This window comes from Chelonoidis abingdonii, chromosome 2, assembly GCF_003597395.2.
Source record: "Chelonoidis abingdonii isolate Lonesome George chromosome 2, CheloAbing_2.0, whole genome shotgun sequence".
Lineage (NCBI taxonomy): Eukaryota > Metazoa > Chordata > Testudines > Testudinidae > Chelonoidis > Chelonoidis abingdonii.
Genome location: NC_133770.1, coordinates 258,980,448 through 259,052,536, shown reverse-complemented (window position 1 = coordinate 259,052,536; position 72,089 = coordinate 258,980,448). Strand labels below are relative to the sequence as shown.

The following is a 72,089-nucleotide window of genomic DNA, read 5'->3' as shown; positions in this document are numbered from 1 at the left end:
CTGTCTTGCATCTTGTGTAGTCATTCACACCTATACAAAGTGGTTATAAAATTGATGTGTATTAGTCAAGTGGAAGAGTTGTAACTGGCTACCCAAAGTGCAAGGCAGAGGAGGACACTACAGGATCCTCTCTCTATTGGCATGTCTTGCACTTTGCTATAAAGCCACATTGCTCCATCACTACCCAAAAATAAATGCTTAATACATAGCTGAATATCACAAGCTTTTAGGTCTTCAAGCCAAATCCTGCTGGCCTTACTCAAGGCCTTTTTATCTTCTTGGTTTATACACAGTTTTATAACTATTTTGGGATGTGATTTCTTTTACCAACATAGTTATACCACTACAACCCCTACTGTGGGTGCAGTTAGATTAATATTAAAGTGTTTATACGAGTGTAACTTATTCCCCTTCCTGTACTGTTAATAGCTATACATTAGTATATATAACTGTATGCACACTAGAGGAGTTGTATCACCTTAACTATACTGGTATAATTAAAGCTGCACTGCTTTTGTGTGTAGAAAGGCCCTTGAACTGTACTAAATCTGTTTGACCTTTTCATCATGAAAAGGCATGCAAAAGCTGTGGATACCATCAATAACCATGACTTCTCACTTTTAGATGAAGTCTCTCTAATGCTTTCTGCATGCCTACTCAATCAGAAGTGTAAGGCTTCTTTCTGATTTCCTTACTCAATAAGACAACTTTTAAAAACTCAACAATGCGTTCAGTAAAATAAATATTAAACCATCAGTGAAAACTAGACTGGAGGAAAAAATAAGTGCTGTATCTTCCCATCTTAAAAATACATAGAGCCTGAAGGGGAAATGATTGCTCACTTAGCACTTCCCACATATCAGAAAAATAATCTACCACAGGTTTTTATGTGAAAAACAGTCAGCTGTTTCCCAGCATACCATAGTAATTTTAGGATTGAAGAGATTAATGCATTTGGAGGCCTGGTTTCTATCATAAGAAGAGCCTTACTGGATCAGACCAATGGTCCATCTAGCCCAGTATCCTATCTTCTGAGAGTGGATAGTGCCAGATGCTTCAGAGGGAATGAACAGAACCGAGCAATTATCGAGTGATCCATCCCATCATCCTGTCCCACCTGCTGGCAGACAGAGGTTTAGAGACATCCAGAGGATGGGGTTGCCTCCCTGACCATCTTGGCTAATAGCTATTCATGGATCTATTATCCATGAATTTATCTAGTTATGTTTTTGAACCCAGGGCCCTCATAACATCCCCTGAAAATGAGTTCCACAGGTTGACTGTGCATTGTGTGAAGAAGTACTTCCTTACATTTGTTTTAAACCTGCTGCCTATTAATTTCACTGGGTGACCCCTGGTTCTTGTGTTATATGAAGGGGTAAATAACACTTCCTTATTCACTTTCTCCACACTATTGATGAGTTTATAGATCTCTATCATATCCCCTTTAATCATCTCTTTTCCAAGCTGAACAGTCCCAGTCTTTTTAACCTCTCCTCATATGGAAGCTGTTCCCTACCCTTAATCTTTTTTGTTGCCCTCTCTGTACATTTTCCATTTTTAATGTATCTGTTTTGAGATAGGGTGACCAGACTGCATGCAGTATTCAAGGTGTGGGTGTACCATGGATTGATAGAGTAGCTGTATGCTATTTACTGCCTTATTTTCTATTCCTTTCCTAATGGATCCTAACATTCTGTTCACTTTTTTGACCATTGCTGCACATTAAGCGGATGTTTTCAGAGAACTATCCACGATGACTCCAAGATCTCTTTCCTGAATAGTAACAGCTAATTTAGACCCCATCGTTTTTTATATATAGTTGGGATTTTGTTTTCCAGTATGCATTACTTTGCATTTATCAACACTGAATTTCATCTGCCATTTTGTTGCCCAGTTACCCAGTTTTGTGAGATCTCTATTTAAGTCTTTGAGGTCAGCTTTGGACTTCACTAGCTTGAGTAATTTTTCATCATCTGCAGATTTTGCCAATTCACTGGTTACCCCTTTTTCTAGATCATTTATCCTATTATTACTGTTTAGATCTGCCCTCTGTTGCTCCATTAATCAATCAGTTTTTAGGATATCAGCTGTGATAAGCATCTCTCAGGATACACAGCAGTTGTATAAGTTCACCTCTGTCCTTTTAATGAAGAAATACTGAATTAGAGGGCAGGCCAATTAAGCACCCATATCCTGGCTACCTAGTGCAAGTCCCAAATAAAGGGAAGGGAAGGAGCGAGAATTTGGGGTGGAAATTTTCTGCCCAGACTCCAGATCCACCAAAACACAGACAGCAGCTTCTTCACAGGTTTTTCTTAACGTGAGCTTCTGATAAGAGCATTCTGAGGCTTGAGCAGGGATGTAGTCCACATATCTGTGCACCTACATCTCCTGATCCGGTAATAGTAAGTACACATGCAAGCAGACTATTCAGACTTCATTCAGGAATACTCTGTGTGAGGGACTCATGCCCCTTGGGCCTTGAGCAAGTCACTTTTCTCTGAGCCACTGTTTCACCATCTGTCAAAATCTATAACTATGGTCACTTTGCCTTATAAAGTGCTTTGAGAACTACAAGCAGAAACCTCTCTACAAGAGTTAAGTTATTATGCTTATGCAGCCTTTTCTCTAGATCCGAGCTCTGTATAGACATTAATGAATTAGGCCTTTGAAGTAGGTGATATTTATTTTGTAGGTGGGGAAACTGAGCACAGAAATCATGTAACTTGAAAGCAGGCACATGAGGAGTTAGTGGCAGTCAGAACAGAACGAATGGGGAGGAATTGAACCAATAGAAAGGAGCAGGAAGTGGGTTTCTGCACTGAGGGTGGCAGAGAAAGCTAAGACAGTACAAGATAATAGGATAGCACCCATGGGATGTCAAGAAGGAGCAATAAAGGGATTTCTTGTAGCAAGAAGGGGAGGCAGCATCTTATAGGAGTGAGAAGACAGAAAGAATGAGCAGGAGGAGGTGAAGGGAAGATGGGAGAGCCACTTTCAAGATTAGCAGACATGATGAGTTTAAGATGAAAGAAGAGCCACACATAAATATCACATTTACCCTTGAAAGAAACACAGTAAAGAACAAGAATGCATTGCGGACTCCTTCCTTCTGGCTTGGGGTCTGCACTATTTAAAGAAGAAAACTGCTGCAACAAAAAACATGGACCTTGAGGATAATCCCCATCTTTGTGGGGGTGACTGCAATTCTGACTAGGCAAAATGCTCATTGCCTATAACGAACTTTGCCTGAGGCAGGTTTGGTTCTTCCACAGAGTTGAGATTGCTGAACTGATCAAAGCACTTAAATGTCATCAATTTGCACCCTGTTCTCTTTCAGGTATTTCACATAAAATTCTATATCATTCCAATTTGGTGTCACTCAGGGCAATTCACATGGAACAAGAAAAGTCTTCCAGGGGTGCCTTCCACATCTCCAAATATTCCAAGCGTGTGCTGTACAGACATTCTATTTTAGCACAGAACATGTTATACTCTTCATCAAGTCCCTCCTTGCATTTTTGTGTCAGTAGTCCCTTAACTTTCAGCGACACAAAGTTCTGGGTCTTGCATTCAAGAAAGACAGTGTGCACTGAGTTCAAGCTTTTCACCACTTCTACAACGGTGTTGTTCCATTTCTATTTCTTGAATGTGTGACTGGAAAGCACAGAATTTCTAGACCATATACACCCTTTAAATAAACAAAAGCCTTAATTTGGAGTTGTGGGTAGTTGCCAAAGAAGCAAATGGCTAAGCATTTAATGGCTGAATCAAGCTCTTACAGAAAGCTTTAAAGCATCTTTGTCTGTGAAGACAGGAACCGTGAAAGAAAAAAAACTTAAATTAACACTTTTTAAGACCTGCTTTGGCTGGCCACCCAATTTTAAATATTGCTTGAATGGTTCCTTCTAGTCTGATCGTTCCAGTCTCAATTTTTCTAGTCAGTAATACAGCAAGGCCCAATGGACGAATGTCAATATTTCTCCTACATTTCAGAACCCAATGACATAATTTTCCTGAGGGAGGGATAACGAATGGTCATTTAACTTACTGTTTAGGTGATTCAATAAGGGGACTAGTAGTGTTCAGTTTACATATTTGTCATTCCATGGAGGAGTGAGGCAGGTGTCGTCTTCCCCTCTCCCTGACCCCAAATGTTAGTTTTACAGCTACATTTGCGGTTGGGCATGGGGGACAGGGATCCCCTTAAAATGTTTTGAATGTTATTTCTGTTGAAAACTAACAGCAGCTAATAACAGTAGGTTTTATTTCTCATCCTCGATAGCTAAGAAATCCAGAAGGACTTTCAATGCATTGAACAATGTTAGATCTGGAAGATAACCCTTCCTGCCCCTATTCCACCATTTTCCCCGTCTCCCCTTTTCACCTATAAAATGGTGCAATTGGTTTCAAAGCTTCATTTGTTCTCACAATAGCTTTAAAACACAGCTTGCAAATCAGTTTGGGCTCAGAGACATTCAGTTGTCCAGTTGTCTGAAGCTTTAAAAAGGATCCAGCAGAAACTGAGGACTTTTACTGTGCTTCTGGGGAGTTCAGGAATCTAACTGTGGCATGCATTCAAATATGCTTCACCGCCACCACGAACCAAAAACAACTCTGTAAAGGCCTTCAAACTGGCCAGAAAGTAGCAGCTTGTGTGACCAACTGCCTGGCTGGGCTGCCTTTAGGATTTTGGTCTCCCTCCCAACAATATCTATTTATGCATTTAACTCCTCATCCCATACCCCAGACCATACACACAGCAATCCCTGCTCCCAAGGGAGAGTGGCTGGAACCTTCTCTTTCCTCTCCCTTCCATATGTCTCTAAATGAATGCCCTCAGCCCAGCCCTTCAATTTCACATTAAATTCATGACTGCAAGGTATGGGATCTCAGGAGGTTGGGAGGGGAGAGGCAGGGGTGGTGAGGCGTCAGGGGGAAGAGGCGAGGTTTGGGGAGGTTCTGGTGCTCCTGCTGTAGTGTCCCATGGGCAGGGCCGGATTAAGGTTATGAGGGGTGTAAGGCTAATGGGAGGGAAGAGCCTAAGTATAAATTACATATCGCAAAAAAAATTAAGTCATCAAACATTTGTCTACATACATATTTACATATTATTTATTTATGTAAAATTAACAAGTTTCTTCTACTCTCACTACACTCAATTCTTCAAACAGATACTTCTGAGTAAGAGGTAGCACGAGGGATACTATGCTGTCCTTCTCTTAAAAACAATAAAGAGTCCAGCAGCACCTTAAAGATTAACAGATTTATTTGGGCATAAGCTTTCATGAGTAAAAAAAGCCTCACTTCTTCAGATGCTTCTACCCTCAGCTCTCCACATGGCACAGGGCAAAGTCAAGCCCTGCAGGTGTTTCCCCCAAGCTATGGACTCTACACCACATACCCCATCTCACTCTGACTGCTTGAACGACAAAACTTTTGTCATCCACGGGTGCTTTAAAAAGCCCCCTCCCTGCCATCCCAGAAGACAAAAGTTTTGCTGCGGCAAGTGGCAGTATAAACAGCTTATTGTCGGCAGAAGCATTCTCCTGTGGACAACACAAACCCCGCCCATAAAGGGTGGAAGTATTTTGTCTGCCAAAGTGCCAACAAACAGCATTTACACTGCTCTACTTTTAGTGACATGACCATGTCGATATGGCCATGTCGCTAAAAGCTGTGTAGTGTAAACAAAGAGACAGCCAGTTTTCATTATATAAAAGAAAACCACACAGGTGTAAAATCCACTGAAGTAGAGGAGGTAGCAATGGGAAAATTATATTGGGTGGCATTGTATCTTAGGCTGTCTTGCTCTGAAAGCTGCCTCCCAGTGTTGCACTGAGGACAATGAATTGCTGTTTTCACATTGAACCCAAATATTATTGTGGGATGATATCTAGTTTGTGTAGTTAATCTCCAGTGATTCACCACATCAGGCCATTCTGTCACCAAGCTCCTCCACAACTGGAATCATAGAATAGACTCATAGGACTGGAAGGGACCTCGAGAGGTCATCTAGTCCGGGCCCCTGCACTCATGGCAGGACTAAGTATTATGTATTCTAGATTGTGTGATCAGCCGCTCTGACATGAGGTTTTTTAAGCATGAGTTCTGTGTGCACCAGCCCCCTACAGTTTGCATTTGTTTGTTTTAAGCACTCTGTAAGAAAAAGGTAACAGCTAGAAGTAAAACAGCCCAGTCATATTTAACACTTCTGTTCTATGTTAGATCTTCAAAATCACTACACAAACAGTAAACAAACTTAATCTAAAGCCTTTCAGCTCTTGAATGACTAAGAGTTCACAAAGCAGAGCTATTCTCTGTTGTGTTCTCTGGGCCCCAGAACAAAGAGACTTAACTGAAAATCAGCATCTTAAAAGAATGGTTAAGGATCTTTTTTCCTTTAAAGTGCTCAGAGTTTAGGGGAAGAAAGTGAATGAGATTCTGCTTATACCAAGTGTGAAAAAGCAGAAGGGACCAAAATCTATTCTTGTGCAAAAATCTGTTCTCCCTGAAGTCAATAAGGTTACACAGGTGTAACTGCCAGCAGAAATTGGCCTGTGTTCTCATTCCCTTCTCGAATCACATTCCATGCTTACCCAACATTTTCCACTTGGGAAAGAAGTTAGTTTGAGTTGGGGCAGAAAAATGAGGACTAATTTCAGATTTATTTAGCTTTATGTTTTTGGAATGAAACTCAAAAGAAATCAAATGTGAGGTACTTTTATGATGGATTGAACTGTTAGAGAATCAGCAAATGGACAGAACCTGCCTTTAGCCTATTCAGCCAGTCTTTCTGTCATAAAATCCTTGAGGGAGAGAGAGAGGAGAAACGTACAATATTGTGTGTTGAGCTTCTTCTAGTGTTCTTGCAACCCCTTAAAAATACAAGAATGCGTTGGCCTGTGGAACTAGGCTGAGCATAAGGAAATAATTTGGTTGCCTGTGCATCCCAATACAGAAAAATACATCAAAGGAAAAAAATGGATTTCTTTGATTTTAGTACAGTTCAATATACGGGCGCCAACTTTTCCCAGCGCCTATGGCTGCTCACCCCCCGGCCCCACTCGACTCCACCCCTGCACCGCCCCCATTCCAACCCCTTCCCCAAAGTCTTTGCTCCAACTCTGCCCCCTCCCTGCCCCATTGAACTCCTTCAAATCCCGGCCCTGGCCCCACCTCTTCTTGGAGCATGCCACGTTCCCCCCTTTTCCCCTCCCCCCCAGCACTTGCCGCCACAAAACAGCTGTTTCACGGTGGCAAGCGCTGGGAGCTAGGGGAAGAATCGGAGATGCGGCCTGCTCAGGGGAGGAGGCAGAGGCAGAGCAGAGGTGAGCTGGAGTGGGGCAGGGCAATTTTTCCCCATGGGTGCTCCAGCCCCGGAGCACCCACAGAGTCGGTGCCTACGGTTCAATACAGTATTGAACACTGCATCATAACGCTGAAGCCCCTTGATGTAAGGTACTGTAAAAGTGAAAGTACTTGTACACATAGAAGATGACGGTGACAGGCACTAGAAGCCAGGAGGCAGTGTCCTGGAGTGCCTGCCAGCCTCAGTGGAGGAGAGGGACAGAGGAAGACTCTTGCTCCCTGACAGCTAAGCGGAGCTCTGGAGAAATCGGGGGTTAGGGGAGCTGGGGGATGATGCCTGCTCAAACTACACCCATAGCTGGCACAGGTTCCCATGGTAACCCGATTTTTATAGTGTCCAGTCATCAGTGTTAACCGGAGACCTGGCGGTGTGCTCCTGCAGCATAGGGAGATGTAGCAGGCTGGCTGAGCTCCTTCCAAGCCACAGGGGGCTGCTTTGCCTTTCCTGCTAGCAGGAGCGCACTCGCTCCTGCCCCTTCACCTGGCCAGACCCCCTGCCTGACCAGTAGGGCCTACAAAACAGGAGGACCTAAGGCTATAGCCTTATTAGCTTTATGGTTAAGCTGGCCCTGGGCCCACAAATATGTTTGGGGATGGGCCCACAAAAGGTTAATCCAGCCCTGAAGATTAGGTGTAAATAATATTTTTCCCCCATAAGAGCATAAACTTTAAAACCTGCCACTGCACCAAACAAGTGAACCTAAGAAGAATAGACACAGAAAAACCTAGCCAGCAGACTCAGGGATGGATTAACCTCTTGTGGGCCCCCATGAGGGCAATGGGGCATGGTGTGGAGGATGGGGGAGTTTTTCCCCCATAATGAGCAGCTCGCCAGAGGTGATGGGGCATAGCAAGGGCGGGGATGGCCCCACTCTGCCCAGCCCAGAGCAAGGACATGGTTTACAAACTGGCAGCCACCAGGTGCACACTGGCCCTACCCGGAGCCGCGGGACCAGCAGACCCTCTGCAGGCACGCCTGCGGGAGGTCCACCGGAGCAGTCTGCCACCCTCCCAAATCCTGGTGCAGTTGCCTAAATGGAAGCGCCGGCCCTGCCCACCGATCCTGCAACCAGCAGCCCTGCCAGCCCGCATGGAAAAGCCAGATTGCTGGACGGCAAGGCCCTTACAGGTGAGTGGGACCTGCTTGCTGGGAGCTGCTCACACAGCAAGGCCTGGATGCTGGAGTGCCCTGGGCGAGGGGCCAGATCCTGGCTATGTGGAAGGGTAGACGAGTCCATAATGGGCCCCTTCCCAGCGTGGGCCCTGCAGGGGCAGCTCCAGGCCCCAGCACGCAAAGTGTGCGCTTGGGGCAGCAAGCCGTGGGGGACACTCTGCCAGCACACCGAGGGTAGCAGGCAGGCTGCCTCTGGCAGTTTGCCTGCGGAGGGTCCGCTGGTCCCGCAGCTTCGGTGGACCCCCTGCGGCTTCGGAGGGATCAGCGGACTGTCCGCAGGCTAACTGCCAGAGGCAGCCTGCCTGGCGTGCTTGGGGCGGCAAAATCCCTAGAGCCCCCCCTGGGGCCCAGTGCCGCAGCACCATTGTAAACCCAGTATTGAGCAGACTAAATGAAAGGGGAGTCCAACAGGTAGTTAGCAGAAAGCATGACTAAAGAGATGCCTCTTCCATTGCACTCTAAATTTGGCCAGGCTCAGTCTCAGGAATACCTCTGTTAATAGCAAATTCCAGAATGCCTGGTCTCCTGGGCACTTCCCACTCAAGAACAGCAAGATGCAGTGTCGAACATAGGTGTCAGATAGGGACAAAAGACAGTCTCTGATGTAACTGGGATTTAGAACATTTAGAGTTTTGTAGATAGCAAGCAGCTTCTACCAAGCAGAGAGAGCACAACAAACTGTCTGGGGTACAAAGGGATAAACTGAGGCAGAGAAATTAGATGAACTTGGCCAAGGTCACACAGTGAGTAAACAGCAAAGTCTGGAGTAAAACCCTACATCACTGAATTGCAGTTTACCTGTATGTATCTGATGAAGTGGGCTTCAGCCCAAGAAAGCTTATGCTCAAGCTTAGTCTCTAAGGTGCCACAAGGACTCCTCGTTCAGTTTACCTCACTAACTCTTGGATGATATCATAGGTGATGAAAATAGGAGGGGGCAAAGGACCATTACCCCTTCCCCCCACACACATTTTTGAGAACCTGAAGTCAGCAGGGCACAACAAGGGGGGCAGAGGGCCCAAAGCCCCCCTTTGGCCCCTGCTTGGAGCAGGGCTGGCTTTAGGAAGTGCGGGGCCCAATTCGAACATTTTCGGTGGGGCCCTGGCAGGGATGACTTAAAATAAAAAAGTGGAAAAAAAGCCTCTCATTTCTTTCATGTATTATTTACTTTTCATAACTATATGAATAATAAAATTATATACATTGCATCATATATGCTGTTGATTGGCTATTAATGATCACCATTTCACATGTGTGGGTCCCCACCGCTCCCTGGGGGTGTGCACATGTGTGGGTCCCAGCTGCTCCCTGCCCCCCTCATTGAAGCAGGTGTGCAGGGTTACTGCAGGGCAGCAGTGGACATGGGGCTGTCTGGAGGCAGGGGAGAGGCTGACTGGAGGTAGGGTCTGGCTGCAGGCAGGGCAAGGGGTGTGGGGCTGGTTGGAGATGGGGCGTGGGGCGGGCTGGCTTCAGGCAGGGCCACAGTGGGGTGCAGCAGGGGTTTGTAGAGCTGGAGACAGAGGAGTGCAGGACTGGCTGGCTTCAGGCAGTGGGATGCAGTAGGGGTTGACTGGAGACAGGGCAGGGGGTGCGGGGTGGGCAGGGTGTGCAGGGCTGGTGCGGGCAGCAGTGTGTGTGGGCGCTGGCTGGCTTTGGGCAGGACTGCAGGGGTGTGTGGCAGGAGTTGGCTAGAGACAGGAAAGGGGGTTTGGCAGGGGCTGGCTGTGGGCACGGGGTGCAGAGCTGGCTGCAGGCGGGGGGGGGAAGACTGGGTGTGGCAATTTCAAGGGGTGCCGCAGAGGCAGCTGGAACCCTAGTCCTTTAAGTAGCCCCGAACCCCTTCTACCCCGCCCCGGACCTTTAAATAGCCACTGGGAGCGCTGGGGAATGCATAGGGGAGGCGGGCTCCGGGGACTATTTAAAGGACCGGGGTGGCAGAGGCAGCTGGAGCCCGGGCCCTTTAAATAGGCCCCGGAGCCCTCACTGCCCAGGGCTCTGGGGGCTATTTAAAGGGCCCAGAGCTCCAGCGGGGGTCGCGGGGCTTGCCTTGCTCTGGCCAGAGCGCTAGACGGGAGAGCCCTCTGCCGCCCCGTTCTCCCGGCCGGAGCCCCGGCCCGAGCACAGCAAAGCCCCGCCGCCCCGTTCTCCCAGCCGGAGCCCCGGCCCGAGCGCGGCAAGCCCCGCCGCCCAGGCTGGAGCTCTAGCTGGGACAGCGAGGCTGCTCCGCTCTCCTCGGGCGCTTCGCTCAAAGGAAAACCCCGGAGCACACCGCAGCCGGGGACCGGGGTAAGTGTAAAAAAAAAAAAAAAAATTAAAAAGGTGCCTAAGGCGCAGGGCCCTCTTAGGCGTGGGGCCCAATTCCCCAGAATCGGTGGAATCGGCCTAAAGCCGGCCCTGCTTGGAGCTAGCTGGCATAATGGCAGAGCCCCTTCCTGTTGGGCCAAATTTGAGTGCATGACATTATGACCTGGCACACGGAGTTGCACCAGCACTCAAATCTGAGATGCTCTGAATCAGAGGAGAGAATATCTACCCAGGCTCTTCTATAGCATCATTCTGAGTGTCTGCTCTAGTGCCCGAGCCAGCCTGGCATAAGGGCTCTCTAGGGACCACGGCACTAGGGGCCTTTGCTTTTCATGCAGCCCTGGTGAGCTCTAAGGAGCAGCTGTAATCAGGTTGAAGCCTGCATCAGGGCTGAATTTAGGGACACCGTGGAAGCATGGTTCTGATGTTGGCTTATGGCAGCCAGAGTGCCCTTCGGTATGTTGCTGTTCTCTGACACCTGGCCTCAGCTTGGTCCCCCACTTTTGCAGTATTGCTGGTGCCTATGGATCTCATTGTTACATATTGTGTTCCACTCAATAGCACAAGTAGTTATACCACTTAAAATTTCATTCTTCACCTCTGCAAAAGCCATTTCCCATTTTGTAGATAAGGTTCCAAGCTTTCCAAGCAGCCATTCTTCATGGAGAACTAGCTCCATGTCATTTATTATTTGTATACCAGCATTTTCACAGTCAGCTTGAATTTAAGATAAGCAGTTTGATTTCTCCATATTTAAGAAGAGAATCTTAACAGAACCTTACTGGCTCACATCTATAGCATTGGTGCACAACTACTTCAGATGAGGCTTTTATAATCCTTTTCATATACTGATGAAATGCATCTTATCTGTTACAGTAGCTAAACAGAATTAAAATAACTTAGTTTTAATAGCTCATGCACATCGTACAATGGAGATATGCATGGAGACTAGCACCAGCTGGCTTTAGCAAAGTCAACACATTAGCATAGAAGAAGCTCAGAGACCAACATCATTTTGCTTTTAGTGACTAATGGGATTGCACAGGAGTCACCAGAGGCAGAATTTGGCCTCCCATGCTTCACAGTAAAGGATCCACTTTCAGTGCAAATATGTTTTATTTCAATAAGTGCAGGCCAGGTCACCTACAGTCAAATAGAAAAGAAGAAGGAAAATAAGAGGCTACATAGTCTCAAGCTCCTGAGTAAGAGGAAGGATGATGGCCTTGGAGTTAAGGTAGTTGGCTGGACTAAGGAGATCCAAACTCTGCCACAGACTTCATGGGTGACCTTGAGCAAGTCTTTCTCCCTCTGTACCCCAGTTCCCCATCTGTAAAAAAGGGGATGATGATACTCCTTCCTTTCTTCCACATTGTTAGTAAGAGACAGTCCCAGCCCCTGAAGAGCTTACAAAACTATGTGTTTGTACAGTGTGTAGCACAATAGGGTCCTGCTCTCAGAAAGCGCCTGCATGCACTTCTGTAATGTAAATTAAATTGATATTACTACTACCTCACTGGGGGATTAGAGACCTATGGGAGAATTGTCATGAGTTCCTGCAGGGCAAAGGGCAATATTGCCCCTGGAGGGCAGGAAAATTCAGCTAACTACACCTACATAAAAAAACAAGAAGTACATGTGGCACCTTAGAGACTAGCAAATGTATTTGGGCATAAGCTTTCGTGGGCTAAAACCCACTTTATCAGATGCATGGGGTGAAAAATACAGTAGGAAGATATATATATACACACATAGTACATGAAAAGATTGGGGTTGCCTGCCTTACCAATTCGAACAAGACAATTCAATTAAAGTGGGCTATTACGGTTTAGTCAAACTTCTAGCGTGACAGCCCTGCAAGTCACAGTGAGAAGGTTAATTGGAATGTTAGACACGGGATCCCTATGCAGAGATTAAACACTTTTGACGTAAAGAACAAGCACTTAAGCTTGGATAGGAAAGTCCTCTTAGAATTACATGGGCAGTTCATAACACATGTGCTCCAAGTAGTGATCTCTTTGGTCATGGACAAAGTAACAATGGTAACACGATATATGTTGGGTTATGTAACAGTAAGACACAAACAGGCATTAGGCAATCTTCGAGCATTTCACACATGAAGCCTGGGGTGAGTCACAAGTTATTGCATCACTTTGGCAGTGATACACTAAAGGATGTCAGCATTGTTGTTGTAAAGTTCTAAATCCAAGATTGATATGAAACTCCATGAAAAATATCCTTCTGGTGGGAACATGGATACTAGCTTTCACCAAGGAAGGCACTTTGGCAGGTGTGGGAAGAGGGAGGGAGAAGGGAAATCTTTGTAACTGAGGGAGAGTGATAAGTAACAACTGATCATTCTTTTCTTGCTTACAATTATATAAAACAGCAATTCCATTTTCAAAGCTCTTTACAGTCTAATTTTCACAAACATACCCTGTGAAGTAGACAGGGATTAATTTCCCACCACAAACTCCCCTCCCCACTTCTGCATTTGGCAAAGCTGAGGTAGAAAGGTGAAATGACTTTCTCAAAGCCACAAGAGAAGTCAAGTCCTGGATTCATACCACTAGGCTAATGGCATGGTAGCTAGGCCATAGCTCACTGGGCTCAACATAGCTTTAACCCACTTCTGGCACAGTTCCAACAGAGAGGAGACAAGCTATCATGACCTCTCCTTTGAAATCCTCCCTACTAGCATTAAGAGAACTGAATTCAACTTTCAATAGCCCTGTATTTTGTTCTAAGCCCCCTTCGTCAGTCTTAATTTCCATTCTTGCCAGTACAGCCAACATAACTGGTGAATTTTAAAAGTGAGGCAATTCTTATGTACATTAGGATCATACAGATGAAAAGCACTCTATAAAGAGGACATTCATATTTTGATTTAGAAATAGGTTTTCAGTCTCAGTCTGACCGCTGAATTTAATTTTAATTGGATGGATACTAGAAACTCCCTTCACAACTCTCTACATTTTGCTCATTATGAACTTAAAGGGGTAAGCTAGAAGCTGCAACCGTTATTCCTAAAGATGACTGTACAGTTGCCATTTTAATCCAACGGGAGAAGGAAGAGTTCACTTAGCAATAGGTGTCTTCCCATCCTCCTCTAGTATTTCACACAATTGAAAAGCTGCAGTTAAATTTGATGTTAACAGTAGCAAAATGAGGACAGACATGCCTGGAACTACGTGGCAGGCCACAACATTTAACACAAAGGAGTGGCACTACCTGCCCATCACCCATACTCTCCTAAATGAAGTATTTAATTGGTTCCAGCATGGGGCTTACAGGGCTCCTTACCATATAACCCAGCCTACCTCCCAGGGCTGAGCTTTCTCTCTGATTTCCAATATTCACACTGACAGAGGGTACAGCAGGGTGGGGACCTCAGCCTGCAAAGGCCACAAGGTCTCACCCCCACTCACATGAGCCCAAGGCCCAATCACCAGAACCCCACGTCTTTTACCTCTGCAAACCGTTCATTTTATTTTTAAATGCCGTGGAAACCAGTCATGAGTTGTGAAAAGTAAACACCACCATCTCAGTACCTTACTTAGATACCATGTGCATGCCTACGTAACCCACTGTGGCTTGCAGATGCTGCAAGGAAGCCAAAACTCCCTGGTCCTCTGTCAGTTGGCCCATGGGAGAAAAAAATTTCCTTCCTGACCCTCTAAACAGCCGATTGGCTGGAGACTCCCATGGAAGGAGCTACCTATTGTCCTTTGGGAAGTGCCTCCTTCCCTTGTTACTGGAACTGTCCTCCTTTCACGACCAGCCCATCAATTTCCCCCATCCACTGTTAAAAAAATGCCACCCACCTACATCAGTTATGGAAGCTAGTTGTTTTCTTCTTACCCATTAAGATCCTAGGACTCAAAGTACCAAGTTTTTTATAACATTAAGGTCAGAATAGGTGTGAGCTCAATGATAATACTATTACAGAATCAGTCTCATTGTACATCCTGTTTTAAATAGTATCATTAGCTTCAGAAGAGAATCCCTAGAATAGTCTATGGTCCTCAGGGTCTATTTCACAGGAGTTATTTGCCCTTCATTCTATTTCAACAGAAAACTGCAGGGCCCTCCATTTTTCTGTGCTGATTTTTCAGATGACCCTAAAATGTTGGTCCTTTCAGTTGTTAAAGATCCTAATGCATTCATTTTCCAAGTGCAAGGAATTTGCCATGGCATCCTCCTCCAAAATCCCCCCCTCTATCACTGATGTAGTCCGTTATATGCCAGATGGTTCCCACCCTCCATCCCAGTACTAGCTGGATGTCTGTGGCCAGTGTGTCAGAGATAGGATCTTGCCTCATTTATGTAATTTGAATTCCAGAAGAGTGTCAGTACTTGCCTAGACTATCAAGAGAACTCACAGGTGGATCACCTCTGGATATGGAAGAAGGGAGCAATTATCACAGCTCCTCTCAAAGCCATAGTTCTGAAAAACTGCAAGAACAGAAACTGCGTCCAAGAAAAACCCCACATGAAGCAGAGCTGATGTAGATCACAAGCAGTGGAACATACGGGTTCCCCTTCCACACAGCTGATGACCTCTATCAAAAGAAGTTTCAAGAACACCCAAAAGCTAGTGAGAAGCCCGAAGAGTAGAGCTGCATAGTGGCAATATCACATCTTGTGCAAAGCAGCTAGGAAAAAAAAACCCCAAAAATACACACCATCTTTTCCAATCCCACTCAGGACATATTTAAGATGAAACATAAGCGTAGGTGGCAACTATGCAGAGTTTCCAAATGATTTTTAAAAACCTAACTGCCAGTTAATTTTAACAGATATTTACTGCTACACTGTATACGACTTTTAACATGCTACCAACTTTACCACAGGTCCATCAAAAAACCTAATCAAGTTAACAGACACCCTTCAGTATCTTGCTATTTACAGATAAAGCCTTTGCATCTCTAGTCTTAAGCTTCAAGGTAATTGAGATCAACTGAATTACCTTACTATCTAGCCTAAAATTCAGTCTGGTTCAAGCTTAGAACACGGCCTCACATGTACGACGCTCTTAGGAGATGTCCATCAAAGGCCCTCTGCAGGTATTTTTCATACTCAGACCCTTCCCATTTGGCTTAGTTTATTCATAGTCACTTAACTCCCTTATCCTTCGAACAGCTGAGGGTGAGTGGCAAGGGGGTCATAGCCAGGCCAAGTGGTCAACTTTTGGTCAACTGGTACCTTGTTTTTGTACAGCAGGAAAGTAGAATCTATATTACAATAAAACACAAAGCAGATCATACTACTAACTATACCTGTTCATAAATATACAACTTGTAGTATATACATACATACATATACACACACACAAAATCAATCATGTATCATTCTACAGCATTGGGGATTTAAAAAAACAAAACAAAAAGCTGTCTAGTCAGGCCTGAGAATATTCTCTCAATCCTGACCCACAAGGACCCTTCTTAGGGCTGAATTCAACCAGAGAAATACTCTTTACAGTACCTTTCTCAAGAGTGCCAAGGTGTAAAATTTCAGACACATCTTAAATGGACGTGTCTGAAATTCAATTTTCTCCCCACTTCACTTATTTCGTTGTCTGTTAGTGATGATACTGCTCTTCATTTTTAACCTAACTATGCCCAGGTGCAGCTCAAGCCTATGAATTTTGTTCTATGCACAGATATTATTCATTAGGCGATTAGAACTGTCTGTGGGTATGTTTATACAACAGCGAGGGGTGTGATTTGCATCTTGGACACTGTACACACATGCTAGATCTGCTTGAGTTAGTGCCTAAAAATAGGAGTGTGGCTGCAGCAGCATGGCCACAGTTCGAGCTAGCTACCCAAATCTGTACCCAGGGGATTGGGTGGGAATGTAATCAGGCACCTAGTCCAACCTGCTGCCTGTGTAGCCATGACTGCATTGCCAATGTTAGGCACAGTAGTGCAAGCAGAGCCTAGCTCATGTACATCTAACTGAGTTGGGAATTTTGCCTCCCAGCTGCTATGTAGACGTACCCAACTTGTGTCCCTCAATCTACTCTGGAACCAAGAGGCCCATTTTCCCTTTATTTATTTTCCTCAACTTGTTATTGTTTCTTTTGATACCAACCCATTTGTCAAACTGATATTTAAAAACCAAGAGGTAGTATGCTGAATCCTAATGAAAAGCTAGGGCATGTAAGTTATGTAAAGCTAGCTCGCTTGTTTTACATAAACCACTCCAATACAGGATTTGCTTTAAGGAACAGCATTGCAATGCTGATTCAATTTATCATTGATTATAAACCCCCCAGCCTTTTCAAAATTCTCATTCATTCTATATTTACATACTTTCTTAGTCCTTCATGATCTGCAATATTTGTCCTTATCAAACTACATTTTATGGAAATCAGCCCATTTTTTCAATTGGGTACAGTATAGACTATTTTGATCTTATGTTCTAAAATATTTGCCACAGCTCACTGCTTATGTGCATTAGGGGCCCAATCTTATCAGTAAGTGAGCACCCTCAACACTCCTTTGAAATCACCCAGAACTTTCATAATGGGCCCTTGATGAACATTCCCCATTACCAATCTGAAAAATGGAAGGAACACACTAAAATGTAGCATTTTATACAGAGTGCTATTCTGTAACAAATCTGTGTCAGTTTAGGACAAGACTTCACAGTTTACTGTGCTACACATCACAGCCACTCAAAACTTAAATGCAACAGAGGAAATAGAGAAGAGATTCTCTGCTTCAAAAGCAGAGCTACAGTTTGAGTTGCAGGAGAATCCCATGTAGGTGTTAGCAATAGAAGGCCTAAGGACACAAATGAGCAGTTCTGACACAAATGAAGGGCAGTAACACGCCAACCAACTTGTTGCAGGTACTACAGTAACTTGCAGTTGAAAGACCATGTTTAATCTTTACAAAATGTCTGCTCCTAGAAACAAGCTGTCATAAATAGATAGCTAAGGGTTAATGTTTCTTTTACCTGTAAAGGGTTAACAAAGGGAACCAAACACCTGACCAGAGAACCAATCAGGAAACTGGATTTTTCAAAGTCAGGGAGGGAATTTTTGGACTCTGAGTCTTTTGTTTGTCTCTCAGCTATGAGAAGCTTCTTTCTTCTTCTAATCTTCTGTTTCCAACTTGTAAGTACAGGTAGAAAAACAATATAGGCTTTTATGTTGTTTTGGGTGTATTTACATGTGTGTAACTTGCTGGAATGTTTCAAATTGGATATCTTTTTGAATCAGACTGTTTATTCATATTTTTCTTATAAGCAATAGCCCTGTATTGTCATCTTGTTACAGAGAATATGTTTATGTCTTTTTTCTTTCTTTTTTATATAAAGCTTTCTTTTTAAAACCTGTTTGAGTTTTTCTCTGGTTAAGGAGAAAGGAAAGACAGGGGGGAGGGGAAACACTACGCTCTGTGTTTAACTCTCCTAGTGTCCCAGGGCGGGAAGAAGCTAAGGGGGAGGAGAGATAGAATCTCTTCTGTTTCCTTGTATTTGGGGTTTGTCTCTTTGTGGAATAGAGGAGATATGCTTCTTGGTATTGTGATGTAAAGAGATTGCATCAATACTCCCAGGTTAGCCCAGAGAGGAAAGTCTGGGTGGGAGAGAGAGAGGGAAGGGAAGTGGGTTATTTCCCTTTGTTGTAGGCTCAGGGTTTCTGAGTCTTGGGGTCCCTCCAGGGAAGGTTTTGGGGAGACCAGAGGGGGCCAAAACCCTGGAAATTTTGGATGGTGGCAGCGAGATCAGATCCAAGCTGGTAATAAGCTTGGGGGAGTTTCATACAAGCACCCAGATTTTGGACGCTAAGGTCCAGATTTGGGAGAAAGGCTAATGATACAAGCTCCATCTGTTTATATCAATTTAGAGATTATAGGCAAAATTGCAACAATACAAACCATAATCTGTTTCTGCTTTCTAAATATTTAATACTATCTGCTGCTTAATTTGCTAGATGAAATTTAAGCTTTAGAAACTATAGTGTTTCTCCAGATCATTTTCAAACTCTTATTTCTCTGCCTGTTAGATGTGCAGAGATCTCAGGGCACAAGTGTCTCAGAGCCCCAAGCTTTATTAAACTCACTTCCACATTTTCACTATGCTTCAGCATTTTTTTAAATGGAGCAATTTAAGTGATTGGTTAGATACATATGAAATTTGCCTTAGTCAATGAGTTACTTGTATGTAATAATTTAAAAGAAAAGCCCATATTTGATGTTCCCCCTCAAGCTAGGGCTTTCAGCTTACAGAGGTAGTGTTGTTTAAATGCAGATACCTTTAGCTAAATTCTATTTTAAAATCATACAAACATAAGATGTCCTCTTTCCTTCACCTTTACAGTTCCAGCAAGGGAACCAGGAATTTTAGATCTTCTATAAATGTCTTTATACATTGTCACTAACAAGAGCTCTAAGGTTCATAATCTGAACTCAACTAGAACTTAGTAGACATGTATTTCTTTAATATGATCTCTGAAATTTGAGATGCTGGATCTGTTCTCTCTTTGATAAATAAAATTGATTGAGAGCCTTGAAGGATAGTTGCTCCAGGCACTGGCTCCAGTTGTTTCAAGTCAACATTAAAAATATATCAGATAAACAGCAATTGTAGCCTACTGCAAGTGAATAACTGGAAATATACAATACGAAGTGAAGAGATCTACTGCATGTACTAACGGCTAAACCAGCTTTTTAGACAGGTTGGCTCAAGGCACAAAATTAGTAGATATTCTCCGATTTCTTGTTACAAGAGATGTCATTTACTGCTTTCTTTCAAAATGAACTAGCTACCACCACTTTTAGAGCTGAACAAAATTCAGTATCACTGACTAGGAATACTCATGTATTTTCTAGCAAATACCTAAGTTAATAAGAGGTATTACTTCAAAAAGCATATAGACATGAACTTTTTCAAAGTGACTCCATTTATGCTATTCCAACACAGAAAAGTAACAGTGTGCAGAATGGATAAAAATCCATGGCTTTTTAAATAAAAACTTTTTTTCCATTTAAAACTGTGTTTTTTCTTATTTAAACGATTTAGATAAATGACAGAGTACACTAATAAAGTTTGGGGCCATACCAAGCTGGGAGCAGCTGCAAGTGCTTTGGAGGCTAGGATTAAAATTCAAAATGATCTGGACAAACTGGAGAGAGAGTCTGAAATTAAGTAAGTGGAGTACTTTTGCTTTTGTTCTTAAGAAGGAACAATCAGTTGCACACATACAAAATGGGAAATGACTGCCTAGGAAGGAATATTGCAGAAAGGGATCTGTGAGTCAGTGATTCATGGGCTAAATATGAGTCAACAGTATAACACTCTGCAAAAAAACAAACAAACAAACAAAAAAAAAAACCCAAACATTCTGGGATGTATTAGCAGGTGTGTTGTAAGCAAGACACAAGAAGTGTCTGATTAGGCCTCAGTTGGAGTATTGTGTCCAATTCTGGGCACATTTCAGGAAAGATGTAGACAAATTAGAGAAAGTCCACAGAAAAGCAACAAAAATGATTAAATGTCTAGAAAATGACCTATGAGGGAAGATTGAAAAAACTGGATGTGTTTAGTCTGAAGAAGAGAAGACTGAGAGGGGAACATGATAACAGTTTTCAAGTAAATACAAGGTTGTTACAAGGAGGAAGGAAAAACAGTGTTTAACCTCTAAGAATAGGTCTTCAGTTGCAGCAAGGGTGGTTTATGTTGGACATTAGGAAAAACTTCCTAACTGTGAGGGTAGTTAAACATTGGAATAAATTGCCCTGGGAGGTTGCAGAATCTCTGTCATTGGAGATTTTTAATAGCAGGCTAGACAAACATGTCAGGGATGGTCTAGATCAGTGGCTCTCAACCTTTCCAGACTACTATACCCCTTTCAGGAGTCTAAATTTGTCTTGGGTACCCCAAGTTTCACCTCACTTAAAACGGACCTAAATACAAAAGTGCCATAGCACACTATTACTGAAGAACTGCTCATTTTCTCATTTTTATCATATAATTACAAAATAATCATTGGAATATTAATATTGTACTTACATTTCAGTATATAGTATAGTATAAATAAGTCATTGTACGAATTTTAGTTTGTACTGTCTTAGCTGATACTTTTTATGTAGCCTGTTAAAACTAGGCGAGTTGCTGTGCCCCGTGGAAGACCTCTGGGTGAGAACCTCTAATACTTAGTAACAGCATGAGTGCATGGGACTGGACTAGATGACCTCTTCTGGTCTTTTCCAGTCCTATGATTCTGTAAATTAAATTCAAGTGTATTTTTAAATATTTAAAATTTGAAATTGACAACCTATGTTAAGGCTTAAATTTACTAAATTATAATCATTTAAATTTATATATATATTTAGCAGCTCATGTTTGCTGCCAATTTTTAAAGAAAGTCAAACCACTGAACTCAGTGTCTAAGCACCTGGAACCAGAGATGGCTGAAGTAATAATACAGCATTTGACAGCACTAGCCTCTTCTGCAGGTGCAGACAGAATAGTCTCTTAATTTCATTTTATTCAAGATGCTCAGTTCAATGACTATTTCATTCAAAGTTCAGACACCAATTGGGAGCTGAAAAGCAGGAAAGCTTGTTTTCTTCTTCCAATCTATGAATAAAATCTAGGTGCAAGGATACAATCTACTAGTTATGAGCAGGATCAGCTCAATTCACTAACTAATAGGACTGTCAAGTGATTAATTTTTTTAATCGTGATTAATCGCACTGTTAAACAATAGAATGCCATTTATTAAAGTATTTATGAATGTTTTCTACATTTTCAAATATTTATTTCAATTACAACAGACTAAAAAGTGTACAGTGCTCACTTTTTATTACAGGTATTTGCACTGTAAAAAACAAAGTATTTTTCAATTCACCTAATACAAGTACTGTAGTGCAGTCTCTATCATGAAAGTTGAACTTACAAATGTAGAATTATGTACAAAAAACTGGATTCAGAAATAAAATAAAATTTTAGAGCCTGCAAGTCCACTCAGTCCTACTTCTTATTCAGCCAATCACCAAGACAAACTAGTTTATTTCCATTTGCAGGAGATAATGCTGCCCGCTTCTTGTTTACAGTATCACCTGAAAGTGGGAACAGGTCTTTGCATAGCACTGTTGGAGCCACCGTCGCAATATATTTACCTGCCAAATGTGCTAAAGATTCATATGTCCCTTCATGCTTCAACCACTATTCCAGTGGACGTGCATCCATGCTCATGGGTTCTGTTCAATAACACTCCAAAGCAGTGCAGAACAAAGCATGTTCATTTTCCATCATCTGAGTCAGATCCCTCCAGCAGAAGACTGATTTTCTTTTTTGGTGGTTCAGGTTCTGTAGTTTCCTCAGAGTGTTGCTCTAAGACTTCTGAAAGCATGCTCCACACCTCATCCCTCTAAGATTTTGGAAGGCACTTCAGATTCTTAAACCTTGTGTCAGTTAGAAATCCCATACATGTACCTTCTTTTTTTGAAACCTACAGTGAAAGTATTCTTAAAATGAACATGTGCTGGGTCATCATCCAAGATTGCTATAACATGAAATATGGCAGAATGTGGGTAAAACAGAGCAGGGGACATATAATTCTCCTCCAAGGAGTTCAGTCACAAATTTAACATTTTTTAACAAGCATCATCACTATGGAAGCATGTCCTCTAGAATGGTGGATGAAGCATGAAGGGACATATAATTGTTTAGAATATCTGGCACGTAAATACCTTGCAATGCTAGCTACAAAAGTGCCCATGCAAATGCCTGTTCTCACTTTCTGGTGACATTGTAAATAGGAAGAGGGCAGCATAATCTTCTGTAAATGTAGTTTGCCTTAACGATTGGCTGAACAACAAATAGGACTGTATGGACTTGTAGACTCTCAAGTTTTACATTGTTTTGTTTTTGAGGGCAGTTATGTAACAAAAGAATCTCCATTTGTAAGTTGCACTTTCTGAACAAAGATTGTACTTGTATGAGGTGAATTGAACAACATTTTACCATTTTTAAAGTGTAAATATTTGTAATAAAAATATACAGTAACTCCTCACTTAACGTTATGTTCCTGAAAAATGCAACTAAGTGAAATGTTAAGCAAATCCAATTTCCCCATAAGAATTAATGTAAATGGGGGAGAGGAAGGGTTAGGTTCCAGGGAATTTTTTTTCCATCAGACAAAAGACTATATTTATATATAGACAGACAGACACACAGTATAAGTTTTAAACAAAATTTCATACTGGTACACAGCGATGATGATTGTGAAGCTTGGTTGAGGTGGAGGAGTCAGAGGGTGGGATATTCCCCAGGGAATGCCTTGCTGCTAAATGATGAACTAGCACTCAGCTGAGCCCTCAAGGGATAACACGTTGTTGTTAATGTAGCCTCACACTCTACAAGGCAGTACAAATGGAGCGAGGGGAGACAGCATGGCAGACAGAGAGAGAGAGAGAGAGAGAGAGAGAGAGAGAGAGAGATGCGCATTGCCCCTTTAAGTACGCTGACTCTACTCTAAGTATATTGCCTTTTTAAATAGATTAGCAAGTTGAAACAGCAGCTCCTGCCAGCAAGCTCCCTCTGTCCTGAGCCCTGTCGTGTCTCCCCCTCCTTGCTCTATGGAGATGGTGCAGGTGGTTCCAGAGAGCAGTTCCAAGGCAGAGGGCAGAAGCAGCACATGGCAGTGGGGGGAGGGACAGCTGCAATTGCTAGCCTGCTGGGCAGCTGCTGCACAGCCAACTTAGAGGAGTGGGGAGCTGATAGTGTGAGCTGATAGGGGGGCTGCCAGTCCACCCTGGTTCCAAACCCCCACCAGCTAGCTCCAATGGGTTGCTCTTTGATTTCAATTACAACACAGAATATATATGAAAACGTAGAAAACATCCAAAATATGTAATAAATTTTAATTGGTGTTCTATTGTATAACAGTGCAATTAAAACTGTGATTAATCCACAGCTCTACTAACTACACAAACAGTACTTCCTTAGTTTAATAAATCAGTTTTAAATGTAAAAATGTATTGATAAATTCTCTTCTGTATCCAGCACGTTTTTTAAAAATTAAAATGACATTTTTGTGCATTAATTGAATTTCTATCCACAGCTTGAACAAACCATAAGTAAAAGATTAATCTAATTCTAATAAAAAACTGCATAGTTCACCACTTTCTAATGCAATAAAAAAATAAAAATTGAGTATCTGAATAAGTGTGTTAAACTATATATAATTCCTTAAAAAAAAATACGTATAGATACAGTGTATCCTCTTAGTTAGCAAAAAAGCAACAAGTTTCGTGCAAGTTTTGCTATATTTAGTTGCAAATCATTTTAATCATTAACAACTAACAAGAATCAACCTCTCTTTAGGAAGATAACTAGAAAGCACAAATGCAAAACATGATTAAGATCTATTTAAATCAAGGCTTCCTGATTTAAATTATTAAAATTGATTTAAACCACTGATTTAAATCAGTGCACCCTGCTACTTTCATTTCTTGCTTAGTCTTATTTTCAACTGAATCTGGTTAACTACATAAATCATTTATGAATCCACATTCTGCCTATTCTGATTTGTGAGTTTTGATCCCTTGTATTAATTGCTCCCCACCAATTTATTAGATTTAGCCACTTCTGAAACTGAACCTACTTGCATTTAATTTACTTAGGCAGGAAAATAAAGTATGCTATTACTGTGGCCTGGTCTATACTGCAAACTTAGGTTGACGGAACCAGCATTAAGTGGATCTAATAATGTACCCGTCTACACTAGCGAGTCCCTTCTGCCTAAGTTACCTGTAAAGTCTACTTCTGTACTCCACCTCTGCATGAGGTGTAGCACTTGATTTGACATCCATAGATTGACCTGGGGATAGTGGAGACCAGGGGTCGACAACCTTTCAGAAGTGGTGTGCCCAATCTTCATTTATTCACTCTAATTTAAGGTTTCGTGTGCCAGTAATACATTTTAACATTTTTAGAAGGTCTCTTTCTACAAGTCTATAATATATAACTATTGTTGCATGTAAAGTAAATAAGGTTTTTAAAATGTTTAAGCAGCTTCATTTAAAATTAAATTAAAATGCAGAGCCCTCAAGACCGGTGGCCAGGACCAGGGCAGCGTGAGTGCCACTGAAAATCAGCTTGTGCGCCGCCTTTGGCACATGTGCCATAGGTTGCCTATCCCTGGTATAGACACTATGTTGTGTAATTCGAACAAATTGGCCTCCAGGACGTGTCCCACAGTGCTCTGCTGTGACTGCTCTGGACAGCACTTTCAACTCCATTGCACAGCAACCAGGTACACAGGAAATAGCTACTCTCCTGTCAAAGCCTGGGAACTTTGAATTTTCATTTCTTGTTTGATCAGCATAGAGAGCTCTACTACCCATGTTTACCATGCTACTGCTGTACCCTTTGTCACTCTTGAAGGCCTGTAGTTAAAGAAGAACTAACACATACAGGTTTGAAGCTACACCATATATTTGTAAGTAAAGTAAGTAGACTTGACCGAAAACAAGTTTACAAGTCATGTATTGAGCCCTTTGAAGAATCTGAAAGTACAAGACAATTTAAAATTATTTGAAACACCACAATGGAATATGCATATTATCAAAACATTTTTATGTTCCCTAAAAGCTTTGACTGTTATACATTAGTTTCAGATGAAACAATGATTTTTCCTCTTTATATGTCAGTTTGGTTACAGCTTTAGGAATCAGTGCAGCATAGTACAAGTTTTGTTAACAGATAATGATGGATTTGCGTAGGTGCAAGAACATTCTGCAGAAATAACTTAAGAAATGTAAATGTTTCCTCCCAGAAAAAAAAAATAAAAGTGCTGAAGACGTACGTGCAACTTACAAATATACTGAAAAGATATACAAAGGATGGAAATCTGAAACAGGGCAAATGAATATTAATTTTTTATCACAGCTTAAGAAAAGAAAACTAAAGTATATCAATTATATTGTTAATCATTAGCACAGATATTTACACAGAAAGTCTCTGAATTATGTTTCTATAGAAAAACTAAGCTAATAAAATTTAGTCTCCATTTCTGAACAGAAATATTGTTGCATAAGCACAAAGGTAAGATTTGTTGCATGAAAATACTCCTCAGAACATTTTTCCTTAGTTCTGCAAATCACTGTTTCCTATGAATCAAGGTATGAGCACACTGATTTATTTCAGCTATCCTTTAAGCGCACACTCCCATTTATTGCTTATCAGGAAATATTAATGAGTACCCCTGTTCCGTAAGCCCTAATTACAGAAAGTGTTTCTCCCCTTTCAATATTTATTTTAAAGCAGATCAAACTTTTTACTTTTGTGCTTTTTAAAGAAAATAGTATCTCTCTGTTCAGTTTAAAATTATAGCAATTCTTATGTTAATTGCACTCTTTAGCTAGCTGGCTACTGAATTGAGAATTGTTGCTTTACATTGTAATTTTGCTAAAAACATACAGTTACAATGTACAGATTGGGAGACTAGTGCAATATGCAGCATTGACTGTTTATTCAATAAATACTTTTAACCCAATTATTGCCAGCCAAGGCAACAGTGCAGAAATTGTCACTTAATAAACAAAGATCTATATATAAATTTAACATTTTTTTATAAAATCAGTTGCTACTATATTCCTATACAATTATTTCAGAGGTTTTTTCACATAAAAATTGTCTATTATAAAAATATAGAAATGTCAACATGTTTAGGATTTTACAAATCTTCACAAAGCTAACTTTTACATTTATATAGGAATATCACACTTCTGTAGAAAATAACTTCATAAAAGTAAAGCGAACTGAGACATTTTCTGCACTGACTATTTTGTAACTTAGTTACAGCTTTCTTGGTCATGAGTACATATATGTTTAAAAGGAAATAATCTGCATTCCCCTTTTAACTTGAGGTCAGTTGTGTATAAAGAAGAGCCATTTTTACAAAGATGTTCACAGATTGGTCAGAAATTTTTCACACTAGCTTATTTAAAAATAAATTCCAATCTTTACCTAAAAATACCTCCCGCTAATGTGAAACAAACAAATTAGTGTTGTGTTGGGAAGCAATTCAGAACAACTTAATGAAGTTCAGGAACAAAATGTTAAACCAGTCAAAATTTAACAATGAAATTTCCAATTACTATTTCTGATACCTATAAAATATAAAAATGCAAGAAATCTTAGAACTATTTTGAAGAGAAACAAGATTGTATAACTATGTGGAGAAAGTCAGACTAAATTTATCCACCAGAGATAATGACCCTGTAATTTGATGCATGCGAGTAAGCCTCCACAACTTTTGTGGAAGCCCACTCAGGTTTGTGGGAATTTGCACGTGTACTGAGGCTGCCCTCACAGATTAGGTTACATGATTGAGGTCATACTCACTCACTGCATTGGTGTGAATACATTATGTGCTTTCCAAAAACCTTATTTTACCACAGCAATTATTTTCAACAGCACCATCAATTTCTCAGATATTTGTGCCATGCAAAGCCAGATAGTATGCAACAGGTTTGTTTCTTCCTGAAACACCACAATCATTACAAGGCACTGCTTGTCATAAATAAATGCAAAACAATTCCCCCCCCCCCCCGCAAATTAGTGACATTTAAAGTATGAATATATGTTACGAAATGTAAATTCAATTTCTCATTACATAACATGGTTAGAAAAAGCTAAACATTTGATGGAATTAACCAAAATATATTTATCATAGTTTCATGCATGTTTATTTTCCCATATAAAAAAAAAACAAAACCAGAAATGATAAAGTATCACTATCAAACAATGTAGCATGGTTGTTAAATAAAGAAAGCTATGCTGAATTTTCCAATCTTCAACAAAAAGTCTACTCTAGACATAACTCAAGTATAAGAAGTTGGAAAATTATCTGATATTTGCAACAGTCTATCCCTGCAGAAGAGTGAAAAGCCTATTGTCTAGAGCATTCATATTGAGGCACATTGTAGTTGAAGATACTCAGGCAAATTTTATGGCTAGAATAGAATTTCAGAGGAGTCTGGCTACAGGTTTCCCCCAAAAGCAGCTCTTTATGGTTCAAAACATCAATTGCAACGCCTGAAAACAATATTTGGTCCTTAATCACTGCTATCATCATCGTCATCATCATCGGATACATCATTTAAAGGGGACTTAGGTGACTGGCTGTAAGAGTCTGACCTAGTGGGCTGACAAGTGGTCATCTCCCCAGTAGAAAGAAGATCATAACAGAAGTCACAAATCCGCACAGGCTTGGAGGACTGACTGGGAAGAAGAAACCTCTTTTCAGAACAGGGTCCACATACAACAAAGCCACATTTGCGACAGTGGTGACGACGATTGACAGGTGTAAATTTTGCTTTCTGACAACGCATACAAACAGTAGCCTCTGAGTCAGGCACCCAGACAGCTGCGTGTTCATTACTGGGAGTTTTCCCACTTTTGGAAAGCAAATCAGAAACACATTTATTTATGTGGCTCATCCATTCAGACTTCTCTGTGGCAGTGGCAGCATAAACTGCAAAAGATTTTGTTGGTGTCTTAATAAGCCACCCATTCCGTAAGTCCCCCTCATCTTGGATGGAATCAATAGTGACATTTTCCAGTGGAATTATGTGCTGTTTATTGTATTTTTTCTTCTGGATAACAATGTTACCATAGACAAGAATATCATTGAATAAGAAAAACTGTCTTGCTTTAGGTTTCTTCCTACACAGCTTTGTTAACACTCCTTCTCCAATCAGAACACGACCAGGAATAGTCAAAGGTTGACCAGCTGCTCCAAAACAGTTTTCCACTATACTTATTCGTCTAGTATTTGCTTCACTGTTTGCCAAGCGATCCACCATCTTTTACAGGTATCCTAAAACAAAAATTAATATTGTTAGAATAAGACTGATTCACAAAAGCATTCTATAGTCAAATAATTTAGTAAAACAAATTATCTGAAACAGCTAACAAGACTGATGGCTTCAGGCACTGCTAACTGATAGCACTTTTTTATTAAAATCCTGCTCAGGTCAGTAACAATTAAAAGTTTCTATCAATGGATGCCTTTTTAGTAGGCTATTTGACAGAAAGTTGATCTGTCTAGTTCCCAATGGACAGGTGTCCACACCACAGAAACCATCACCATAAATGACACCAATAGCAATCTTGTTGAGAATATTAGGAGACAGGGTAGGAGACTGAATTACCCTCCTTACCCCTAGAGGTGGTCCCTTCTCCAGGTACGGATAAATGCCCATTAGTAGACCAGCATAGAAAGACGTGCACAGCCACTCCTGAGCTGTACCTGTTCTCTAGATTATATTTCCAAATGCCTGATCTATTTGCAAGCTCTAACATTCACAAATTTGACAACTGATGGTTTGTTTAGAAACTGAGTTAACACCAACAGGAACAACAGAGGACAAACTAGCATAAATATTGTTAATATAGCTAACCATTATCTTAATTCTTAAGTGTATCTAGTATTGTTATATGTATAGTATATAAATGTATATAGTATCTTACATGTATATAGAATATTGCTAAGTTGCATTGTACATACATTTCAGTCATGGGCTGAAAATTCTACACCTGCCTACTCCTCACTGTGAAGTTTGTCTTGGTGAGAATAGGTTTCTAATCAATCAATTTCCACAGAATTGAAGTGCTCAAAAAAGTTTCTAGCCTTTATGGTTGCACAGATACAGTAGTCTTTCAAATATGAACAAAAAGAAAAAACTGTTGTGAAGGTGTTTTCATGCATCTGCAGATAGTTTTTCAGTGCATCTTCTATTGTTCAGAGCTTTGCCAACAGGCAGAAAAAAGGAAGTGAAGGCTGATTAGTTTCACAGTTGCTATTCAGAACCTTAAGGTCAACAGTAGACTTTCAAGAATTGTGTCTTTTTGCTAATGCTTGGGAAAGATCTGAACAAAAGCAAGTATTGGCATTTTATACAGAGAAGACCTACCTCCTCAAAACAGGTGGTGAGTGGAGACCTGTTTTCTTCCCACCTTTCATCACAACAAAGAGACACTGAAGAGGGAGAACTGAAAGCCTCTTCTCTTTCAGCTGCTAAAAGGTGGTTGGGTAGAAGTTTATGGACACCTACTAGCCAGAGATTAATATAAAAAAAAAACAGAGCCTCGCTTCCCTAAATTGGGCTCAAAGACAGTATACCACCAGAAATCTTAGATTCAGTGGGCTGGGCTTTTCACCAGAGTACTGCCTTTGGTTCTCACTGGTGGGGGGCCTCATACTACAGCAACAAGCTCCAGAGGAGGCCAAAAAACAAAAGGTACATGACAAGAGAGGTTTCTTGGCATTTGTTTACATTTATCACAGGCTTTTATCATCCCTCAGTGACCCATTTTTGAGGTTTAAATACTGCAATAATTGCTCTTATGGCATCTCTGGGCTAGTCTATACTAGAAGCACTATAGCATCTGCTGAAGATGTTCTCTGCCCACAGGAGAGAGCTCTTCTGTCAGCAGAATAAAACCACCACCCCGAGAAGTGGTAGCAACGTCAACAGAAGCAGCTCTCCCACCAACATAGCGCTGTTCCACACCAGCACTTAGGTTGATGTAACTTGTGCTGCTCAGGGGATGGCTTATTCACACCCCTGGGCGACGCAAGTTATACCGACTAACCTGTAACGTAATCTACTACAATTCCACCTTATCTCACATTATTTTGAACCTATAAATGCCTGAGACATTAAAATGAAATATTTCAGTATTTGTTGAATTCTTCACCTTCTTTTGTTTATTCAAGTTTACCCAAATAGGACAATTTGGGGTTTTAGTCATATTCAAGGAATCCAAACATACTGCTTGAATTACTGTGTGGCATGCACCTATACTCCACAAAGACAATTCTCGTTCAGTATTAAGTTCCACCTACAGTTATTAATTTTAGCCACACCTCCCAGATGTGTGACACTGAGGTGTCCTAAACCGAAGCAGTAAGTACACCTCTAACTATCACATGAAGAATTCAAAATGTAAGCAGTGTGTCAAACCAAGGGCTTGGCTACATTCAAAACTACAAAGCGCTGCCGCGGGAGCGTTCCCGTGGCAGCGCTTTGAAGTGCGAGCTTGGTCGCAGTGCCAGCGCTGGGAGAGAGCTCTCCCCAAACTGCAGGGACTCCATCTCCCCGAGGGGATTAGCTTATAGAGCTGGGAGCCGCGCTCCCAGCGCTGGGGCACTGTTTACACTGGTGCTTTACAGTGCTGCAACTTGCTGCGCTCAGGGGGGTGTTTTTTCACACCCCTGCGCGAGAAAGTTGCAGCGCTGTAAAGTGCCAGTGTAGCCAAGGCCTAAGTGATCAGCTTCACAACTGCTAGCATGAAGATCATTTACATTCTGGAGAAGTACTAGCAACAACAAGTAATAAGATTGCTTGCTGCCTGACTATATCTTGCTTGCAGCTTGACTATACCCTGCCTGACAGCTAGTATTGGGGATGTGATGCAAATGAGGTTTGGCACCAATAAGTCTGTTATGATTGTTAGCTGCTGTCTGAGGATCAAAAATCACCAGTCCAGATTCTTGAAAAACAGGATAAATTTCTTGTTTGTGTAAGAGTTAGTTGTGTACCCACTCTTGCTTAATGATATACTTGTAATAAGCAACCTTTTGTGAATGATTAGATGCCAAAGCTGAGGCATGTTCATTCCAGCAGCCATTTATAATTAAATTTACAAAGCAACAGAAGTTACTCTTCGGACCAAATCTGTGACTATCTATTGAGTTCACAGGCGAACATTACTAAAGCATACAGCCAGCTGGGTACAAAATAAGCTATGAAAATGTACAGAACAAAACTTTCTTCTATACATTTCATAGTTTGTGCCCAGGTGGCTGCATGCTTTAACTAACCCACTGAAGAACACAGCATAGCTTCACTGATCCAGTTCACAAGAGTTAAGCAGATCTGTAAAAAGTACTTTGTTCAGCAATTTTTTTTTGGTAAAAGTTTAATAGGATAGCTTCTCAAAGTGAGTCTAAGAGAAAATTCTAACCAGGGTAATTAAAGATAAAAGACAATTTAAGATGTATGGGTTCCAGAACATGGGTTCTAGTGACTCCACCTATAGCTTGCTATTAAACCACAAGTTACTGAGCTCAGTACAGGAAGTTTTATGGTCTGTGTTATGCAGGGCAGCAGACTAGGTCTGGTGCTGCTTTGAGCTGACATGTACTGGTTTGTGGGGAGCAGCTTGCTTCTCATGAGCTGGCTCAAACAACTCTCCAACCTCTCTACGAAGTGGGAGGGTTCAAGAAAGTCTCCAAGCTCATTCCAACTCAAAGTGGCACCAGACCATGCCATAACAGATGCAAAACCTGCAGACATATCTCCACTGCTACAATGATCAACACTCCCCACAAACACATTTTTCAAGATCCATGGGTCCTACACATGTGGTGCACCTGATCCAGTGTACCAAAGGCCCCAACAACAACAAAGGGCATGTCTTCACTAGCAACGTTAAAGCGCTGCTCCAGCAGTGCTTTCATGTGGCTGTGCAGTCACAGCACCAATGCTGAGAGCTCTGTAAACAAATGAAAAACAAAACAACAACAAAAAAGCCACCTCCATAAGGGGAGTGGCTCCCAGCACTGTAGCACTGTCTAACTGCCATGTTATAGCGCTGAAACTTGCAGCTCTCATGGGGGTGTTTTTTCACACCCCTGAGAGAGAGAGTTGCAGCAGTGTAAAGTGGCAGTGTAGACAAGGCCTTAAGGGGTGAAACCAAAAAAATCATTACACCCTTGATTGAATTTACATAGGAAAATTATAAAAGACAAACCACACCACATCACCTGTGGGTGAACACTTCGCAGAGTGATTGATCACTCTATTCTGGCCTATCAGTCCTCATCCTCAAAGAAAATCTGAATACTTTCAAAAGACCACCCTGAAAGCTTAAATTCATACTCTGATAGACAAAAGGAGGGAGTTAGTGGATAGTGTCTGATGACTGCAGAGGTGTCAACTAGCCACTCTACCTCAAATGGTCTCTTACAATGTGCACTAGTTACTGATGCTAAACAAATTTTTTCCACCTTGCATTTTGCAGTAACATGTAGCCAATTCCTGCAGGCTTTAAGAACTCATTCAAAACATTTCTAATCTTTACAGTCAAGAATTTTCCAAACCTGAAACGATGTAGGGGGTTTCTTCCTGAAACTAAAGACAGACATGTTCAGTGCCTCTGATATGGCTAACAGCTTTCACAGGCAGAAGCAGCCTGAAAACAAGACAGCGGTTTCTTGAATATAACCTATTGAGCTTGTCTATAGCTAAGAATTATATCATATTAAACCATGACCTTGAGCAGTCTTGAGAATTAAAAACATTAAAGACAATTTAGCATTCAGTAATGTTAAAGATGATGACCCCCATTTACACCAAACGCTAAGTGGTGTTTAAATGTTGGGTCAGTTTCTAAATGCTGTCCAGGTCATGCTCTAACCTGATGCAATCTCTCTGTAAGTTTACAGGTGCAGGCCAACTTAACATAACCTGTTTATAACAGATATTGAAAAAGTGTCCACAAACAATAGTCACTAGTTTAACTAAGATGATTTAAGGTAAACCAGTGCAACCTCCAGCTTTAGATAATACCAAAGATAGATAAAGAGACCCCAAAGTTAACACCCCACAAGTGACACAAGGGGAAAACAAAAAACAAAAACAAAACACACTTACAGGCCTCCTGCAGGGAGGCAGAGTTCCCAGTGGGTGCAGAGCCTTCATATTCTGTTGCTATGCTTCCCTCCATTCAGCTCCTGGAGGGGAAGGTGAGGAATATTGGGGGTTGAAAGGAATGGCTGGCACGTGCTGTATTCCACCTATTCCCAGTACTACAGCTAGCTGCTAATTCTCAACTTCTCGTTAGCGCCCTCTCCTGGATTGTCCCAAATGGCTCTGTGGGGGAGGGGAGCCATCCTGTGTCCCCACAAGACCTATCCTACCCTCCATGAGGCTTCCACAGCCCAGCAGGGAAGCAGGCATTCAAACAGAGGTGTCCTCTCCTCTACAACTGCATAGAAGGCCAACAGAGGCTGCTCAGAACACTCCCGGCTCACACCAGGAAATGTAACAACTGAAATTCAACGTAAATAAATGCAAAGTAATGCAAATTGGAGGTAAAACTTTATCATTGTACAGTATTATAAATTAACTATGACCTCAGGAAAGGGACAGAGCATCACAGTACCAAGCTCATTGAAGACCTCTGCTCAGCGTGCAACGGTTTGTTTTTATTTTTTTAACCACAGTCAGTTGCAAAAACAATGGGATGGTGAATAATACGGAGAAGGCTTTTATTTAAGTTAATAGTCTGGTCTCATCTGGAATCCTATGTGCAATACTGCTCACTATCTCAAAAAAGGATATTGCAGAACCACCAAGGTTCCAAGAAAGGTGACAAAGATGATGGAAGGCAAGGAAAAAAGCAAGACCAAAAAGATCGGAATGTTACTTTGGAAGGGAGATGTAGATATGATAAAAGTATATAAAATAATGAATGGTATATAGAAAAGGTTCTCTGCATTTCAACACAAAAACAAGGATATATTCAATTCAATGGTAGGAAATTAAAGACCAATAAAAGAAAATACTTTTTCATACAATGTATATATAATAAACCTGTGAAATTCGCTGCCACCAAGAAGTTGTTGAGGCCAAAAACTTTGCAAGATTAAAAAAGGATTGGATAATTTTATGGATATCAAGAATATCCATTGAAGTGTTGCATAAGAGACATTAAACCTTATGCTTCAGGGCTTAAGCCAATCTCCAACTGTGAAAGAACAGGATCAGACCTGATGTGGAGTACAGATTATCCCATAACCACCTACTCTGGGGTTCTTACGCCTTCCTTTTAAGGATCTGAAGTTGGCCACTGTAGGAGAGAGAATGCTAGACTAGATGGACCTGGGCTCTGATCGAGGATGGAAAGTCCTATGTTCTTGAGGATGCAGGGGAAGTAGTGGGAGATAGTTGGACATGGTACCACCAACTTCTCCCCATAGCAACAGGGTTAATTAAAATACTTCAGTTTAAAATTTGCAGGACATATCCTTTCATAATCAAATACATTTTATTAGAGTCCCTATGGAGGATCAAAATGCTGATTCTCAAGCGTGACAGGCTAAACAGCCGTTTAAATATCTTATGTATAAACTTGGTTTGTAATTCTTTACTTCATGCTCCAATGCTTGTGATTCTTCATTTTTAATTCAACTGAGCTACATTTGCAACTTTAATTAAAAGTTTTCATGGGAATTCAAACAAGAGGCTACAGATACCAAAACAAAAAGCAAGTTTGTCTGAAGGATCAGTTGACAAGTGATACTAAATGCACCATAACACATAAATCAAGTAAACAAGAGCACTAGTGTGTTAGCCATCACATTATACAAAAAATGGCTCGATCTCCAGAACGTACTAGATATAAAGGCAGAAGTTCTGTAGCTGTGAAAGTCAAGGAACATTTTGAATCTTGATATATTGTGTTTATCATAGTCCAAACCAATTCTGATCTTACACATTAACCTGAGCCATTGAAGCATTTCACTATATTCTTACCTTGGTGCAATAATGGTTCTCTTGAACAACATACTGTAAATTATCCCTTCAACAGAAAAACAAAATGAAACTGGGCAATGTATTTTAAATCTCTTTTAAACTTATGGATCTATTTATTTTACAAAATGACTGGCCACAAATTCTGCCTCATTCAAACCTCCTCTCTCTCTCCTAACCCATATGGTAACAATTACTGAACACAAATGCAATCAACCCACATTTTGCTACGCATCCATTCTTGAACACTCCTGTGAAACAAGTATTATATATTAGTACTAGCTGAATTCACTGTACATTATTACTCCTGGGGGAATTATGTGTCACTGCATATGCAGAGAACTTATGTCCCCCCACAGATTTCTTTGCTTCCACCCCAGAAAAAATGACTTTCGGACAAGGAAGCAAAGGGAAGCCACAAAAGTGATCACGCAACCCTCCCCAGCAGTATGTATTGGGTGCCCAGGGCAGCCGGCAGAGAGGTAAATCATTGTGGGGCAGAACCTAGAACCCTCCCTGATGAGTCCCACTCCATCTGCACCTGGACCACCCCAACAAGCCACCCAGCCAGATCCCCAAACTACTGAGCCCTAACCAGCTGCACCTGGATCCCTACCCCTGAGCTCTATCCCCCTCACTGAGCCCAACCACCTTCATCTGGACCTTCTTGCAGAGTCCTATTACCGTGGACCCAGAACCCTCCCAACAAGCCCCTGAGCATCAGGTCCCCCACGGAGCTGCCCACAACCACACTGCCCCACAGAGAACCCTCTCAACCCACACATGGATCCTCCCACACTAAACTCCTCCACACTTGGATCCTGCCTTGCTAAGCCCACCCGGCAGGGAGCACAGAACCCTAGGGTGTTTCTGGGCTAGGCCCGGTCCTTGCGCTCTGTCACAACTGGGTGCAGCCTCACCGCTGAGTCCATGTCCTGAGGGTGGGAGAGCTGCACAGTGAACTCCCACCTCTGTGCAGCCAGTGGCCTGTGCTCCCCAATGCCATGCTGGACCCTCCATATTTGACAATTAAAGTTTGCAGAATGCCCTCAGGAGTAACACGATGAGACAACACCACTGATTTTACTTCATGCTCCTTGAGTGCATTAAGTTAGTTACCTCCTCCCCATAGGCCTTTTGGTATTTCAGCCTTATTGAAGAATATAAAAATAGATAAATTATTAACAGAGTGCAAAAATACTTTATCAGATCTTTACACACACCTTTTAAGACCATTTCTAATTGAAGATTCTGAGCAAAAGCTTCATTTTATTGCGGCTGCTTGTATTAATTATCATGACTTCTTTAAGTTAGAATCTTGCTGTAATGTGTAAATTTCATTATAATAAACACTATACAAGCTGTACTTATGATTAAAGCAATTCCCCCCCTTTACACACTTTAGTATTTCACACAGAAATTTTAGTTCAATAATAACTGGACTCTGAACCTTTGCTGCTTTTGTGCCACAAAATAGCTTTGATAGTTACTATATACTAGAACTAGGTATTTTCATTTCTCCATCTCAACATCCCAAAAGGTTAAAATCAACTAAATAAGCAAGCAAAAAATATCGTCAATATAGTTCATGTTCATCCTTTAGTCTACATTTAAACAAGAAATTGAAGCTTAATTCTGTCAAGCAAGAGTCAAAAACAAATAGCAGAAAATGCAGGCTTGTCTCTGTTGATCTATAGAGCATCCTGTTGTTTAACTTCTGGTTTTAGCCTTAACTCTAAGTTGCTGATAATAGTCATGATGGCTATGTCTACATTAGCATTTCATAAAGCCTCCTACCACTACATTACCATCTTTGCAGGTCTCTAGGAATCATACCCAGGCTGTATCCACAGACAACAGTTGGGGGTGGTGGGAATGATAAAGAACAAGGGTATTGTACCCTGACAATTGAAGTTGCACAGCTCTGCATAGAGCAATTCTTCATCATGGCCCCAACATATACTTATCTCACAGAACTGGAAGGGACCCTGAAAAGTCATTGAGTCCAGCCCCTTGCCTTTACCAGCAGGACAAAGTACTGATTTTGCCCCAGATTCTTAAGTGGTCCCCTCAAGGACTGAACTCACAACCCTGGGTTTAGCAGCCAGTGTGCAAACCACTGAGCTACCCTTCCCACCCATGTACTGGGAGTCATGAATGGAGTAACAAAAGCAAAAAAGAGATTTAATTTGAACTCTCTTTGGCAATCTTACTATACTGTCAATTCTCCAATTCCTCCTTACTTCCTGCCCTGGACAAGGAAAACTCTTCCTATTCTATTTCAGGGCCCTTCCACAAGCTATCCAGTGCTCACTATTTATATTCCTGCTTTAATGAGCTCCTGGCCACCCCTATTTTGGTTGCTTTAGTGTAGGAGTTAACTGCAATGAAAACACATTATCCGCACTCAAATTAACTCCTTTGAATAAGCTAGCTGGAGGGTTTTGCAGCTAGGCTACACACAGCGGTGTTTTCTAACTTGAGCTGTAGTCTAAACCCTCTGGGAGTCAGCCAACTTGAGTTAAGAGCACCATCATACTCAAGTTAAGGGTTTGTATGTGAGGATGGGACTTAAATTAATTTTGCAGTGAAAACTAGCACTCAATTTGAAGATTAATGCTAATTATACTTCTAATTTCCCTTCCCACTAACCACTCTTCCACAAAACCCACACCACACTAAAAAAGGCATTTCTCAACAAGGCCAACAAAATTAACATGGAGTTGGCAGACCAAGCCATTTTGGAGATAAGCCCAAAACCCACAGACATTCTAAACGGTGAAATATCGGCCCCACTGAATTCAAGTTTTGCCATTGACTTCAGCGGGACCAGGATTTCAGCCAATAATTAAGTTCTCATTTTTTACCAGCTTCCCAGAAATGTTATGACCTGAGATGAGCTATGGTACAAAGTTTCAGAGGGAGGGGAACGGCTGAAAAACCATAGATAAGGATGAAAGTTAGCTTCACAAGATAAGCCTGATGAGGCTATTGTTGCAGTACATCTTCCTGAATAAGAAACTGAAGATAGGGGATTACTTTTTTCCTACTGGGAGAAAAACCTGAAGTTGCAACCTCCGTGACTTATTTCCAATCACCCCCCAAAATCCTGCAACATGGTGACCCTCCTCTAAGTAAGGAAGACTTAACATGTCTCCTGAAGCACATTAACACTGTCATACATATGCCAAAATTTGGTCTCTTGAGGAACTTTTAGGAGCCTAGAAAACTTAGGACCCAAAAGACCTCATAGTTTAGGCACCACATAAGTAATACTTTGATCCCTACGTGTTTCTTCTTCTAACTGGGTTCACAAAAGAATCAAAATAAGTTTATGGAGGATAGATCCCTAAATGGCTATTAGCCAAGATGCTCAGAGACACTACCTCACGCTCCGAGGATCCCTAGCCTCTGACTGCCAGAAGCTGGGAGTGGATGACAGAGGATGGATCACTCGATAATTGCCTTGTTCTTTTCACTCCCTCCAAAGCACTTGGCACTGGCCATTGTCAGAAGACTGGGATAGATGCTACGTTCCCTCTAAGCTGCGCAGTTGGGCGGCCACTCAGGAGTGATTCAAGCACTTCATTAGCAGAGCTGCAAACATCTGGCAGCATGTGTTCACGTTCCCCTCCCCCTGCTGCTTTACAGCCATGTTGCTCCTGTCCTCTGCCTTGGAGTCCAGGGTCAGCTGTTCCTGAGACTCTGCTGCTAGCTGTGCAGAGTGGGGGAGAAAGAAGAGCGTGCTGATATCAGGGTGTCCCCCTCCCCTTCTGTATCCTATCTCCACAGAGGACAGAAGTGGGGACAGGGCTCAAGAGCAGGAGAGCTGCTGTGGTCTGAGGTCTGAACAAGCCTTCTGAGCCCTCCACAGTGAGGGAGTGCTTTAGAGAGACAGCGCACAGTGTCTCAGAGACTCTCCCAACAGCCAGCACACAATCTCTGTTTCTCACTCACTCACTCTGTCTCTCCCACTCCTCCTGCCTCCCTCCCATCTACATATCCCATCTCCACGGGGGAGAACAGGACTCAGGAGCAGGAGAGCTGCTGTGGTCTGAAGTCTGAATGAGCCTTCTGAGCCCTCCCGCGACAAGTGAAAGTGCCTTAACGAGACAGCGCACAGCATCTCTGAGACTTCTCCAGTAGCCAGCACACACAGTCTCTCTCTCTCTCTCTCACACACACACACACAGCCCACACCAACACATACTATTATTTTTGTTGTTACTACTTCTTGGTACTTCCTGCAATGCGCATATATTCTCTGTAATTTTATTCTTTCAAAGTGTGTTATTTTAGTTTCTGGACTGGTCTATGCATTTCATAATTTTTATCTCTCTCTTACACTTACATTTAATTCTTTGAGTACTGAGTTCTAAAATGCCTACCCTGTCCTGGATGGAGTAATTATCCCTGGGGTAACTTTTAAAAAAAATATTCGAACTAGTGGTCCACATCCACACATAAAATTTATTCCGTACATGGATGGAAAAAATTAGAGGGAACATTGGCTAGATGAACCATTAATCTGACCCAGTATGGCCGTCCTTATGTTCTACCACTAAGTCAGACTGGAGAGGGCAGAAAAAGGACAAAAAAAGAGGAACTTCTCTTAAGATGAGCGACATCAAAACATTTTATCAAACTCCCACTGTGAAAATATTCTAATAGCAGCTTTCAGGTAACACACCAAGTTTACCATAAACATGGCAGCCTGCCACTGTAGTCATGTAAAGCTTGCACTATGTACCAAAAGTAATTTGGCTGGAAAAGGAGAGGGAAGGGGACAATAATCTTGTTACACAGCAGAAACCCAGGCATCGAAAACTCAACTGTTTGGTCCTCCCTTTCCAACCAAGAACCAGATGACTTCCTGTTCTGACTCTCAATTACCCAAACATATCTGGTGCTGTCCAAGAAGTTCAGATAATGGGAATTTTACTGTTTTACTTAAAGGAGTGCTATATTAGAAAGAAATGCTGCTGCAATACAATAGTAACTGGAAAACTAAACTAAGAGCAAATTAAGCACATACAACTAATTTTCAGAAGTGAGTGAGCTTAGTGCTTAAGAAAGATACCAGCTGGACAGCAGTTGTGCCTGAAATCCTTTATTTCTCTATCAGAGGGGTAGCCGTGTTAGTCTGGATCTGTAAAAAGCAACAATGAGTCCTGTGACACCTTACAGACTAACAGACATATTGGAGCATAAGCTTTTGTGGGTGAATACCCACTTCGTCAGATGCATGTGGTGGAAATTTCCAGAGGCAAGTATAAATATGCAGGCCAGAATCAGTCTGGAGATAATGAGGTCAGTTCAGTCAGGGAGGATGAGCTACTCTTCTAGCAGTTGAGGTGTGAAAACCAAGGAAGGAGAAACTGCCCTGATTGAACTGACCTCATTATCTCCAGGATCCTGAACTTGACCATCTCATGGTCACTGCCTCCCAGGTTCCCATCCACTTTTGCTTCCCCTACTAATTCTTCCCAGTTTATGAGCAGCAGGACAAGAAGAGCTCTGCCCCTAGTTGTTTCCTCCAGCACTTGCTCCAGGGAATTGTCCGCTACACTTTCCAAAAACTTCCTGGATTGTCTGTGCACTGCTATACTGCTCTCCCAGCAGAAATCAGGGTGATTAAAGTCTCCCATGAGAACCAGGGCTTGCGATCTAGTAACTTCTGTTAGTTGCCGGAAGAAAGCCTTGTCCACCTCATCTCCCTGGTCTGGTGGTCTACAGCAGACTCTCACCACAACATCACCCTTGTTGCTCACACTTCTAAACTTAATCCAGAGACTCTCAGGTTTTCCATACGGTTTCATACCGGAGCTCTGAGCAGTCACGCTGCTCTCTTACATACAGTGCAACTCCCCCTACCTTTTCTGCCCTGCCTGTCCTTCCTGAACAGTTTATATCCATCCATGACAGTATTCCAGTCATGTGAGTTATCCCACCAAGTCTGTTATTCCAATCACATCAAGCCAAACAAACTATGAATTGAGTATTGCAACATCAAGAAAAGCATGCATCCTATCTCAGTAACTATTTAATACATAGTTAGAAGATATAATGAGGGAAATTGTATAAGACACCAAAAAGAACATACAGTTCAATGGCATATACATGAACATAAAATATGCCAGTGGCCTAGTCTTCATAACTTCAACTAGGGAAAAACTTCAGAACATACACTGCTACCTCGATATAACACTGCCCGATATAACACAAATTTGTACATAAGGTGGTAAAGCAGTGCGCTGAGGTAAGAAGGGCTCCACGCTCCGGTGGATCAAAGCAAGTTCAGTATAACACGGTTTCACCTATAATACGGTAAGATTTTTTGGCTCCCAAGGACAGCGTTATATCGAGATAGAGGTGTACTTATTACTGTGAACAATACTTGCAAGACAGACAGAATGACAATCAACATTAGGAAGAAAAAAAATATAACAAGTAAATACTTATGCATGAGGTAGGCAACACTGATATCTCTACAGTGAAATGGTAGTACAAGCAAAAATTTCCCCTACCTAGGAAGCCTAACATCAGATGAAAAATTTGACGAAGAAATTAAGAAAAGGATACAGCTTGCGGGGAAAAACGTATTCAACAACTTCCAAAGCTGCTGAAAGTTTAAACTCACATACACACTAAATTATGAAGTGCTCCTCTACGGATGTGAGAGCTGGACTCAAGAAGCACACAGACAACTCAGTCTTGGTGTTATAGAAGGTTAAAAATTAGCTGAATAACCAGAACTATGAACAATGAGGCGATGAGGCGGTTGACTTTAAAAAAAAAAAAAAAAGTTTCCTACTCTCCATTGGCAAGTAGATAATTTTAAGGTCTAGAAGGGAGGAATCCTGAAAATTAAAGTCAGTTTTCAGATACACATTTTGCACCTGTCCAGCACACTTTAAATGGTGCATATATGTACACACAATATGCCTTTTACACTGAACTTTATTTTAATTGTTTTCCAGTTTCATAAAATTTCTATGAACAAGTTAGAAGTTTTAATCTGAACAATTTTATTCACAATATTATCTTTCAAGACTGTTAGTGATTCCATCTGGAGCCAGGAAATGTACAAACATAATTTACATAACCCGCTCCATCATCGTATTTGGAAAACATCATGCGACTAGTGTAGACTTTTTGTTTATGAAACAGCATCAAGTAATTTCAGCTCAGTTTTGGGAAAATTTGCAAATTAAGACCCAGTGCTGCAAACTCCTGTGCAACTGATCAACTTAACACATGCAAGTGCTCCCATCCTTGTTACGCATGGATCTGATCCAACTCAAATTAAAGTCAATGGAAAGAATTTCACTGCTTTTGCTTCAAGTTGAATAGCATATTTGCAGAACACAAGCCTTAAAGTTGCTATAATATACGGCTAAGGAAAGGGAACCCATAGTCAAAACATTTGTTTTAAATCCTAAAATAAGTTTAACTTTTTGCAGCATTTTGCAGAACCATGGAAGCATTAGTGCAGGGGCTCTCATGCTGGGGGTCAGGACCCCTCACAGAGTTGCAAGGTCATTACATGCAGGGTCATGAACTGTCAACCTCCACCCCAAACCCAGCTTGCCTCCAGCATTTATAATGGTGTTTAATATATTAAACAGAGAGTGTTTAACTTATTAGGGGGGTCATAGTCAGAGGCTTGCAATGTGAAAGGGGTTGCCAGTAAAAAAAAAAAAGTTTCAGACCCACTGCAGTAGTGGCCATAACATTCTGAACTGTAGAATAAAAAATTCAATCTAGATGTTGCAATATCTTTACAAAAGTTACCAGACTTATTTTGTAAGCATTTATTAATCAGATTTGATATATATACCAGTTATCATAATTAGTTACCTAATGTTAATACAATACAAATACAGTTGAACCTCAGAGTTACAAACTGACCAGTCAACCACACACCTCATTTGGAACCAGAAGTACACAATCAGGCCGTGGAGGCCACATAAAAAAAAACAAACACACACACACACTGTACAGAGCAATACAGTGTTAAATGTAAACTAACAAAATAAAGAGAAAACTTAAAAAAATGACAGGGTAAGGAAACTATTTCTGTGCTTGCTTCATTTAAATTAAAATGTTATAAGCAGCATTTTTCTTCTCCGTGATAAAGTTTCAAAGCTGTATTAAGTCAACGTTCAGTTGTAAACTTTTGAAATAACCCACCATCACATTTTGTTTAGAGTTACAAACATTCCCAAGTTACTAACAACCTCCATTCTCAAGGTGTTAGTAACTCTGAAGTTCTACTGTACGTCTAAGTCACCCATTAACATAAGGCCTACCACAAAACCTCTTACGTAAAAGATTTATCAAATTATGTTTTCCCTCGTGTACTTCAGGTCAGAAACTGACTAAATGTATTAATGGCTTTCAGTGACTCCAAGTCATTGAAAAACAGAAGTTGGTCCCAAATGAACCAAGTAAAAGATAATGCTGCTTTGTATGCTTGAAGCAAGAACAGTGTCTTTAATCTCTCTACAGTACCACGTTATACAAATGCTTATTAAAACAAACCTTTTCATTCCACTCATACATAAAAATCAGGTATCTAGAATACAAGGAAGATGCTTATTTATTTTGGCACTTCTAAACTACACACATCTACTTTTAGCTAAGCTTCCTGTATATTAAAAACAAAATACTTGACTGTTTTTAATCTTTACCTCCAAGAGAACACATTTCCCAGACACCTGAACAGACATCTAATCCATAATAATTTAATAGTAAAGGAATACTTTAAACAATACAGTTGTTTACATTAACTAATGTAATGCAGAGAACCTTACTTTCTCTCAATGTTGTGAATTGCCTAGATTTTCAGACATACACTTCTGATTTTCTTTACTGGGCTTGCACTCTTTGGTACTACGCTGTAGGAAACACAGGATTGCTACGGAAGACTAACTCAACTCTGTGACAAAAGAATGTTGCTTACCAGTAAGCGCTCTGCCACACTACAAGTTCAAGAGTGTTTTTGTAATCATTTCATGACTCACCTGACTTGGTTCAACATAGTTTTGTTATGAAGCTGCTTTGTAGTCAAAATTCAACCATGTTTGTTATAGCCAGATCAGATAAGAGTCGTGAAATGGTTACAAAAAGAGAGAGTTGTAGCCTGGTAAACAGTCATAATTCGCCGAAGAACTGATTTAGCAGTTCAGGCAGTTCCACAATTCACATAGTGAGAACAGTAAGAAGTGCAAGTTGAGAGGGCATGTCTAAACCAATGAACACACAATGATTTGGGCATAATTCAGTGCACATGTCAATTTTTTAAGTGTACAAAAGTGTCTTGCCATTCACATACCAACTCAAGGTGCAAAACTATGATAATCAGAGGATACTACCACCATATCGGTCCCACGATTCCACACATTCTCACAGATCAAAACTGGGCCCAAATGCAGTAGCAAGAATGCTCTAAAAACACAATTTTAACTTCCATTTCTGATCTGGTGGGATCAGTCTCTTTTGAGCTGCAAACAGTAACAGAAAGCTGAACCAGTATAAAAAAAATATGTCTACTTTCAAAAACAGCCACAGTACAATATTTCTACAATATTGTAAAATGGTCAACATGGCTAATCTAATAATCTGCTTAACAGGGTTGGAATATTGTTGAAGCATTGTTGCAGAACACTTTCAAAGCAGTGTTATGTGATACCAGGGCATTCCATTTACTCTCTTTGTATAGATTAACCTTGTAGTGCGGACATGACTTAGTGGCAGTGTTTGCTATAAGGATGGGTACCAAAAAAAAAATAAAAAAATCTCAGTGCTAACACGAATTCATCTCCTCTTCTTTTTACTAATTCATCAGTAAGAGCCAGGGGCGGCTCCAGGCATCAGCATGCCAACCACGTGCTTGGGGTGGCAAGCCACAGTGGGCGCTCTGCTGGTCGCCGCGAAGGCAGCAGGCAGGTTACCTTTGGCGGCATACCTGCGGAGGGTCTGCTGGTCCCCGAATCCGCGGGACTGGGGACCTCCCGCAGGCAAGCCGCAGAGGGCAGCCTGCCTGCCGTGCTAAGGGTGGCAAAATACCTAGAGCCGCCCCTGGTAAGAGTTGTAATGTAAACAGGTTCCCATGGCCAATCCCATTTGACCGCCGTTTTTGTTAAGCCTATTGAAAGCAGAGGTAAAAACAAAGGTCTACATACAAAAGCCCTGTCTCCAACAGGGCTCCCAGAAGTTCAACTGAACAAGATGGAAAACTCCTCCAGGGTAGGCAAGGGGTCAATAGATAGCTCTGTCATGACTTCACTGTACAGACTGCCAGTGGTATCATACCACATATGATTTTTCACTCTGGACCGCTGAACAGAGACCATTAAATACCTCATCTTTAGTGAGTTGGCCAAGGTCCAAGTGCTGCAACCACAAATTTCACAATCCCTACTTATAAGAACATTCAACAACATTTAGAAGACTTAATCCAACCGCTGTACTGCTCTGTCTTGAACAAGAAGCTCAAAAACAGCCTATCGAGTAACTGCAGTGACTTCCAGTCCTTCACACACACCAACAGCTGCCACAACTATTCACAACAACTGAAAGAGTAGCTCTAACAAGAGGCATTGACAGCATTGTTACCTTGGTTTCCAACATAAGGGGCTTTACAGTGGTAGTTGTGACTATAAGCTGTTTTTTCAGGAGATAGGTCATAACAGTGCTCCTGGTCTAAGAGGAGTAGTCTTAAGATCACTTCCACATACAGATTTCCAGCACAGGTGTACGATGAAAGTCAGTCTGTGGGAGTTTAACACTGACAGCTAATGAAAGCTAGGTCAGCGATTTAAAAAAAACGAAAACCCACTTCAATAATTTTGAACCTTCAGAACATGCGCACACAGCTAGCCCACCTAATCATATTAATTTCTTACTATCATTCACTTGCTGTGTCCTATTTCAAATTATTTTGAAAGTCTTTAGAGCAGGACTATTTTCCTGTGTGTTTGTATACCATCAAATACATAATACAACCATACTCACAGAGTTGAGTCTGTCCTGCTCACTCCGTATGACACTTGAAGAGGGGCAAAGGAAAAATGTGTCAAGTTTTGTTTCCCATATTACAAAATCAGGAAGGCTAGAGGTAAGTTAACTTTCCTTTTTTACACAATTAGTTGTATAATATGTTGCACAGTTTTCTTCTGTTCTAAGAAGTTCAAAAAAGTTCCAAGATGTGGAGTATAGTATAAGAGTCCTGCATCTCATCCTCTCATCCACTTAACACATGCAAATAACTCACTACATTAATGGAAAGGCATGTGTATTAGGAAGGATGATGCAATAAGGAGAGACTTACACCTCCCATTTCCACAGAATGTACTCAAAATGCTTCATCACCAATGGCAATAAGATTCATGCTGTTGAGCACCCTCAACATCCTGACACTAGCAATAATTTGTCAGACTATTTCTACAGTTTTAGATTGCACTCTGATTACATTTATTTCATTTTTGGTAGATGATTATAGGAAAGGGGATTTCTCAGATTTTTAGTAAACCTGTCACTAGAGCAGAGGTGGGCAAACTATGGCCCGCAGGCCACATCCAGCCTGCAGGGACCCTCCTGCTCAGGCCCTGAGCTCCTGGCCCAGGAGGCTAACCCCCTCCCCTGCAACCTCAGTTCACTGCACCACCAACGCAATGCTCTGGGCAGCAGGGCTGCAAGCTCTTGCCAGGCAGTGCAGCTGCAGAGCCGCGGCCTGACCTGGTGCTCTGTGCTGAGCAGTGGCATGGCTGGCTCCAGCTGGGCGGCGCGGCTGCCTGTCTTGGTACTCTGGGTGGCGCAGCTGTAGCACCACCAGCTACTGGTGCTCCAGGCAGCGCAGTAAGGAGGCAGGGAACAGGGAGGGGGAGTTGGATAGAGGGCAGGGGAGTTGGGGTGGTGGTCAGGGTGCATGGACCACTTGAAAATTGCCGAGGGTCTCAGCAGACCACTTAATGATCTTGCCAAATGTTGTTTGTACCATTAGCTAACTATTGGCAAGCGCTTTGGATAAAAGCGCTATATAAAAAAACATTATTTTGTTCTACAAATAAAAGCACACAACTTATATTTTAATATCACTAGTCTCACCTTTCTAATACAATGGTTGTGCTCTTTCTCCTCCCGCCACGGCAGCGTGCAACCTGGGTCTGGGAAGGAGCATGGGAGAGGACCTGCCCCCCCCAAACAGCAGCCACAGAGCTGAGGCTGGCTGTCTGTCCCGGTCAGCTGCAGCCCTGGAGCTGGGGAAAGTTGCCTCCTTCTCTGGCCACCACAGCCCTGCACATCCCAAATTCCCCTCACCCCCTCTCCTCACCCCACTGCCCCCTCCCATCTACCCCCTAATCCCCCCCAAGTCCACCCCCTCACCTTACATGTCCATCTTCTCCAGGGTCCAGGCACCTAACTAGTGGAGCCACACCTGCACGGCTCCACTAATTAGGTGTGCAGTTGCCCAGGTGCATACTTTAGAGGGAACTATCCGCAGACCACCATTTGAGAACCTCTGCTACATGTTAATATTCCAGTACACTATTTGCTATGTCTTGCCTCAAAATTACTATATATGAAAAAGGAAAACCCCAGTATTTGAAGTCCACAAATTTCAGAGGTTGAATTCCATTTTTATACAATATGCAGAAGTCATGGTACATTCTACTGAAATACATGCTAGATAATTAGCCCTATAAATTTTAAAAAACTCCACACAAGCAACTACCTCTATAAAATGAAGTATTGCACTTCAAGAAAGTTTTTTAAAACTCAACAGATGAGTGTATCTTTGTTTGTAAAGTGAAAACAAATACACATGAAAAATTATTTACTCTAACACTACTGAGATTAAAGACTATCGAGACCATGCAGGAGAAAAATACTCAAAACAATATTAACATCAGGGTGGATAGAAATAAAAAAATAAATAAAAATAAAAACATCTTTTTTTTATAAAATGGTTTTTGAGGAAAAACCTACCTAAAGATCGTTTTAATTACGATACAGTATAGCTTAAAGATATTTCATCATGGAATAGGGATTATTAATTCTATATATGAGACAATATATTCATGTAATGTTTAAGAAAAGTTTTGTAAATGAGTTCTAGCAGTTCATGGATTAGGGACCCAATCTTCTGGGGTTCCACAGGCTTCTGTCTCCACAGGTAGCATGCTTGTTAACAGCAAAAATGTTTATTTATAAATAAAATAAAGGTGTGAAATAACAGACCTCAACTCTATTGTTCCTCTGCAAATTTGTGTACACACAGTCAATCCCTTACCTCTCTCTAAAAGTGCAAAGTTTCAAAAAGTTCAATGAATAGAAGATTGCTGGGGGGCGGAATAGGGCTGCATAAGGAGAAGAAGTCCGGAGATAAATGAGACATGAGGGACATATGCTTGCTATGTTAAAATAGTATATGTTTGCTGTTGAAGAAAAAAAATCCAGAATACTTAACATTGTTGTTTTAGTTAATAAAACAATTTAAATGTCTGTCTAGTGATGGTCTCCTCCTAATATAGCATGGCAAGAAAATCCTCCAAATATTAATGATTAACCCTGTTGAATTGGAGATATTTATGAAGTCATTGGGAGATGAACAATCTGCTTCAATTACCATTGGTAAATGAAATAACCAATCATTCATTTTCTGATATAGCTGTAAAACTAATCTGAAAAGTTTTCAAAATAAATCACTGTTTAAAAATGTACAGTGTGTACCTTCTAAAAATGAAACCTACATCTATCTGAGTTGTGAATAATATGTTTTAAGGTTATAACAACCAACAAGAAAGCACTTTTATGTAGAAAACCATGATTAAATCAAGTTTTCCTGACTAGTGATTTAAATCATGATTTAAATCAAATCCACCCTGATTAACACTTTAACCAAAAAGAACATTACGGTGCAAAATTGCAGCTCTAATTCTGCAAGTCCCCAAGTAAGCAATTCATACTCATTCAAGCAGTCCCATTTACCTCAACAGGACTGCTCATATGAATAAGTATTTGCAAGACTTGACTTGTTAGTACAGCTATTATCATGACTTATAAAAACATTACAACATTCTTCAGTGTGATAAATATATTCTTCCACGCTTTCTACAGATATCCCTTTCCCCCTACCATCACTATTAAAACAACTACTTGTTTAAATTATTTGGAGTAAAAGTAATATTACAACACATTATAAATTTTTGTACTTGTTTAGGAAAAAAGAGACAACTTTTTAAGTTTACGTTGCTCCATTTCAAAAGTAAGTTTTGTATAACAACCTTTATTCTCTTTTCAAACAAAAAACTCTGAAAATTTAATCAGAATTAAATTAAATTTAATTTACCTGTCCGTACAGTCGACAACAGTGCCCTAGCTGGATATCATTATTGTTTTTACAAATCATACAAAGTAATTAAATTATTCTGAAGTCAATGAAAAGATGAAAAGCATGTTGCCATGGAAAGTAGTTATTTACAATACTGCTCTTTCTTTCAGTGGGAAAGCAGGACTTCATTCTGAGCATTTTAGATTGAACAGCAGTTTACTGTAAGTAAGGGAATTCTAAGGTTGACCACAACCAGGATATGGCTACACAGCCAAAACTACAGGCGAGCTAGCTTGAATCCAGGTAACTATGGCAATAAAAATGTGTATCAGAGCTACTATTGTCTTCTTAAGTCTGCAGACAACCTGAAACACCAGCTCAGATAAGCAAAGCCCTGAGCCACCTCACCAACACTAATCACATTGGTGTGTGTTAAAAGCTATAATTTAGCTTAACATAAATCATTAACTATTTCATTGCTGATCACCTTAGACAGATGGGTGAGATTTTTAAAGTTGCTACAGTGAGAAAAATGCAAAGGAAGGAAAGAGAATTTACAGAAATTCAGACTAGAAATAAGGCCTAAATTTTAAACAGTTCTAGTGGTTAATTACTCGCACAACTGATTGGGATTCATAGTGGATTCTCCAACATGGGCTATTTTTAAATCAAGACTGGATTTTTTTTAAAAAAAGAGACGCTCTAGGAATTATTTTGGGGGAATTCTATGCCTGTGTTACACAGGAGGTCATACTAGATGATCAATTGTCCCTTCTGGCCTTGGAATCTATGCTGAATGTGACAATAAGATATTGAATAATGGTAATAAATAAAAATTTAGTTACTAGATAAAGGCCAGGTTGGTTCTCCCCAGATCTTTGTACAAACTCCCACTGACATTAGTGCAGTGGTCCCCAAATTTTTTCAGTCACGCCTCCCCTTGCCCAGTCTGCACCCCTACCTGGGTGACACGATCGATTGCCAGGGCCAGAAATGGGGCCAGAGCTTGGAGCAGGAGCCATGAGCCAGAGGCTGACCCAGAGCTGGGGCCATGGCCAGGAGCTGAGCTGGGGCTGGGTGGTACTCCCTCCCCTGTCCTTGTGAGGGCTGACCTGGACCCCACTGCATCCCACCCCCCCGAATGTTTCTCTGGGCCCTTCTTGGAGGGCACACCCCACAGTTTGGGGACCACTGCATTAGTGAGAGATTGACTGTTAATCAAAGAAGTAAGTTTATATCCCAGCCCACAACTCATAATTAAAAATGGAATTCAGTCCTTTTTACAGAATGAACAACACTCCTGCCATCAAAGCATATTAGAAAAAAAAAAAAAGTCTTACCTTCTCAATTCTGAATGACACAAGGGAGGAAACTAATCCAATTTCCTCCTCATGACAAGCCTCTACAGCTCAGTTTTGATTTAGAATTTAAGTGGCTCCATCTACCTAGCTTTGTTTGCAACATTAACCTCTTAAACCCTTTGTGGCAGTGCTCACTCAGGGCAGGTCTACACTACAGCCGGGATCGAAGCTCTGAGATCGATCCACTGGCGGCTGATTTAGCGGGTCTAGTAAAGACCGGCCAAATCGACTGCAGATCACTCTCTCGTCTACTCCTGTACTCTACCTCCGACAAGAAGAGTAATGGAAGTCAACAGGGTGTAGACCCCACGGTAACTTGACCTATGACACGTTGACCCAAGCTACAACTCCAGCCCAACCCCAGAAGTCTATACAGCAATGAAACTGCCCCACAACTTGAGCCCCTTGAGCTTGAGTCGACTGCACAGACCAGCCGCAGGTTTATCTTTGCTATGTAGACATACTCAAACTCTACTTATAAGGCCCAGTTCCACCAGGAGGCAATAATCAGCCACCCCAATGTGAACAGCATAACTAACTGGTGTTTTATCCCTTACTTGCTGGTGACAGAGACTAAGTCCCATCACACCCTTCTAAGAGCCATGTGATATTTTCCATGTAAAAAAGATAACGTAGGGTTGATGGAATTAGTGATTCATATTCAGCACACCATGGACTGCTGGATTCAGTATACATGCCATTTAGAGCCAGTAATTGTAATACTCAAACTCCTGGAAATATACAGTTTTTAATTAGTGGAGCCAGAGTACAGGAAGCCATTCATGTGGGCAGTCATAACGGAAATAAGATTCTTATTTTGCACTCAACTCCTTAACCACTCTTTAATTATACTTTTAGAGTTAACTTTTAATTGAAGTTATAGTTTAACTTCAGAGCTAAAGATGCTCTCTCATATTGTTGTGCCCAAGCACTACAGATCATTTGAAGCAACACCACATACTAATGAGATCCATGAAAAATAATGTTCAAAGAAACATACACCTCATAGAATCATAAGACTGAAAAGGAACCCGAGAGATCATCTAGTCCGACCCCAGTCCCCTGCACTCATGGCAGGATTGAGTATTATCCAGACCATTCCTGACAGGTGTTTGTCCAAACTGCTCTTAAAATTCTCCAGTGATGGAGATTCTACACCGTCCCTAGGCAATTTATTCCATTACTTAACTACCCTGACAGGAAGTTTTTCCTAATGTTCAAACTAAACTGCCTTTGCTACAATTTAAGACCATTGCTTCTTGTCCTAGCCTCAGAGGTTAAGAACAACAATTTTTCTCTGTCCTCCTTGTAACGAGCTTTCATGTACTTGAAAACTGTTATGCCCCCTCTCAGTATTCTCTTCTCCAGACTAAACAAACCTAGTTTTTTCAATCATTCCTCTTAAGTCATGTTTTCTAGACCTTTAATCATTTTTGTTGCTCTCCTCTGGACTTTCTCCAATTTATCCTGAAATCTGACACCCATAACTGGACACAATACTCCAGTTGAGGCCTACTCAGTGCAGAATAGAGCGGAAGAATTACTTCTCGTGTCTTGCTTACAACACCCCGGCTAATACATCCCAGAATGATGTTTGCTTTTTTTGCAACAATGTTACACTCGACTCATTTAGCTTGTGAACCCAGATCCCTTTCCACAGTACTCCATCCTAAGCAGTCATTTCCCATTGCGTGTGCATGTTTGTTCCTTCCTAAGCGGAGTGTTTTGCATTTGTCCTTATTGAATTTCATCCTATTTACTTCAAACCATTTCTCCAGTTTGTCCAAATCATTTTCAAATTTAATCCTAGCCTCCAAAGCACTTGCAGCCCCTCTCAGCTCAGTATTGTCCACAAACTTTAAGTGTACTCTCTCTGCCATTATAAATCATAGATGAAGATATTGAATAGAACCGGACCCAAAACTGATCCCTGCAGAACCCCACCGGATATGCCTTTCCAGCTTGACTGTGAACCACTGATAACTGGTTGGAAAACTACTCTTTGGGAGTGGTTATGCACCTTATAGTAAATCCACATAGGTTGCATTTCCCTAGTTTGTTTATGAGAGGAACAATGCAAGACACCATCAAAAGCCTCAAAGTCAAGATATACCACATCAAGTGCTGCCCCCATCCAAAATGCTTGTTAAGCCTCTCAAAGAAATCTATTGTGTTGGTTTGACATGACTTGTTCTTGACAAATCCATGCTGACTTATCACATCATCTTCTAGGTGTTCGCAAATTGATTGCACAATATTTGCCCCTTTCCAATTCTCTGGAACCATTCTGGTCTTCCATGACTTTTCAAAGATAATCATTAATGGCTCAGATATCTTCTCAGTCAGCTCCTTGACTATTCTAGGCTGTATTTCATCAGGCCTTAGTGACTTTCAGACATCTAACTTGTCTACGGCTATGTCTACACTAGCACTTTTGTCAGTAAAGCTTTTTTCACACCCCCAAGCGATATAAGCTACACCGACAGATGTGCTGGTGTGGACAGTGCCACATCAGTGGGAGATGCTCTTCCGGTGCTATAGCTACTGCCGCTCAGTGGGGGTGGTTAAATTATGCCAACAGGAGAACTACATACATGGGAGATCTTACCTTGCATCAGTGCCACTGTAAGGTCTCTGGTGCAGACATAGCCTACGTAATTTTTAACTTGTTCTCTCCCTATTTTAGCCAGTGATCCTACCACATTTTCATTGGCATTCACTATATCAGATTCACTACTAACCTTTCTGGTGAAAATTGAAACAAAAAAGTAGTTTAGTACTTCTGCCATTTCCACATTTTCTGTTATTTTTCCCCTCTCATCTCTGAAGTCCATCACTAACAATAACCAATTACACTGCACAAATCTTGAAGTTGAGCAAGTATTTGAATCTCTTATTTGGGAAAAGGGAGGAAGTAGTCAAAAATCTGTCAGTTTAATTTTAGTCTCACTTCCCTAGTTGTGTTAATTCATCTTGTTTTAATTTAAAATGTTGGATGCATTACAAACTCAAATAACTTATTTGGCAGTATTAGACAGTCTCTAGAGTAACCAAACAAATTTAATGAATATGAAGTCTTATGACGCTTCTAGACTACTATCGTCAATTTAGTCAAGGTATTAAAGGAAACCTTAATCCATAGTTCCAGGTATGTGCAGTAGCTTTGCTTACTAAAAATACTTATGAAGTCAAGGATTAAAATCAGTAGCTGGGCAGCAGCCACATTCCTAAATAAAGTGGGACATTTTAGACTAAAAAAGTAGCCAAGTAGTACTTACTAGGAGTACAATTCATTGTTCCCGAACATAGAAAAATATCACTAAGTAGTCACAAAACCAAAAGAGAAAAAAGCAACTGAAAATAATATTCTCTCTTTTGCCTTATTTTAAATGCATAATTGTTAAGAATTGCTTTCAGAATAACGCAGTGGTTCTCAAACTTTTTTACTGGTGACCTCTTTCACACAGCAAGCCTCTTGAGTGCAACCCCCCCTTACAAATATTTTTAGATATATATTATATATTTAACACTATTATAAATGCTGGAGGCAAAGCAGGGTTTGGGGTGGAGGCTGACAGCTCGTGACCCCCCATGTAATAGCCTTGTGACCCCTTGAGGAGTCCTGACCCTCAGTTTGAGAACTCTTGGAATAATGCATCACATTTAAAATTAAACTGTTTCAATAGATCAAATATACACTTCAACATACAAATTACAGAAATGCTAACATACTTAGTCATGTTGACAAACGGAAGATTCAGGCAGTTTTACAAAAAAAATTTTAGTAATCGTATCAAACTGTTTCAAACCTCTTTAAATTTAACCACTTATTCATAGATTTGATTAAAGGTAAGTAGCTGCCCTCGATGAACTAAAAAGACAAGGTGGGTGAAAATGTCTTTCATGGAACCAACTTCTGTTGATGAAAGAGACAAGTTTCCAAGCTACACAGAGCTCTTTTTTCAGGTCTGAGAAAATATAATTAAATACAAGGTGAAACTTAGTTTCTCCCACCAACATAGCTACCACCTCTCATGGAGGTGGATTAAACTACACAAACAGTAGAAGTTCTCCAGTAGGCATAAGAGCATCTTCACGAACGTGCTGCAGCTGCACTGCTGTAGCACTGTATGAGAAGAAAAGCCCCAAGATGTTTCCCAGACCTGAAGAAGAGCTGTGTAGCTTCAAAGCTTGTCTCTTCCATCAACAGAGGCTGGTCCAATAAGAGATATTACCTCACCCACCCTGTCTCTAAAATCTATGGGACCAACATGGCTACAACACCACTGAAAACAACTTTAAACAGATCACATTTGTACAAAGTCCTCAAATTAAGTAGTGATAAATATTTGACTACTTATCTTCCATTTGCTATGTTTATTCAAATGTCTTCATGGAAGCCCACAAGAGATGAGAGTAACAATAAATGCCATATCAATTAAGGATTGTGTTTAACAGAAACTTCATACTGATTTGACCAGCCAACATCTATCCTTGTACTTACATAGTGCTTAAGCCCAGATGTTGCAACATGACACACAGGCAGATCCCCACACTCACATGGAGACCCACTGAATTCAAGGGTATTCCACATTTGCACAGGGGTCTGTCCATACACACCAGTCTGCAGGCTGGTCTGTATAGGCAGTGTATAGATATCTATATATAGATATATATATACACACACAGCTCCAAATAAATCCCTCTTCTGGCAACTAGCATTTATTGAGCCATAGAACATACATTTGCTTCAAAGGATAAGTTGCAACATGCATCATGAATTTTACACACTATACTTAAACACTCTCTCTTTTTAAAGAGTTAGCAAGATACTTTAAGAGAGAGACAATCCCTACATGACTGTCACAACCCCGAAAAAATAAAAAACAAAAACAAGATTACACTAATGTAATCATTTTTCAAGAAAAAAACCTGTCCTGCAAAATACGGTGCACAAACCCCAAATAAATCCCTAAACCCAAATATTTCCACAGTTACCCAGGATTTGGGGGTTTCAGTTTGAATACAGGACAATTTATAAGTGAAGTTAAACAATAAAACCAGACAACTAAAGACTATGGGCCCAACGCCGTTCCAGCGAGTGAGAGGTTTACCCGCGGCTGCCACAACCACAGGGTCCTTTCGACGCGACAATAAATACAGGGGAGCTCGCTCCCCTCCAGTCACAATCCACTCCCAGAACCGATGCTGCCAAGTTACAGGGAGTCTCCTCCCTCCCGCAACCCAACACTCGCCTCCCCGCTGCGAGGACCCCCGGGGCCGGGGCCGCCGCACGCACCCCCAGCGCCAGCCCGGCAGGGCAGCAAGGGCTCCAGGCCCCGCGTACGCCCCGTATGGGGAGCCAGGACTGGAGTCCCGCCAGCCGGCACTGCCTGCAGCCGGGCTAGGGGTGAGTAACCACAAGCCTTGGATGGGCACTGAGCCCCTACAACTCCCAGCGCTCTCGCGCCCGAGCCCCCCTTTGCCACTCCGCATTGGGTTAGCGCTGGGGCCAGCGCCGGCACCTTGCCCTGCGGGGGAAACGCGTCCCCACCGCACCGACCTCCCCCAGGAGCAAACTCCCGCGGGCGAAGCTTGTCGGTCGAGATCCCGCGCCCGAGGACGGGGTCGCGCCCTGCCCACCCCCACAGGGGCAGTTCCTGCGCCAGCCCGACAACACGGGCTCCCAACATGGCCGCGGAGCAGCAGCCGGAGCCCAGGCAGCGACAGCCCGCAAGGAAAGTTTGCCCGTCGCCGCCCACCTGGCTCCTGCCGCAGCCGAGCCTGCCGGTGTCTCGAGGACATGAGACTCGCCACCCCCAGCCGCGCTACTCACCCAGGCAGAGCGCAGCGCGGCGCGCGCAGTTCTCTCCACTCGGGCCCCAACTGCGCTCGCCCCTGCTAACTGCCAACCGCGTCCCACGCCCGCCCAGCCGCGCTCACACATAACAGTCCCTGGCCGCAGCTGCGGGAGGACGGGCTCCAGGGGCCCCGCCCCAGCCCTTGGGGTCTAGGGGAGGGGCCGCCGCCATCTTGGGAGAGGAGCGGTTGGGCTTAGCAGCGCTTGGTTGGGGACGAAGTAGCTCAGGAACTTCCCACCAGGCTCTGAGCTGTGGGGAGTCGACGAAAGACTCAACTCCTCTTCCCACGCTCACTGGAGAGTCTCTACCCTCTTCACAGACCTGCCTGCTGGCCACCCCTCCCTCACCGGAGTGAGAGTCTCCAAACCTCCCTGCCCCCCCTCTGGAGAGTCCCCCCTATAGCCCTGCCCCTTCACTCTCTGGAGACTCTCCACCTGCCCCACGTCACTGGACGGAGAGTCCCCATCCCCAAACTTTCCTGTCCTCAGCCCCCTTCACTCTCTGGGGAGTCCCCCCTACACTCGTTGGAGAGAATCCCTTGTACAGAGCTGCCCTTCCCCAGCTCCCTCACTTGTAAAGACTCCTCCAGTGCAGACCTTACCCCAAGTCTAATTGGTTGATGCAACTTCTTCCTTATTGTTTTCAAAGCGTTCCTTTAGGGAGGGTTCCTCTTGATGCGGGTGAGTCAATGAACTATTTACAGTATTTCGTGTTGTTCCCACAGCTCATGAGATGACTCTTCATACCTGGAAAAATGTCAAGTTTGAGTTGAATCCCAACCCGATGTTAGTGTGGAGCAAATAAAAACAGTGTGAACAACTTCAGTCAGTTCTAAACTTTGGAAAAAAGTGGATTATTTTGATAAACAAGACACAATTAAACCTCATCTGCATCTTCTGCTCCACTGACTACATCATACCCTTACTTCACTTCTATGCAGGCTTCCTCCTGGTTAAATCTAATGAGACTCTTAGCCCTGTCATGTCCTCCTGCTGTCTTTGATCTCCATGTGATTCTCTTCTGACTGCTCTTTTTGTCTCTTTTGCCTACTCTAGATCTAGACTCAGACTCTTCGCATTTCAGTGCATACAGTTGCAACAGACTAATACTAAATTATGCCAACCTCCCTCCCCTCTTCAGTAAAACTTCTGGTGATCCAGCCACCTTCCCTGAAATAATTGTTCTGTGAAGCACTCACACAATTCTATGTGTTCTACAAGCTGAACCTTAGGTTGTAAGATTCTTGAGGCAGATATTAATTAACTATTCAGCACACTTCATCAAGTTCAGTGTTTTTCAGCCTTTTTCATGCTGAGATCCTGCTCTCATCTAACCAGGATCTATCTGGCACCCTCCTCCCATTTTGCAATATGTGAAAGGCAGAGAGTAGTTGCATCACCCTTACAGCTAGTCACCGTCCCCAAGCTAGGAACTCGTGATATATTGCAGTGTTTCTCAGCTGATGGTGGAGAGCAGTCCCCCAGGGAGAATCATGAAAGGCAATTGGGAGTAGGTGGGACATGAAGCATTGCAAACTTTATTGCAAATCTAATGCAAAAAAAAAAAATCATCTTCCCTCACTTCCTGCACATCCTTATCCTTCTACATCAAGGTCTGTCAACCTCCTGAAACACACACACATTATATAGGCAGATCACTGTTGTCAATGATAAATTTACTGTCACAGTAAAAAGTGGACAGGGGTCCTGAAAATTTTTTATTTTGAATAAGAGCTCGCCAACCTGATCTATTGTATTGCACCCTATATACTAAAATGCTGCATAAAGGATCTAATTTTCCCAATAGAATCCTTTACTCCTGTTTTAAATGACTACTTGAGTTGCTTACCCAAGTTTTTCAGTACAACATTTTTAATCTTTTTTTCTGGTGACCCAATTGAAGAAAATTGGTGATGCCCGCAACCCAGCGGAGCTGGGGATGAGGGGGTGGAGGTGTGGGAGGGGCTCAGGGCTGCGACAGAGGGTTGGGGTGTGGAGGCAAGAGGTGGGGCCAGGAATGAGGGTTCACAGTGTGGGAGGCGGCTCTAGGCTGGGGTAGCGGATTGGGGTGCAGGAGAGGGTCAGGGCTCTGGGGTGGCGGTGCAGGCTCTGGAGTGGGGCCGGAGATGAGGGGTTTGGGGTGCAGCAGGGGACTCTGGGTTTGGGGGGGCTCAGGGCTAGGACAGGGGTGGTGGTGCAGGAGGGGTCAGGGCTCTGAGCTGGGGATGCAGGCTCTGGGGAGATGGGGAATGAAGGGTCCAGGAGGGAGCTCTGGGTTTGGGGGTCTCAGGACTGGGGCAGAGGGTTGGGGTATGGGAGGGAGTCAGGGCTCTGGGCTGGGGGTGCAGGCTCAGGTGGGGCCAGGGATGAGAGGTTTGGGGTGCAGGAAGGGGCTCTGGGTTTGGGGGGAGCTCAGGGCTGGAGCAGGGGATTGGAGCACGGGGTTCGGGCACGAGCTCACCTCAGGCAGCTCCCAGGGAGCAGCGGCGCGGGGGTGCTAAGGCAGGCTTCCTGCCTGTCCTGGCACCGTGGACCGCACTGTGCTCCAGAAGCGGCCAGCAGCATGTCCAGCTCCTAGGCGGAGGAGTGCAAGCAGCTCTGTGCGACTCTCGCCTGAAGGCACCATTCCCGCTCCCAGCACCCATTGGTCAGAGTGCAGAGCCCATGCTCGGGGTGGGGGCAGTGCATGGAGCCCCGTGGCCCCCCCGTTTAGGAGCCAGACCTGCTGCTGGCCACTTCCAGGGTGCACCGTGTCAGAACAGGTAGGGACTAGCTTGCCTTAGCGGGGCAGCACTCTCGCTGGGACTTTTAATGGCCCGGTTAGCGGTGCTTACCAGAGCGACTGTGACCCAGTGCCTTACATACCGTGATCCCAGTACTGGATCGCGAGCCGCAGTTTGAAAACCACTGTTTTAGGCAACCCATTTGTGCTAATCCCTGGGTTGTAGGGTTACCACTTATTCTAAGATTTCTAGCACCTCACTATTTTTATAGAGTAAATTGTGCAAACAGTAGAGGATGTTCACAGACCCTGAAATTGCTTTTTCAAGCCTATGAAACACTTTGGGAGATGATAATTTTCCTGCAATATAATTATGTTATACACAGATTTGACCACATTGTATCACAGCCTAGTGACACAACATCAAAATGTACAAGTTTGTGATGTGAGAGAAACTCATAAAAACAGCAACAACATTTTTGGTTCATTAAGAAGGTTTCACTTATATGAAGACAGTAGGGTTTGGGTTCTCCAATTTTCGTATTCACCCAATTATTGGGCTGTGAAATTACTGGCTTTTTGGCAGAAAAGAAATGGCTCCAAATCCTTCATCTATGAAAAATCCAAATTAAGTAACTAACTGGTGCAGTGTCCAAAGGGAAGTTTTTGGTATTTCTCCCCCAGAGCCTTGGTTTTAAAGATGACTGCATTTTTTTTTTAAAAAAGGAACAAATTCTACCTTGGCCCAAGTGGCCACAGTGAAACCTGGTCTGTTATGCTGTATGGGGTTAAAGTGGAAGGGCAGAATTAGGGAGGCTGCACAGGCAGTGTGCACCTATTGCTAAGACTAAGATTTTGTCACAAAATGACTTCCAGAGACCTCCGTGACATTTTTGCTTCAGCCCTGGGGTGGCAGGACTGGACCTGCTGTCGGCCAGTGGGGCCCACCTGCAACTCCCAGCCACTGTGGAAAGCAGGGGCCCCCTCACTGTCCCCAGCCAGCACCACAGGTGGCAGGGGGCCCTCTGTCCCTCCAAGCCACCACTGTGAGTATCGGAGGGACCCCCACAGCTCCAAGCCTCTGCTGTAGCTGGGGACACCCCTCAGCTCCCAACTGCCAGGGGTAGACCCCACAGCTCCAAGCTGCTGCCAGCGGCAGGGGGGACCCCACGCTTTCAGTTACTGTGGATGGGGGGAACCCTGGAGCCCCAGCAGCTCCTCTCCAACTTCAGTGGAGCTGGGTCAGTTCATATCAGGTAAGTATCTGGTTCCAGGTTTCTACCACATTGTACTTATATTAGTGGGTGAACAGCAGACATCCACTTTTTTCCATCCATGTTGCAATGGTGATCCAATATCTGGCTTGCCTGTATGTGAAGACTTCCAGATCTTTGTTTGCCAAGATGCTCTTTTGATATGATCTTCAAAATTGCCCTTACATGATGGGGGTTTGGCCAGTGACTAGTCCTTTTTGGTGGCTAGATGGCAGCACAAGCAACTCAAGTCTCTGAGAGTCCCCTTTTCTTTCTTGCTCTGGTCATACAGCATTGCTATCAACTTCCTTGCTCCAGAAATTGCAGCTTGTCCATCTGTGACACAGAGGCTTATTGGTGGTTTACTATTCTGTGTCAGCAACACTTGTCAGGCCTAACATACTCAATGTACTCCAACTCACTGTTGTCATAATCTGTATCTAAAAGGTGTTGTGTACTGTAAGGTATCGCATGCAAACTGGTGACACACTGGTCCTGAAAATCATTGTGTGGTGTAAAAACCACGAGGAATCCTTGTGGCATCTTAGAGACTAACAAATTTATTTGGGTATAAATTTTCATAGACTATAACCCACTTCATCAGATTCATAGAGTGGAAAATACAGTAGGTAGGTATAAATATACAGCATATGAAAAGATGGGAATTGCCTTACCAAGTGGGGGGTCAGTGCTAACAAGACCAGTTCAATTAGAGTGAATGTGGCCCATTCCCAACAGTTGACAAGAAAGTGTTTGTATCAACAGAGGGAAAATTATTTTTTGCAGTGACCCAGCCACTCCCAGTCTTTATTCAGGCCTAATTTGGTGGTGTCAAGTTTGCAAATTAATTCCAGTTCTTTCTTGTTGAAGTCTGTTTTGATGTTTTTTTGTTGAAGAATGGTGACTTTTAAGTCTGTTACTGAGTGTTCAGGGAGATTGAAGTGCTCTCCTACTGATTTTCGAATGTTACAATCCTTGATGTCTGATTTGTGTCCATTTATTCTTTTGCATAGAGACAGTCCCGTTTGGCCAATGTACGTGTCAAAGAGGCATTGCTGGCACATGATGGCATATATCACATTAGTAGATGTGAAAGTGAATGAGCCCTTGATGGTGTGGCTGATATGGTTGGGTCCTATAATGGTGTCCCTTGAACAGATATGCGGACAGAGTTGACAACAGGGTTTGTTGCAGGGATTGGTTCCTGGGTTAGTGTTTCTGTTGTGTGGTGTGTAGTTGGTGGTGACTATTTGCTTCAGGCTGGGGAGTTGTCTGTAAGTGAGGACTGGCCTGTCTCCCAAGGTCTGTGAGTGAAGGATCATCCTTCAGGATAGGTTGTAGATCCTTGATGATGCACTGGAGAGGTTTTAGTTGGGGGCTGTAGGTGATGGCTAGTGGTGTTCTGTTACTTTCTCTGTTGGGCCTGTCCTGTAGTAGGTGACTTCTGGGTAGGGTGACCAGAGAGGAAGTGTGAAAAATCGGGACAGGGGGTGAGGGGTTATAGGTGCCTATATAAGAAAAAGCCCCCAAAATTGGGACTGTCCCTATAAAATCGGGACATCTGGTCACTCTAGTTCTGGGTACCCTTCTGGCTCTGTCAATCCGTTTCTTCACTTCCCCAGGTGGGTAGTGTAGTTTTAAGAAAGTTTGATAGAGATCCTATCGGGGGTTTTTCTTTGTCTGAGGGATTGGAGCAAATGTGGTTGTATCTTAGGGCTTGGCTGTAGACAATGGATTATGTGATGTGGTCTGGATGAAAGCTGGAGGCATGTCGGTAAGTATAGCGGTCAGTAGGTTTCTGGTATAGGGTGGTGTTTATGTGACCATCACTTATGTGTACTGTAGTGTCCAAGAAGTGGATCTCTTGTGTGCACTGGTCCAGGCTGAGGTTGATGGTGGGGTGGAAATTGTTGAAGTCAATGTGGAATTCCTCCTTCCCATGGGTCCAGATGATGAAGATGTCATCAGTGTAGCACAAGCAGAGTTGGGGCACTAGGGGACAAGAGCTGAAGAAGCGTTGTTCTAAGTCAGCCATGTGTACAGGGATTGTACAAAGAGTTATAAATATGTGCTAGAATTATGTTTGTTTACATGCAATGTATAAGCCAAGTCTGCTGTAGACAAAGAAATGTATTTGCTTGTCTGACCAGCCTGGTTGTTTTCCAGAGACATTGAAGTTACTTTTACATAAATGGTAAGCAAAGTCATCAAATTAATGAGTAAGGGAGATAGCTCTTTCCTATCACAATGGGGAAGGAGATTGCTAAAATTAACATGTTGTCAACTCCCTGGTGGACACAACAAGCTGAGCCTCCAGGAGGACTTCCTGCCTCCTGAGGCACAGTCATGGAACTTTGTCAGATAATAAGCAAGGACACAAAGTCATTTTTGCATCTGTAATGGAGACATTCACCTCTTGAGTGCCTCCTAATGCTACATGCGGTACTGCAAGCTTTTTTCCTCTCCTGGCGCCCCCTATAGGTTGTTGACCTCATTTGGCGGGTTTTCAGTGGCTCAGCCCTCCGGCTGAGTCACACAATCAAAATGAACCCCTTCCAGGTTTTGACATTTGTCATTTAACATTAAACACAGATGTTTTTCCCCCCAGTATCAATTAGGGATGACACAGAGTCACATCCTGTTAATGCATGTACTCCAGGAAGTATGTTGGAGAAGTCAGGAGTGAGTGTGTCACAAGTTGCATGCAGAGGTATGAAGCAATTCTTGTCAGTTGTGCTGGTAATGGTGCCTGTTTCAATCCACATGGTATCTGTGCATTCCATTTTTGGAAAGTAGTGAACAGAAAGGACCAAAACAACTGTATCAGGTGACATAATTACCATGGTTCCTTTGACACCAAGAGAACCAAAAGCTATATGGGCACATACAGCATGCATAAGAATGGCCATACTGGGTCAGACCAAAGGTCCATCTAGCCCAGTATCCTGTCTTCCGACAGTGGCCAATACCAGGTGCCCCAGAGCAAATGAACAGAACAGGTAATCATCAAGTGATCCATCTCCTGTTGCCCATTCCCAGCTTCTGGCAAATAGAGGCTAGGGACATCATCCCAGTGCATCCTGGCTAATAACCATTGATGGACCTATCCTCCATGAACTAATCCAGTTCTTTTTGGAACCCTGTTATAGTCTTTGCCTTCACAACATCCTCTGGCAAGGAATTCCACAGGTTGACTGTGCATTGTGTGAAGAAGTACTTCCTTCTGTTTTAAATCTGCTGCCTATTAATTTCATTTGGTGACCCTTAATTCTTCTGTTATGAGAAAGAGTAAATAACACTTCCTTATTTACTTTCTCCACACCAGTCATAGTTTTATAGACCTCAAATCATATCCCCACTTAGTGGTCTCTTTTCCAAGCTGAAAAGTCCCAGTCTTATTAATCTCTACTCAATTGTCAGCCATTCCATACCCCTAATCATTTTTGTTGCTCTTTTCTGAACCTTTTCCAGTTCCAGTATATATTTTTGAGATGGGGCAACCACATCTGCATGCAGTATTTAAGATGTGGGCGTACCAAGCATTATATAGATACAATATGATATTTTCTGTCTTATTATCTATCCCTTTCTTAATGATGCCCAACATTCTGTTCGCTTTTTTGACTGCTGCTGCACTCTGAGTGGATGTTTTCAGAGAACTATCCACAATGACTCCAAGATATTTTTCTTGAGTGGTAACAGCTAATTTAGACCCCGTCATTTTATATGTATAGTTGGGATTATGTTTTCAAATGTGGATTACTTTGCATTTATCAACATTGAATTTCATCTGCCATTTTGCTGCCCAGTCACCCAGTTTTGAGAGATCCTTTTGTAGCTCTTCGCAGTTTGCCTGGGACTTAACTATCTTGAGTAGTTTTGTATTATCTGTAAATTTTGCCACCTCACTGTTTACCCCTTTTTCCAGATCATTTATGAATGTTGAATAGGACTGGGCCCAGTAAAGACGCCTGGGGGACACCACTATTTACCTCTCCCCATTATGAAAACTAACCATTTATTCTTACCCTTTGTTTCCTTTCTTTTAGCCAGTTACCAATCCATAAGAGGACCTTCCCTCTTAGCCCACGACAGGTTACTTTGCTTAAGATGCATGCAGAAGAATCCTTATGTCCACTTTCTCCTGAATATTGTACAAGTCCTGGGCTTCTTAAACACTTATACTAGTAATGGACTTTACTTCACCATTGGAAAAGCCTCCAGCATGAAGGCATGTTTGTGCTGGGTGTGCTCCTACAATCTTGTGCATTTTGACCCATATATTCACAGAGGAATTTTTCAAATGGCTGCTTGTTGGAGGCCATGTATAGAATTTTTTTCCATGGATGTACAGGATGTCCACCAATCACCTGGTATTTCTTGCATCCAACTTTAGGTCCTGTCTAGCACTGTCTTTGTGCAGTTTTCACATAGTTATTGTTGTGATATCTGTCAAACGCTTTGATGACAGAATTAGCTTTTTCAAATTCTTTTAGGACTGCCTCAAGTACTCAGCAGCCAGTTCATTGAATGCAAGGAATTTGTCTCCAGTCATCATTTATATGACAGGTATGGTATCTCTGCTGTACAATGTGGTTTCTTTGTTGCATGCTTTTGGCTCATATATTCTTTCATCTTGAACTTTCAGCTGATGCTCTAATTCAGCTCTGTCTGTTCTTTTCATTGTTCCATCACCACAGAAGAGGCACACAGGCACTGGTCCAAGTGAGTGATTAAGAACAGTTGCCATTGAAACATCATCTCTGTATCTTGCTAAGAATAGGGTTCTGCAGAAAACAATTTCTGGGTTGATAGCTGCTGTGATTGTTCCTCCCTTGTCAAAGTTAAATATGGTTTTATTGGCCATGTCAGTAAATGTTTTGATGCCAGATTTCTTGACTGGGCTGAAGAAGCTACATGTCCTATCAGAATCAAGCTGCCTTTCACAAATCTCTGCATTTGTTCTTCACCAATATCAGCTATTTTCAGATCTCTTGTATATCTGATGTTACATGCAGTCCAGTAGGTATCCTGATAAGCACCTCTGGATGTGATTCAGGGTCAAACAGGTTATAGAATCATAGAATATCAGGGTTGGAAGGGACCTCAGGAGGTCATCTAGTCCAACCCCCTGCTCAAAGCAAGACCAGTCCCCAGAGATTTTTGCCCAGATCCCTAAATGGCTCCCTCAAGGATTAAACTCACAACATTGGGTTTAGCAGGGCAATGAGCTATCCCTCAGAGAACCGTTATGCTATACTGACAACAAGCAAGGAGGAATCACCCCCCAAAAGGTGGAGGAGGAGAATCCATGTACCCACAAGGCTGAGAGGATCACGGCCACCACTTCTAGGAGGAAACATAGGGTAATGGTTGTTGGTGACTCTCTTCTGAGGGGGACAGAGGCACCCATCTGTCACCCTGACATGACATCCTGGGAGGTATGCTGCCTGCCAGAATCCCGTATCCGAGATGTTATGGAGGGATTGTTGAGGATCATCTCACCCTCTGACTATTATCCCATGCTACTTATCCATGTGGGAACCAATGATACTGTGAGGTATGACCCTCAGCAGATCAGAAGGGACTATAAGGCTCTGGGAGTAAGGATGAGGGAATTTGGAGCATAGGTGGTGGTCTCTTCAATCCTTCCAGTGAAGGGTAGGGGCCCAGGCAGATACTGATGCATCCTGGAGGTGAATGCCTAGCTGCGAGGATGGTGTCACCAGGAGTTCTTCAGTTTCCTTGACCAAGGTCCGCTAAACAGAGATGGGGTCCACCTGTTGAGGAACAGGAAGAGCATATTTGGATATTAACCTAGTGAGGAAGGCTTTAAACTAGGTTCGAAGGAGGCAGGTGACCAAAATCCACAGGTAAGTCAAAAACATGAAGACCTGGGAAAAGGGTCAGAATCTGGGGGGAGCATAGGCTGTTATAACAGGGATAAGGGAGAAACAAGACAGAACGGGGGTTGGGGGGGAATCAGATCAGTATCTTAGATGTCTATACACTAATGTAAGAAGTATGGGGAATAAGCAAGAACTGGAAATGCTAATAAATAAACACAACTATGACATAGTTGGCATCTGTGACAAGTTGGATCACAAAAAACCCCTTGGGAACTGCCAACTGATGTGCTGAGACTACCTCCGAGTCCGTTTTCCCTGGCAGCTTGGGACTTCAGTGCCCTGCCTGGTTTGAGCCAGACACGCTAGCCTGCTGCAACACAGACCCAGATCTGACCCACATCTCCAAAGGCTGCAGGCTTAACTGAAAACAGCTTAAGAAGAGTTCCTGTCTCCAACACTCAAGTGGCCAGCTTCCAATGGTGTCCAAACCACAAATAAATCAATTTTACCCTGTATAACGCTTATACAGGATAAACTCATAAATTATTCACCCTCTATAAACACAGAGAAAGAGATGCACAGCTGTTCACCCGCCCAGGTATTAATACATACTCTGGGTTAATTAATAAGTAAAAAGTGATTTTATTAAATACAAAAAGTAGGATTTAAGTGGTTCCAAGTAATAACAGACAGAACAAAGTGAATTACCAAGCAAAATAAAAATAAAAAACGGAAGTCTAAACCTAATACAGTAAGAAAGTGATTACAGATGAAAATCTCACTCTCAGAGATGTTTCAATAAGCTTCTATCACAGACTGGACACCTTCCTAATCTAGGCCCTTTCCCCTGGTACAGTCCTTGTTTCAGCTCAGGTGGTAGCTAGGGGATTTCTCATGACTGCAGCCTCCTTTGTTCTGTTCCACCCGCTTATCTCTCTCTTGCATATGGCAGGAATCCTTTGTCCCTCTCTGGGTTCCCACCCCTCCTTCTAAATGGAAAAGCACCAGATTAAAGATGGATTCCAGTTCAGAGTTATATATCATATTTCTAGTTTCAGATACAGAATGTTACATTTATACAGATAGGAAGACCACACTCAGCAGATTATAAGTTTTGTAATGATACCTTACAAGAGACATTTGCATGAAGCATATTCCAGTAACATTATATTCACATTTATTAGCATATTTTCATACAGTCATACAGAGTGCAATGTCACAGCATCACAGACACTTGGTGGGATAATACACATGACTGGAATATTGGTATAGAAGGGTACAGCTTGCTCAGGAAGGACAGGAAGGGAAAAAAGGGAGGAGATGTTGCCTTATATATTAAAAATGTATATGCTTGGACTGAGTTTGAGATGGAAATAGTTGAGAGACTTGTTGAAAGTCTCTGGGTAAGGATGCAAAGGGTAAAAAATGAGGGTGAAGTCACGGTAGGGTGCTATTACAGACAACCTAACCAGAAAGAAGAAGTGGATGAGGCTTTTTTTAAACAACTAACAAAATCATCCAAAGCACAGGACTTGGTGGTGATGGGGGACTTTGACTACTCAGACATCTGTTGGTGAATATAACACAGCAGGGCACAGATTATCCAACATGTTCTTGGAATGTATTGGAGACAATTTTTTATTTCAGAAGGTGGAGAAAGTTACTAGGGGAAAGGCTGTTCTAGATTTGATTTTGACAAATAGGAAGGAACTCATTGAGAATTTGAAAGTGCCAGGCAGCTTGGGTGAAAGTGATCATGAAATGGTTGAGTTCATCATTCTAATGAATGGTAGGAGAGAGAACAGCAACATAAAGACAATGGATTTCAAGAAGGCAGACTTTAGCAAACTCAGGGAGTTGGTAGGTAAGATCCCATTGGAAGCAAGTCTAAGGGGAAAAAGAATTGAAGATACTTGGCAGTTTTTCAAAGAAATATTAAGGGCGCAGGAAAGATAGGAAGTATGGCTTAACTAGGAGATCTTCAATGATCCAAAACTCAATAGAGTCCTACACAAAGTGGAAACTAAGTCAAATTACAAAGGATGAATATAAATAAATAACACAAGTATGTAGGGACAAAAAGGCACAAAACGAGATCTAACTAGCTGGAGACATAAAAGGTAACAAGAAAACATTCTACAAATACATTAGAAGCAAGAGGAAGACCAAGGACAGGATAGATCCATTACTCAATGAGGGATGAAAAACAATAACAGAAAATGTGGAAATGGCAGAGGTGCTTAATGACGTCTTTGTTTCGGTTTTCACCAAGAAGGTTGGTGGCGACTGGACGTCTAACATAGTGAATGCAGTGAAAATCAGGTACAATCAGAGGCTAACACAGGAAAAGAACAAGTTAAAAATTATTTAGACAAGTTAGATGTTTTCAAGTCACCTGGACCTGATGAAATGCATCCTAGAATACTCAAGGAGCTGACTGAGGAGATACCTGAGCCATTAGCAATTATCTTTGAAATGTCATGGAAGACAGGGGAGATTCCAGAAGATTGGAAAAAGAGCAAATATAGTGCCAATCTATAAAAAGGGAAATAAGGACAACCCAGGGAATTACAGACCAGACAGCTTAACTTCTATACCCAGAAAGATAATGGAGCAAATAATTAAGCAATCAATTTGCAAACATCTAGAAGATAATAAGGTGATAAGAAACAGTCAGCATGGATTTGTCAGGAGCAAATTGTGTCAAACCAACCTGATAGCATTCTTTGACAGGGTAACAAGCCTTGTGGATAGGGGAAAACAGTAGATATGGTATAGCTTGACTTTAATAAAGCTTTTGATACTGTTTTGCATGACCTTCTCATAAACAAACTAGGGAAAGGCAACCTAGATCGTGCTACTATAAGGTGGGTGCATAACTGGTTGGAAAACCATTCCCAGAGAGTAGTTATCAGTGGTTCTTAGTCATGCTGGAAGGGCAAAACAAGTGGGGCCCTGCAGGGGTCGGCTCTGGGTCCAGTTCTGTTCAGTATCTTCATCAATGATTTAGATAATGGCATAGAGAGTACACTTATAAAGTCTGTGGACAATACCAACCTGGGAAGGGTTGCAAGTGCTTTGGAGGCTAGGACTGTAATTCAAAATGACCTGGACAAACTGGAGAAATGGTCTGAAGTAAATAGGATGAAATTCAATAAGGACAAATGCAAAGTACTCCACTTAGAAAGGAGCAATCAGTTGCATATACACAAAATGGGAAATGACTACCTAGGAACAGAGGTGAAAATAAGCCGGTGTGCCGTACCGGGGCTGCCCAGCTTCTCCAGGCAGCAATTTAAAGGGCCTGGGGCTCCCAGCAATGGCTGGAGCCCCAGGCCCCTTAAGTTGCTGCCAGAGCTCTGCTGCTGGAGCTCTGGGGTAGCGGCAGCAGGGCTCCGGGGGTTATTTAAAGGGCCGGGGCTCCTGCTGTCTTTACTTCCCTGGGCCCTTTAAATAGCTGCCGGAGCCCTGCCGCTACTCCAAGGCAGCACGCGAGCTGATTTTCAGTGGCACTCACACTGCCTGGGTCCTGGCCACTAGTCCAGGGGGCTCTGCATTTTAATTTAATTTGAAATTAAGCTTCTTAAACATTTTAAAAACCTTATTTACTTTACATACAACAACAGTTTAGTTATATATTATAGACTTAGAGAAAGAGACCTTCTAAAAAGCTTAAAATGTATTACTGGCACACAAAACCTAAAATTACAGTGAATAAATGAAGACTCAGGACACCACTTCTGAAAGTTTGCCGACCCCTGGTCTAGATAATACTTAATCCTGCCATGAGTGCAGGGGACAGGACTAGGTGACCTCTCGAGGTCCCTTCCTGTCCTATGATTCTATGATTAAATACAAAATAAAACCTTCTACCAGGCAGACTAGATCAGGGGTTCTCAAACTGGGGGTCAGGACCCCTCAGGGGGTCACAAGCTGTCAGCCTCCACTCCCAAACCCTGGCTTTGCCTCCAGCATTTACAATGGTGTTAAATATATTAAAAAGTGTTTTTAATTTATGTGGAGGGGGTTGCAGTCAGAGGCTTGCTATGTGAAAGGAGTCACCAGTACAAAGGTTTGTGAACCACTGGACTAAATGCTAGATTTTATGTACAAAAGCTTACACATGGAGCAGCATTTTTGATGGGTGCCACCTGGAACTGGGATACCATTGAGCCCACCTGATCCACCAGCCTGGGCTTCCTTTACACTGTACTGCTATGACAGGCCCTCAAGCCGCCTCCAGCATACATACAGGTAGAGACACACCCAGCTGCAGCCACACACAGATGCTGAGATCAGCTCTGCATGGGAAGGCTCAGATAAGGCACCTCCCAGTTCCTAAACCCAAAATTATACAATCTTGTACTGCACAGGGAACTGCACAGCATAAGCTCATGAAATTTGCCCCCATCCTCAGTGTGGATGAAGATATGCATCAGCTTTCTGCCCCCAGTTATGATTTCCACACACTGGTTTTAGACAAAACAAAAACAAGGTACAAAAGAGGTATAACAAGGAACAAAAACTACACAAGATAGATTTTAAGTGATTATAAGGGATAGCAAACAGATCAAAGCAGATTACTTAGCAAATAAACAAAAAAGCAATCTACACTTAATATACTAAAGACATTGGATATAAGTAGCGAATTCTCCCCAAATTGTTTTTTTAGGCAGTTAGCAGATATTCTTGAGGGCAGGGTTGCTGGACCCATTTTTATAGTGGGGGTGCTGAGAGCCATTGAACCAAAAACTGTAAACCCTATATATAATGGAAACCACTTCAAGTCAGGAGGTGCTACAGCACCCCCCACAGCTCTAGTTCCAGCACCTATGCTTGAGGGCAAGCTGCACTTGCTTGCAGTTTAAAACTCCAGGTATTCCTTTCACAGGCTAGAAATCTCCCTAGCCGGGGTTCAGCCCTTCTCCCCTAGTCCAGTCTTTGTTCCTTAGGTGTTTCCTGCAATTTTTTTGGGCGGTGAGTCAGTGAAGAACCACGATGATGTCACTCCCCTGCCTTAAATAGTTTTTGCATATGGTAGGAACCCTTTGTCTCCCACTTGGTTCCCATGCCCAGTCAGTGCAAAAACACTAGTATTCCAAGATGGAGTCCAGTGCCAGGTGATTTGGTCACATACCCCTGTAGGGACACAGCAGCCATGACTCAGATGCTGTTTGTAGAGTCCTCAGGAAGGCTCCCCGGTGGGAGATTAGCATCTTCTAAAACCTATTGTTTTCCTTAATGGCCCTTCCCAGCCAGCTATCTAGACTGATTGCATTCTGCCTAAA

The 72,089-nt window shown here is 42.3% G+C and overlaps 1 protein-coding gene across 4 annotated transcripts; it reads right to left on the bottom strand.

Moving 5' to 3' along the window:
* Positions 1–25,288: 25,288 nt before the first annotated feature.
* Positions 25,289–57,335, bottom strand: PLEKHF2 (pleckstrin homology and FYVE domain containing 2). 4 transcript variants are annotated; one of them, XM_032763908.1, is made up of 3 exons: positions 56,954–57,335; positions 33,538–33,617; positions 25,289–28,694 (listed from the first exon to the last, which is right to left on the bottom strand). In XM_032763908.1, exon 3 carries the CDS (start codon positions 28,678–28,680, stop codon positions 27,931–27,933), a length of 750 nt encoding a protein of 249 aa, XP_032619799.1. In that variant the 5' UTR covers positions 28,681–28,694; positions 33,538–33,617; positions 56,954–57,335; the 3' UTR covers positions 25,289–27,930. The 4 variants fall into 4 exon arrangements, with proteins under 4 accessions (XP_032619799.1, XP_032619797.1, XP_032619801.1 ...); XM_032763906.1 differs by lacking the exon at positions 33,538–33,617; XM_032763910.2 differs by lacking the exons at positions 33,538–33,617; positions 56,954–57,335 and adding an exon at positions 32,419–32,438.
* Positions 57,336–72,089: the final 14,754 nt, after the last annotated feature.

What these genes read in the sequence shown, in the direction of transcription:
- PLEKHF2 (XM_032763908.1), bottom strand. Translation starts at nt 28,680, where the DNA reads ATGGTGGATCGCTTGGCAAACAGTGAAGCAAATACTAGACGAATAAGT.